Source organism: Cornus florida, unplaced genomic scaffold (assembly GCF_030987335.1).
Source record: "Cornus florida cultivar Cherokee Brave unplaced genomic scaffold, ASM3098733v1 CherokeeBrave_3.0.0_Hap2_Chr09, whole genome shotgun sequence".
In the NCBI taxonomy this organism is placed as follows: domain Eukaryota; kingdom Viridiplantae; phylum Streptophyta; class Magnoliopsida; order Cornales; family Cornaceae; genus Cornus; species Cornus florida.
Window position 1 is genome coordinate 63648518 of NW_026775579.1, and position 52376 is coordinate 63700893.

At 35.3% G+C, this 52376-nt stretch overlaps 4 protein-coding genes across 4 annotated transcripts; 2 read left to right on the forward strand and 2 right to left on the reverse strand.

Annotated features, from left to right (window-relative positions):
- Positions 1 to 14507: 14507 nt before the first annotated feature.
- LOC132274116 (cyclin-D2-1-like) lies at positions 14508 to 18591 on the reverse strand. Its single transcript, XM_059775287.1, has 6 exons — positions 17909 to 18591; positions 17158 to 17244; positions 16915 to 17013; positions 16619 to 16820; positions 15882 to 16006; positions 14508 to 15705 (listed from the first exon to the last, which is right to left on the reverse strand). The coding sequence occupies exons 1-6, from the start codon at positions 18236 to 18238 to the stop codon at positions 15445 to 15447; spliced, it is 1104 nt and encodes a 367-aa protein (XP_059631270.1). The 5' UTR covers positions 18239 to 18591; the 3' UTR covers positions 14508 to 15444.
- Positions 18592 to 28753: 10162 nt separating this feature from the next.
- LOC132274118 (14-3-3 protein 10) lies at positions 28754 to 33225 on the reverse strand. The gene is made up of 4 exons (XM_059775289.1): positions 32619 to 33225; positions 31681 to 31803; positions 29228 to 29344; positions 28754 to 29091 (listed from the first exon to the last, which is right to left on the reverse strand). Exons 1-4 carry the CDS (start codon positions 33120 to 33122, stop codon positions 29071 to 29073), a joined length of 765 nt encoding a protein of 254 aa, XP_059631272.1. The 5' UTR covers positions 33123 to 33225; the 3' UTR covers positions 28754 to 29070.
- Positions 33226 to 33497: 272 nt separating this feature from the next.
- Positions 33498 to 36635, forward strand: LOC132274117 (pentatricopeptide repeat-containing protein At1g63330-like). The gene is made up of 2 exons (XM_059775288.1): positions 33498 to 35820; positions 36353 to 36635. The coding sequence occupies exon 1, from the start codon at positions 33618 to 33620 to the stop codon at positions 35454 to 35456; it is 1839 nt and encodes a 612-aa protein (XP_059631271.1). The 5' UTR covers positions 33498 to 33617; the 3' UTR covers positions 35457 to 35820; positions 36353 to 36635.
- A 2307-nt stretch (positions 36636 to 38942) lies between these two features.
- LOC132272712 (uncharacterized) lies at positions 38943 to 40220 on the forward strand. Its single transcript, XM_059773808.1, has 3 exons — positions 38943 to 39504; positions 39634 to 39802; positions 39932 to 40220. Exons 1-3 carry the CDS (start codon positions 38943 to 38945, stop codon positions 40218 to 40220), a joined length of 1020 nt encoding a protein of 339 aa, XP_059629791.1.
- The last annotated feature ends 12156 nt before the right edge of the window (positions 40221 to 52376 follow it).

Genomic DNA, 52376 nt, shown 5'->3' on the forward strand with positions numbered 1-52376 from the left:
GTTGATATACCATCATCTAGTACATCGATTCCTACACCGGCCCTTCGTCGTAGTGGGAGGGCTATCATCCGATCCGACAAACTAAGGTAAGGTCTATGAGGCCGTCCCCAATAAGCATGAGTCAGACCCAGTAAGTTATGCGGAAGCGTTGACCGATATAAATGCGAATCATTGGAAAGATGCCATGAAATCAGAGTTGGAATCTATGTATTCTAACAAAGTCTGGGAAATTGTAGAACTTCCTAGTGGGGTTCAGCCTATTGGTTGTAAGTGGATCTACAAACGAAAGAGTGGAATGGATGGGAATGTTGAGACATTCAAAGCCAGACTGGTTGCCAAAGGCTTCACTCAACGTGAAGGTATTGATTATGAGGATACATTCTCACCAGTTGCAATGCTTAAATTTATTCGCAGATGACTATGAGATTTGGCAGATGGATGTTATGACGGCATTTTTAAATGGCCATCTTGAACAAGACATCTACATGAGGCAACCAGACGGTTTTGTGGTAAAAAGGTCTGTGTGTGTAAGTTGAATAGGTTTATTTATGGACTTAAGCAAGCTTCACGCACATGGAACATCTGTTTTGATCAGGCAGTCAAATTATTTGGCTTTGAACAAAACGTGTTTGAACCTTACGTTTACAAGAAAAAACAGGGTAATGTCATCATGATTCTCGTTTTATATGTTGATGACATCTTACTCATTGGTAATGATATAGAGGTTTTGTCATCAGTTAAAAGGTGGTTGTTCAATAAATTTGAGATGCAAGATCTTGGAGAAGCAAGCTATATTCTTGGGATCAAGCTTTTGCAAGATCGGGTTAAAAAGAAAATAGGCTTGTCTCAAGAGTCTTACATTGACAAAGTACTGATCCGGTTTGGAATGAAAAATTCTAAGAAAGGGTTTTTACCATTTAGACATGGATTGACTCTTTCTAATGACCAATCTCCCAAGACTGATAAGGAAATTGAGCAAATGAGACGGATACCATATGCTTCGGCAGTTGGTACTCTCATGTATGCCATGGTCTGTGCCAAACTGGACATCTGCTACTCAGTAGGGATTGTCAGTAGATATCAGTCCAATCCTGGACTTAATCATTGGTCAGCTGTGAAGAATATCTTAAAATATCTTAGAAAAACTAAGAGTCTCATGCTCGTTTATGGAGGTGATGATTTGGTTCCAATCGTATATACAGATTATGATTTCCAGTCGGATCTAAATGCCAGGAAATCTACATCTGGATATGTGTTTAAACTCAATGGAGGGGCAGTTAGTTGGAAGAGTGTAAAGCAGGGTTGTACTGCTGACTCAACCGTGGAAGCATAATACATTGCAGCCTCTGAGGCAGCAAAAGAAGTTGTTTGGTTAAGAAACTTTCTAATTGAACTGGAGGTTGTGGAGCATATAGATCAGCCTATGATGCTTCATTGCGATAATAGTGCGGCTATAGCCCAAACCAAGGATCCAAAAATTTCATAAAGGAACAAGACACATTCAGAGGAAATATCATGTGGTTCATGATATAGTAGAGCGATGAGATATACTTATGGCCAAGATTGTATCGGAACACAACCTTGCTGATCCATTTACAAAGGCTTTACCGATCAAGATTTTTGATCGTTATATGGAAAACATGGGAGTTAGATGTGATTCGAATTGGCTACAAGGGCAAGTGAGAGCTGTTAGGATATGTGTGCCCTAGCATAGCAAATTCTTATTTGCATTGTAAAAGTCATGGTTCCTTATCTGAATATTATTATTAAGGCATTATACAATTGGTGAATGGAATGTATTATTTTTTCGATTCATTATGGAATTGATTGTGTCCACTTGATTACAAGATATAATTTATATATGTATGTAATGGTAATTAATACTAAGTCATAAATGGTTCAAAGTCAGTAATTATGGATGGACATTTAATTAATTAAGACATGAACCGAATCCATGATAGGTTGAGATATATTGCGAGGGTCGTCGTATACAATTGCTCTTTATCACAGTCATGACTTTTAACTCTCAAGCATGAGAGAAGCATAAACTCTTTTATTAATTAATAATTACTTTGATTTGTTCGGCAGATACTTTGGGATCCTTAGATCGGCACTTTGGGTAGTTATGTAATTAATAATTAGAGGTTTATATTTTCAATATTTATATTAGTGTTACTTGTATTTATTTTGTATTGATTATGGTTGATCAGAAATTAAATTCGAAGGCCTTCGTTTGTTTTAGACAAAATGTTTTATATATATATATATATATATATATAGTAAATTATTATATTTGTCATAATCCGATAAATAATTATGCATAGAGGGGTCAAAGTGCAACATTGACTTAGAGGTTATTTACTGTTTAATTGGAGTGCAATTAATTTCTTTTAGTGGAGTAGAAATTAATTTATGAATTAATTGAATTAGGTCCATGATTTAATAGATTAGACCAATTATTAATTTATAGTAGCCAAGAAAATAGTAAGCCCAAAGGATTCTCACCCATAACTCAAATTGATATTGGAGTCATATTAGAATTGATAAATTTTAATTAGAGATGAAGAAGGATTTATTGTTTCCTTTTCTTATCTTTATGTTGCCTATATATACATGAGTCCATATATATTTTAGGTCAGACTTTTGCAAGAAAAAGGAATATTTTTCTCTATCTAGTTTTTAGGATTTGCTTTCTCTTCTAAAGGAGGCTACCACAAGCCTTGACTCCAAGGTCGTTCATCGAGGCGTATTGGTGATTCCTAAAGGGAAGATTACCATCAGGAAGAAGGAGAAATGATCTTGCTAAGGGATTTACAATAAGTGAGAACATTCACTTTAGAGGAAAGATTTAAAGGTTTACTCAGATATTTGATGTAAGTATTCAATCTATTAATTGAATGATACATCATATTTTATTTTTGTATAAAATTTGTCTCTATATGATGAATCAAGATTTATGTATGAAAATCCCTCACAAATTAAACTAAAAACTTGCACGTTTCCCAACAAATCCACCATTCGCCTCATGTACTACCCCCAACTGAAGATACATCAATTCGTAACGAGGAACCCTTCCAAACTAATTTTGCTGATTGACAATCGCATAGTAGGTGTTTTAAAGTCTCTATCTACAAACCACAAACTTTACAAAGACCATCCATAGACATACCTTTCCTGATCATTTGATCTGAAACGACAACTCGATCATGAAAATATCTCCAAATAAAATGTTTAATTTTGGGCTTAACCGTCATTTTTTAAATTCGGGACCAAAAAACTGCACTGGCCCTTACAGAATTGCTTTCTTCCTGATTAACCACCAGAACCAAACAACCCCTCTTCAACTGTAAAGCTACATAGTAAGCTGATTTAATGGAAAAAACCTACCAGTCGAAAAACCCCAAATCTATCTATCTTCTTGATCTGTTAGGTTCAAGTAGATTTGTAAAATCTTGACACTATCCTCCTTCGAGAAGCACTAGTAAACTAAACCTTCATTCCATCTCATTGGATTAAGCTCCAAAAATTGCGAAGCCCATACAAAAGAGGTCAAATGAGGCGAAGAAATGGGCAAGTGTGTTTATTACTTATTGTGTCATTTAGGGTGAAAAAAAAAAAAAAAAAAAAAATCCACTTGTTTAAAAATAGAGATCAAAATTTACCAGTAGGTAAGACCAATGTGGTGGGCTTGGTCTATTTGACTTTCAATTGATTTACAAATACGTACTTTTTGTCCATACCTCTGAAGTTGGTACACTTTTTTAACCCATCCCTCCTTGTGACAACTTGCATCACCTATACTTGGATGCTATAACAAGTGTGATTGTGTGTGTAGTGGGGTGTATGTATATATATATATATACTCTTCTGAGATTCAGACCGTTTGACAATTATAGTTACTTTGTACTTTTACTTTGACTCGTAATAAAAGTAATGGTTTTACTTTAGAATGTATTCAACACTATTTCGAAATTTGTTTGGTAACGTAAATTTGTTACAAGATTTTTAGAAATAAAAATATGAAAGTATGTTTGGTAAAAAGCGCTGAAAGTTTAAAGTTTTGAATGGTTAGTTAAAAATATTATTTATTATTATTATTATTATTTAACAGAAGCATAATTTTGATACTTCTGATTTTGGCCTTAATTTTGGAAGCACTTCGATACTATTCAAATAACAACAAACATTACTAAATATCTTTCGTACTTTTACTTCGCTACTGTACACTAACAAAAGTAAAAAATACAAAATAAAAACATTAGCCAAACGATTTAAGAATGTGTAATCCCTCCTTTCAAAAACAAATCAATTTTTTTTTCCCCTCCATGAATCGGCGTTTTGAATTTAAATTTAATTAATTTTTTTTTTTATTCCGACTGTAAATTGTGGATTCGGTACACTCAAACATAAGGTCAATAAAAATTCTCAATATTGTTTAGAATACAACTTCATCACATTTATTTTAAGATTTCATCATTTTAAGTAATCACTTTCACCATTTTTAAAACTTAAAAATCTAAATAGTGAATTTCATTATTATTATCACTGAGTAAAAATAGGTAAAATTTCATCATTATAGTTGTAATATTAAGTAGGGTAAAGTGCATTAAACCCCCCTAAACTATTGGGGTATGTGCAAGAAACCCCCCTGAACTATTGGGGTATGTGCAAGAAACCCCCCTGAACTATAAAAGTTGCAAAAAACCCCATGAACTATTGGAGTATGTGCAAGAAACCCCCCTGAACTATATATTTTTTTGCAATTTACCCCATCCGCGCGAATTAATTGACTGAAAGGGACGATGAAGCCGAAGAATTTGTGGTTGGGATCGGAGTGGTAGATGTCGTCTGAGGAGTATTTGGATAAGCCAAGGAATCTATTATTGGGATCGGTGGGTCTCCTGTCATAGCTCCATTATAGCCGTTGCACCACCCGCCAGATCCGTCGGCCATATATATCGCACTTCTTTGCACCGTTGCGTCAGCCCATCGCCGTCACCGCCTTGCCTGCCGTTCAGCTCACCTTGGTCGCCGGTCCATTCCACCGTCCATTCCAAGCTCACCGGCCCATTCCTCCATCTCCATAGCCGAGCACACCGTCGTCCGTGTTTCGAGCACACAGTCGTCCACAGTTCACCGTCGAGCCCCCTTGAGTTTGCCGCCGCCTCCACAGTTCATGGCCGAGTCAACCGAGCTCTCATCACAGTCGAGTCCTTCGCGCATAAGCCGCTATCATCCGAGACTGAGCCATTCCGCCGACCTCGGATTTCTTTGGTCTCTTTTATTTCTTTCTCTAGCTCTCTGTTTTGGGTTGTGTTGGATGAAAAACATCTTTTGGTAGGAAAAAAAAAATGTAAGAAGTGTAGAAGTTAAAACGACGCAGTGTGTTATAAGGGTAAACTGGTCTTTCAAAATTTTCGGTGCCGGAAGCTAATGTCATGGGGGTAAATTGCAACAAAATCATAGTTCAGGAGGTAAATTACAACAAAATCATTGTTCAGGGATTTTTTTTTGTAGTTCAGGGGGGTTTCTTGCAAATGACCAATAGTTCAAGGGGGTAAATTGCAACAAAATCATAGTTCAAGGGGGTTTTTTGTAGTTCAGGAGGGTTTCTTGTAAATGACCAATAGTTCAAGGGGGTAAATTGCAACAAAATCATAGTTCAAGGGGGTCTTTTGTAGTTCAGGGGGGTTTCTTGCAAATGACCAATAGTTCAAGGGGATTTAATGCACTTTACCCTATTAAGTATTGAAAATTCTAAAATTTCAAAGTAAGGATATTTTGATGCGGTTGCCAATCAATGATGTAAATGATGAAAGACAAAAGACTAGACCGCCACAACCAATCTGAACGTCTCATTGAAGCTGAATGTAATCTATCCTTATATCTATATGAATAATCTTTTGTTTGAAATTAATTTTTAATCTTTATTTTTAAAATAGTAAACTAAATGCACACTTTAGCTAATCTCTCCATGCTTGAGGTCCTTTGTAATAAATTGTTGAGATATAATGACAATACCCAAGAATTATTCGGTAGCAATTCTCTCGTAAATGTTTAGAAAATAGTCATGTACTAATTTTATTATTTATTTATTTATTTATTTATTTATTTTTTTGCCTTAGAGCACGTGTATTGGGCCTACAACACATGGCCTTAGAGCACGTGTATTGGGCCTACAACACATGCATCATTTAAGTGCATTTGATAAAATTTTAAGATACTACTTAATATAGTAATTATTGCTTAAAAGAGGCTAAAATTTTAAGCGATGAGAGGGTTAGTTATCGCTTATAGCAGAAGACATTAAGTGATTAAGTTTTAAAATTATTTTTTTTAATGACTATTCTACCCTCAAATAATCACACTCTCTTATAGACTTCTCTTTGCAACGCCAAGGCGTCAGGTACTAATCTTTAGTAACCATATATATGGTGTATGTGTACATATATATATATATATATATATATATATATATTTCTCATTATGTTAAATAAATCATAATCATGGACTATGTTTTGTATTGGGTTTGCATGCTCTTTTCTACTTAGTTTAATTTGAATGTCTTGTTCCGTGATGACCCTGTGGGTGGGTGCAAGACACTGACAGGCTATTACACTGGCGAGTTATGGGTGCACAATCCCACATCGCTTGGGAAAGGGAAAGGTGAAGTTTTTATATGTAGGCGTGTCACTTCAATTGGTATGAGGCTTTTTGGGGTAAAGCTCAAGAGCAAAACCCTGCGGGTTCAGACCCAAAGCAGACAATATCATACCATGTGGTGGAGTGGGTCGTTACAAATGGTATCAGAGCCTGACCTAGCCAGAAGTATGCCGCCGGGGACGTCGGGCCACCAAGGGGGGTGGATTATGATGACCCTGTGGGCAGGTGCGAGACACTGAAAGGCTACCACACTGGCGAGCTACGTGTGTACAATCCCACATCGCCTGGGAAAGGGAAAGGTAAAGTGCTTATATGTAGGTGTGTCACTCTAATTGGTATGACGCCTTTTGCGGTAAAGCCCAAGAGCAAAACCGTGCGGGCTCAGACCCAAAGCTGACAATATCATACCATGTGGTAGAGTGGGTCGTTATATGTTCCCACCGGGATTGATGGCCTATGATATTTTGGGCTAAAGTAGGAACCACTAAATTGATTTTTTCTTTTTCTTTTTTAATTTCAATTCAAACATAGATTCAGAAAACATGAATTTATTGAGCTTAACAAATAGATTAGAATCAACTATTATGTTTCCTGCTGGTGAAAGTGAACTTAAATAACATTATTTCTCAAGTTTCAGCCTTAATTAACATCCTAAACACACTCATAATTCGAAAGCTATTTTTTTTTCCCTGGTAATTATATATAGAAAATGAAAAAACCGAAAGCTAAATCTTTGCAGCTTCAAGCAGTATCAAAATGTGAAACCATTTACGCACCAGTCTTAGGATCCACCGTGATGAAGATTCATTTTCACACCACATGAAAAAAAAAAGTATAATGTTATTTAAAATTATAATATTTATTGCATATTCTTTTTTCTTTGTGTTTTGGGATTCCAAATTTCCATACAACACTAACTAGGTGCATCACAGCAAGAAAAGAAAATGCTAGATAACAATTACTAATTCATAATGAAAGTTATTTTGCAAGTGCATGTGCGATTGATTTCCTTTACCATACACGTGGTTAAAGGAGAAAAACTTAATTGCATCGGTTGTAGGGTTGATATGGTGTCACATACTAATTATATACTAACACATAAGTCAGAAAATATTTATTTTAATGGGTCATATCACTACGTGTTAGCGTATAATTAGCGTGTGACACCGTATCAGCTTTACAACAGGAGCAATTAAGTTTTTCTAGTGAAACAAGAATGAAGCAAGATCGCTTGTGCAAAGTTCTATGGATTAGGGGATCAGTGTCTTCCACACGGACGGATCCAGGAAGTTGTGAGAAGAGGGACAAAAGTGAATATAGTGTATTTATTTATTTATTTTTTGTAATTTTAAGGGGGGGGGGGGGAAAGTGAAAATTTTATAAGCATATAAATAAAAATAAGAAAAATTAGTGGTATATAATAGTAAAAAAAAAAAATTATTGGTATATATATGTGTATACAAGCTCTGTGGTGAGGAGAGAGTAATATTAGCCCATAAACTTGCTGAAATTGCTAATGAAATCAATGATTACATTTTTCGTAATTAAAATGTTCAAATTGTTTATATGACCTTCTGAAAAAGAAAAAGAAAAAAGAAATGATATATCTATATTTATTTTTCTTTTTGTGTAGATAAAATTATTTTAATTTTAACGAGAAATTATACAATACCCTTGAAGTGCCTTGTCATTACACAGAGATGGTTCCCCAGTTCAATTAGACTCCCTCCACTTTCTTGTAAATCAAATTTCAAAATTAAAATATCAAAATCATACGAGAACTTTTCTTTCATAATTCTAACTCGTGGCAGATCAAATAACAGATCTTGTCATTTTGTATTCATTTGTAGTGCATTCTGTTGAGAGTTTGTGTACAACGGAATGATTGTGGAATATAATATGGATAGTTAACTAGAGGGGTGGTAAATAGATTCAACTTGCTCTTTTATTCAATTTTACTGATTTTAATTTTACCGAAAGTAAAATTAAAATCAAATCATAAAGCAAAAATAAAGTGCAAGTAAAGTAAATTGAGTTTAAGAGATGACACTAGGATTTTTATCGAGTAAACCTCAATAGGTAGAATAGACCAATTGTGGGAAAAACCTCGTTGGGCTGTGCAGTCCAGAGATAAACGATCCATTATGTTTGAAGCAAAGTACACAGAACTTTGATTCAAGATCACACCCTATCATTCTACCAAAAACCAATTGCTGACAATCCTTGGCTTTGCGACTCTCCCGTCCAACAGCTCTCGACCTCAGACTCACTCTCGATCTCTATAGAAGAGTTGCAGGTAGATCAAACAACACTCCACGAATACTTTGACCCATTCAAAGTGTGATCAAACAATACTCCACGAATACTTTGACCCCTTCAAAGTGTGATCGCTTCACCCATTTTCTTTAAGATCTGAATTTGATGAATAACGAATGAATTCTGCTTTTCAAAAATTTTGAATCTTCAATTATGCTTCAATTCCGATGAGATAGAGAACAACACTCCTAAATCACTATTGTGTTTATTTGTGTGCTTTCAAAAATAAAATCAGAAAAATTAGGTTGATTTTCTGAATAAAAATATCTCTCAAAGATGGCTCTCTAATAAATCTGAATTTTGAATTCAAAAACCATGCATCAACCTAGATGACTATCAAGGTTTATATAGAGTTTAGAATGTCCTAGTACCTATGAAAATATAGAAAATTTCATGCATGGGACTTAAAAGCAGGGACGACGCCAGGATTGCAAGGGAGGGGCACGCAATAAAATAAAAAAAAAAAAAAACAATACGGAGTATATATATATATATATATAATATAACAACTATAAAATTCAAAAGATAAAGAATAAGAAAATTATTCAAATATGCACATTAAAAAGAAGAATTTTAAGAGTAGAAGTAGAAAAAGAAAAGTAAAAGAAAAATGGGAGAACTTTAAAAAGAAAAAATTAAAAAATTACAATTGAGGAAGGAAATTTTGACTTTTTCTATTAAGGAAATTTAAGAAATTTGAAGAGTAAAAGAGAAAATAAAGAAGAAATAAAGAGATAATTTTAGGAACCATAAAATTTAGGGGGGGGGGGGGGGAGGGCACTGTATAATTTTTTTCATATATATGGAAAAAATTACCACGTATATTATAGAGTGCGGGCCAACTCAGGGGGGCACGTGCCCCCAGGCCTTTATTGGCTCCGTCCCTGCTTGAAAGGAAGTTTAGTCCAAAAAGGAATCAAACAGAGCAAGAAATGAAAGTTTCCAAACTGTTTAGGATGCCTTGAATCGGTTCAAGAGTTTGGCTACCGGTTCAAGAAGGTCAAAAGGAATTCCGACGCACTTTATATACCGTTTCAGCCTTTGGCTACCGGTACCAAGAAGTTCCTACCAGTTCCCAATGGACATAAGTGAAATCCTTCATTTGGCTACCTGTACCAAATTTTGGTTACCCGTACCAAATGGATAGAATGCAAATTTTCTACCTGTACGAGATTTTGGCTACCAGTACCAACTAGACATAATGTAAATTTCCTAAATACTTCAAACTTCTAGAACTTCCTACCTGTTCTCACTCACTCGTATACCTTTCTAAAGTATTGTTCTCATCATCCTAGAGTATAGTAAACCATTAACACTTGAACTTCTTCAAATCTGCATCCGATATTCAACCTTGAAATTTTGAATCGAAATTTTACAACTCAATCGGACTTGTTTTGACAACGAAATTAGCCAATATACAAAATATATATTTTTCACAATCTCCCAAAAATATATATATCTCACACATTCATCCACTGAGTTGGCAGTGTGTATATGTATACGTTTATCCTTTGCTGCTTATCTTTATATGTATCATCTTTCATTTGAAAAAAGGCTTTACTGGTATGATTCAAACACATAAAGCGAGAGCGCGAAAATGGTAAAACTGAGTCACAAATAGTGGAAACGAGAAGTAGAGCGCACACGGAGAGTGAGAACGACACCCGTTAAGAAGAATTGTGTGACTTAGGGTTTAAATATCATTACTCTCTGAGGTTCAATTTTGGGAAAGCCCGTGGTTCCCTAGTTAGGTTGTTGGGTTTGGGCCATCATCTTGAAACGGCACAGATTTGGGAAGGTCCAAGCAATTAGCCCAGGGAACATATAGGCTTCTGGCCAAATTATTATGGGAAATTTCTGAATTGGATGAACACAACCTGCTAAATTCTCTCTAATTAGAATATTTTGTATTATTATTATTATTATTATTATTTATTTTTTAATCTTTTGTATTATTACTTGTTAACAGATCATAGGAATAATACCTTGTTACATCGCTAAGCTGAAAGAAAAAATTATTGGGCTTGGGCCGCCAGGTCTAAATATACTTACAACACTGACAGGGTCCGTAAATTGGCCCATCTTAAAAAAGTAAAAAGAGGAATTAAAAACATGCATTGCTTGGGAGAGGAGGAAGTTGTTGTCACTTATAAGGAAATGCCTTCTATTTGTGTATTGCGAAGCGGATCTTGACGCTTGATATCAGATCCAATCCCCAGCGGATTATTGGGGGAATGGGAAAAGCCCACGAGATTTAGGCCAATAAAGACGAGTCCACGAGAATTGGGCCAACATAGGCGTTAGGAAACCATAGAAGATTTTAACCTTATTGGGGAAACGGAAACAAGCACACAAGAATTAGGCCAATAAAGACGTTGGGAAACCGTAAAAAGATTTTAACTTTAAAATTGTGAGAGTCAAGGTAAACGAACAATATCTGGATGATTTATGAGTTGTGACAACTATTTTTTTTCCACAATACTTAGATTTACAACCACAATCAGGTTTCCATGATGGACATATGTGTCACATACCAGGTGTCTACTTGGTGGTTTTGGACATTTTAAGTTATTGTGGAAACTCTACAATTTTTTTATTATTATTATTTATTATTATTATTATTATTATTATTATTTATTTATCCGAAACTCTACAATTGACTAATAATCCCTCTTAGTAATGATATTAGAGCTAGCCCAAATGTAATTATTATGCATCTCATTGTTGCAACATGTTCCATGCGAGGAATAAATATTGAGTGCATCGATTTTCTTCGAACATTACGTGCACAGTACATGTTCGTGCAAAAGAAAGTGGTGTTGGTCCATCGATGTGCCTTAAAGCACACTGTCACAATCTCTATTTTCATGTCAGTTATGATCTTAATTTCTTACCAAACCATTCCATGGAAGAGAAATTGAAGCTTATCCTATCCAGAGTACCATTCTTCTCTTAATCAGGCTTCATTTAACCCCTTACAGTATGGTCACCTGAGTACCAAGTACCTTATGACATGATATGAAGAGGCTACATTTAATATTTGTCTTGTAATCAATTACTAAGAGTAGAATAGAAATATCTTCTAGAATTCATTCATGTTGTTCATCTAGCTTTTAAAGAATTTTTATTATTTTTTATTGGGTCTTGTGTATTTATTGAAACTAACACACACACACACATAAACAATGGTGTGTTCTCAGTTCTCCACACATTGAATTTAGGTGACCAATAAACCAAACCATTGAACAATGCTAATAGTTCACAGATTGGTATGAAGGGCATGTTTCCAATTTTACCCATCTCTGAAAATTGGCATTTACTTTTTGTAGCTTGTATACCTGCCCACACCACCCTCTTTTTCATCCATCAGACCCTCCATTTCACTCTCAAGAGGAAGTGTTGTTGGTTTCAATTCTCATCTATGTGCATGATGGAGATTAGCCTATAAGTTTAGATTTTTTTTTTTTTTTTTTAAATAACATTTGTTTTTCTATTTATATGTAAATTTAATAAATACAAGAAGACGTTAGTATAATTTTTACATTTTCTCTCTTGAATTTATATAATTGATATTATTCATGTGTACATATTAATATATATGTAAATGTTAATATTAACTAGTTGAGTCTATTTACAAAATAACTATCTTAAGCGAGTCTAAACAAAAATTTTGAAAAAAGTTAGGGGGCCATCCTTCCCCTAGTAAAATTACATTTATTACTCTTTAATAATATTCTTTGCTTACATATCGAAGTAATCAAATATAAGTATTAAAAGTGAGGGCAGTTTCGTATTTTCATAATTGACACGGTGGTATTAATGGTCCTAACTTTGGCTTCGTAGTCTGATGCTAACATCTAACTCATATATTGTAAGGGGGATTTGTTTCAAATCGGATTGGGATGGAAAAGTGAGCGGGTATATATGGCTTGGATGCTAGTATCCGACTGCAAAGCACCCAACTCATTACAGTTGGTATAAGAGTTAGGCCCATTCCTTAATCTAGTGTTATACCAAGCACCTGGTCCAGAGGAGTCTGGGTCAACATTCCAAATAGATAGGTGGCCCGATCGCAATCCATTTGAACGGAGAAATGAACGACTATACTTGAGTTAAATGTTAACCCTATATAATAATTTAAGCTTTTGAATCGGATCGCGAAATACTTATTCGTTACATTAGGCCTATTTAGAAAATATCTAACCCTATATAATAATTTAAGCTTTTGAATCGAATTGAGAAATACTTATCCGTTACATTAGGCCTATTTAGAAAATATCAAGCCATTGGTGGCCTAAAGAGAGAGTTTCATTAAACTTAGAGGTGTGAGGATAAATTACCTTAATTGTTTTTTAACCATTTATGAATTTTATAGTTGTTCCAAAGTACAATCCATAAATAAATTTCAGAGATTGCAGATATCCTGACCCTACAAATATTAATTTCTCTCAAGTGTTTACATTCATTCACACTGCAAGTTCTTTTTCACCCACCAAGCTGGTAGTTTGCACAAGGCAATATTTATCCTAGAGAGAGAAAAAGTAGGAGAGAGAGAGAGAGAGTGAGTCATAACTTGTTCAAACTGACAATTGGGAGACAGTGTTAAAAGGCATAGATGTTTTATAGTTTCAAGAGACTTGTCTTCTGCACTGTTTCATCTCTTTGTCTATTTATTTTGTATTCACATTTACTGTATGGAGTGGTCCACAAATTGTTAAGTTATATCAAACACTATAAAAATTCAAGGTCCACCATGCTTCATTTCCGATTAATATTAGTTTCTTTACACCATTGCTCAGACAATCTGACTAAATTAGAGAAAGAACCAAATAATATCTTCTAAGTTGCTTACTTTTTTATTTTATTTTATGGCTGTGATGCAAATAATTATATATAATTAACATTCGGAGGTCACTAGTCTTGGCGCAATGATAAAGTTATTCTATTGTGATTTCAAAGTCATAAGTTCAAAATAGATACGACACAATGATAAAATTGTTCTATTATGATCTAGAGTCTGTACAACACAGAAACGAAATACGGATTCAAAATTTTAAAAAATAAGACACAGGTATGGTTTGAACATAACTATATATAAGTATAAATTTTTATTTATATACATGTATTGAGTAACAATATTATAAAATTTTAATTCATTTCTAATTTTTGTACTAAGAGTTGTAATAACTTTATATTGTATGTATAGTTATTCTATTACTTTGTCATAATAGTATTTTTATTTTAAATGAACAAACATCATTTATTGTTTAACTTGTGATCATATTTGTATAATGTCAGTTTTTCATAAAGAAAATGTTAAAACACTTTAAAATGTGTTATATTATTTTCAAAATTATTGGGTAAATTTGTGTTATAAATATTCGAAAGTGTTGGCAAAGTATTTAAAATAATAAAAAATTATTTTTATTTATGAACATGTATCCGTTGAGTGTCCAACGAGTGTTGATATTCAACACAAGTACGACACTTCCGTAGAAGTGTCCACACTGCATAACTTAAAGGTTACAAGTTCAAAATAGGAACACCTTCTATCCCGTGTGAAAGAATCTGGTGCGGTGAACTAACCCTTTTTTATCTTTGAATAATTGGCAAGCCATATTGCAGAAATGGCTATACCCTCTTAAATTGATGCAACTTTTAAAGGTCTTTAGGGTGAATACTGAATAATATCCATACTTGCAAGATCAAGGATTCTTTATGGCGAGGTCTCCATCTCTCTCTAATTTATTATATAAAATAGGCAAAGGTTTATGTATTGCATTTAAGTAGTCCTATGTGACAGATTTCTTTAACACTATCTCAAATGGTGGTGATGTGAAACCCACACTTCACAGTCCCTTAAAAAAAAATAATAATAAAAAAATAAATAAAAAATAAAAAATTATACTAGGAAATTTTTTGCTTTTTAAAGTTAATCAAGTAATATAAAAAAAACCCATAAATATTCTTTCTCCTTTTTCTTTTTTCTCTTTCCATTGCCATTTGTTTGGCACTCTCTTTTTGGTTCCCACAAAGGGACAGCCTTTTTCGTTTACAGAAAAAAACAAATAAAAAATGAACATAAAATTTGAAATAAAATAAAATAAAACCACCCCCCAAATTTCCTTCATCATGCCTCCTTTTTCCTTGCTCCTCTCTCTTTTCTTTATCCTTGCCTAAACAAACTGTATCCACCAAACAAAGCCCATCTTTTTTCCTTTCCCCAACTCCCTTCCTTGTCAATAGGACCATATAGCTGCTAAGGAATCTAATATTTAACAGCTGGCCAGTGACTCTAGGTTGTTTCATGCCAAGAACATGTAACCTCTTGATTCCATGACCAAACTTATTCAACTCTTCTTTGCACCGCTTTTTTTTTTTCTGTTTTTTTTTTTTTTTTTTGGGAGGCATCTTCAAAACCACACCAGAGAAGTAAATCAAAGTGATTGGATTTGGGTGAAAAGTTCACCTCAAGTCCCATAAAAGCTCCTCCACTTCTTCACAGGGTCTGTTTGGCTTCCTCCTTTTAGGGTCTGGGCTATTATGAGAAGAATTTGCACATGAACCAACTGTTGTATCTTCAGTTTTATAGCTCAAGCATGCAGCATCCAGGACACCAATTGGACTATGGGGCACAGATGGGACTGCAACACTTGGGCCCTTGAAAGCCCCACTTGACAATAATGATGACTCATGGATCAGTTCAACACACTTCACCACTCTCTCCTGCAAAAACCAAATACATAAATAAAATAAAATAAACAGAAAACTTAGGTTTATCAACTGATGAGATTGTAGCTACTCAAACACAAAATGATAAGAGAAAAAAGTTAAAAAGAAAAAATATATATTATCATCAATTGTGTTTCCCTCTCTTTTGGTCTTTGGACCACTAACTTTACCTTTTTTACATGTTGTATGAGAACAGAAATTGCTTTCTCAGTGTCCACTGTTTGAGTTTCTCCAGCCACAGACATTGCCACTGCTGCTGCAACCTCAGAAGGCTTGAATTCCAAGAAGTCAATCCCTGCATTCAATTCCCACCCACCACAACATTAATCCCACTTTCAATTCTCTCTTCCTTCATTTTTACCACTACAGAGTAATCAAGACAGTAAACAGTACATGTATAAATGCAAACAACTATTACATACATATATATATATATATATATCTACACATATAAAATTTTATTTGAGGAATGAAATTCAGGCCTATTTGTATGGCCAAAGAATGTAACCGATGGAGTTTTTACCACTTGATGAAGTGGATCCACTATTATACAAATAAGTTAGAGAAATCGGTCAAAAAAATTTGTTATGTTTTGCTTTGAAAATTCAAAAAAGGCGCACACATTCTCACAATATTGCACATTGCAGAGCTCGAACATTCATTGAACCTGTCTGGGCTAATAATGCCCGTTGGTAAATATAACATATTAGAGCAATGCCATCAATGGCGGAATCAAATTTTTGGCAACTCCAATAAGCAGTGTCTAACAAGGACTCTTACACAATAATCAACATGATAAACTCTCTCTTTGACACCTCAGTCGGTTTTAAAAATGGATCGACACTTTTTGCCATTTTCCTACATATTATATACATACAAACAAAGAAAGAGAGGAAAAGAAGTGGACCTTTTATTGTGTTTAAAATGAGTTGGGTTGACCAAGAGATTGCAGATCTTGGAGGGGTTTGATCACCATTGATCTTGCTAAGGAAGTAGTCTATGAAGGAGAATGGAGTGATTGCTTGCATTCTCCAATTCAATGTGCTCAAAACCAGAAGCTCCATTCTCTGAATGGTTCTAGCTTCAAACACAAATCTTGCTTCACCCACCTGACAAAACTTAATTTTATCAGGACAAGTGGTTTCAAATCAATGAACAAAAGATAGCTACTTCACATACACTAAAATTTGTCTTTTTTTGTACCTGTAAATCTAGACATAAAGGGACTTCAGTCTCCTCCATTTTGGCTGCTAGAGATAAACAGGCTACAGCCAACAACTGCATCATCCAAGCTTTACCCTTCTGTGTGTATATATATATATAGATAATAATACAAGAGTAAATGCAATCAGCAATGTGATTTGAATCATTTGATGCACATGAAAATATAGAAGAAATCTGAAATTGACATGAAATGAGATTTTTAGGGTTTGATTATGAACTTACTGGTAATTCATAGACAGAAAGGAATCTGTCCAGGTAGTTCATGGATAAATATGCACATAGAGGTCCAAAACTGAAATGGGCATGAACCTGTTAGACCAACAACCCCATTCCCATTAACCAATTGAAGACAACATAAAAAGTATTTCACTGAAGTCCAAAAACATTAAAAAAATAAATAAAATGAAAAAAAAGGTAATCATTTTACTGGTCAAAGTTAGGTTAATCATGAATAAAAACAAAACAAGGAGAATGCATATCCAATTTCATACAGCTAAGCAAAACACACACACACACACACACAACAATTTACCAAATTTCAGTTTATGTGTGAACATAATAAAAGAACCCAACACATTTCATCAAACACTATGAATGATAAATGTGAAAAGGAGATGGAACATCATCAAAACTACCCAAAAGACAGAAAGAGAAGCCAATACCATTTCCAAAACACCCAAAAAACCCAACTCCTTGAAATCATCAAAATATAAGTAAAATATGTATAATGAGGAAAAGAAACACAATACCCATTTAAGAGAACTCAATGATTAAAGAAACTTATTAAACCAAGATTTATGAACCAAACTTGCCAATCCAGAAAGAGAAGCCAAAACCATTTCCAAAAACCCAACTCATTAATTCATCAAAAAATAAGAAAAATAATTATAATGAGGGATAAAAAAAAACACAAAACCCATTTCAGAGAACTCATGATTAAAGAAACCCAATAAACAAATATTGTTGAACCAACCTTGAAAATCCAATCCACAACCTCCATTCTGGCCCCCAAATCCAAGTCCCCATTCCTCAACCTGTTCAAGTAATCACCACTAGGCAAATGCTCACACTCCCTTCTGACCATTAAAGCCAAACACTCATCAGTCTGAACCGGTAACCCATTCAAGGACTCTCCACCATCAAAGCCCTGGTTTTGATTACTCATTCGGTGATTTCTATGATTCCAAGTGGGTTCAAAGTCCTCCCCCAGAGACCCATTAGCAACATCATCATCGTCAAAAATGCTGCTGTTGTCTTCTGCACAGAGAAGGCTTAATACCGCACAATCAAAACTGGGTGCCATTTCAACACCTCAAAACTCTCTCTCTCTCTCTCTAAATTCGTGTGCTTCTCTCTCTGTGTTTTAATAATACATATCATAAAATGGAAAAAGAGAACATGGTTTTCATTCAACTGATTGTTTTAGATAATAAATAGATGAAAAATCAACGATTTCTGTGTTCAAAGATTGAATTGAGAAACAAAGAGTGAAAAGGAAATAAGACAAATAACAAATGAACCAGTCTCTCCCTCTCTCTCTATCTCTCTAAGTTGGATTGAAAAGACTGCTGCAAGAGAGCGGCTTGTGATGTGGGAAATGGGTGTCCCTTTTATTGGTTTTAGGGTACAGACAGAGGAGAGAGGAGAGAGGAGAGAGGAGAGAGACAAGAAGAAAATAATGAGGTCAAAAAATAGAGAAATCCATAAATAGATTCTTAGGACACGTGTCCTAACTACAGTGGATGATACAGTGAATACTTGGAATAGTGTAGTATTTTCTTTTTAATAATTAAGCAATACATGTACAGTATTACAGATTAATTCGATGTTTTAATGTAGGTGATAAAAAAATTCTATAAAAATAAATTTCAAATTTATTTATTACTATGTTTCATATTTTCCTTATTTCAAATGGGTCATTACTTCGTGTTTTGTGGAAAATAGGATAAATGTATCTAGATAAAAGTATTCAATAAATAAATTTGGACAGTTCATATATTAAGACCAATCTAAATAAATTATGCTAAAACTTTTATAGAATTAGTACGAAATTATGAAACTAAAACTTTATTATCTAATCGAATTTATATACTCTGTAAAATAGGTGTCATAGTAGTAGCATTCGTGATTACACATAGAACTCCTATTTCTTAAATACTTTTATTTGTTTTTTCTTTTTTCTTTTTTCATGCCTAATTTTCTTTTTAAATTTGTAAAAATAGAAAATAGAAGATAGAAAAAGAAATTTAATTCCCAAAAGGAAAATAGAATCTGTCTTTTTGGTGTAGTGGCCAAACGCGGTCTCTAATTTTTGTCAAAAATATGACTGAAACAGCCGTTTCGAATTTAGTACTCTATTATGACTAGCACTTTTTGAGTCTTTGAAAACAAATTATCTCCTTAATACACGCTTTCATCGGTTTTAAATATATATAAAACTATACACACATATATAAGTCTATTAGCAATAGAATAAGATTCTCTCCCGTTTATATTTGGATCCAGCAAGTACTTTTCAGTGTATTTGAATCGATAATGGAATATCTACTCAAGAATATTAAATTGATAATGTAATAACATCAAATGAGAATGCATCATAGATGTAAATGTGTGGAATTCTCAATTGATCCGTATTAAATTGCTCAATCAACTAAGAACAATCATATACCATATTTATAGAATCAAGAAAGAGTTTCAGGTCAGACTTGATAAGTTTTTGAGTGTGAATCAAAATTAAGGCGTAGGGTCCACTCGTGAGTCGTTAGCTCGCGTTGACTACGTCCTTACCTTTTGTTTACATCTTGTGAGGATACGGGCTTGTCAAGGCCGAGTTGGTCGTTCCTATTGATTGAATAGTCTAATGAAGTGTTCGGATCGCCGCGCCCTCTGTATACACCTCGTGACGATACGGGCCTGTCAAGGCCGAGTTGGTTGCTCCTACTGATTTAATAGTCTGATGAAGTGTTCGGATCGTGACAATGTGAGCGATTCATTACCGGCAACGTAATTAATTACATAGGTGTTACATTATCTTAGATTATTTGTATAACAATTTTACATTGCTAATTTGTGAGAGGTGTATTACGTTGCGTAACTAATATATTATGTTCGATAAATAACACACGAGGTCATCCTTTACATCGCTTATATAATTATCTTAGATTATTTGTGCATCAACATTGCATCGTTGATTCCTAAGAGGCATATTATATCGCATAACCAATGTATTATGTTGGATAAATAATACACGATACAAGTACAGAATTCCAACACACAAGATCATTCCTTACATCGCATATAATTATCTTACATAATTTGTACAATAATTTATATTGGTGATTCGTAAGAGGTGTATTATATTGTATAATCAATGTATTATGTTGGATAAATAACACACGACACAAATACAGAATCCAAACACAGGATGTCATCCTTGTGTGCATTGCTGTATGTTCTCTTAAATGAAAAGAAATCCTAATTAGTCCCCCAAGTGAATAATGTAAAAGACCATATGTGTTTTATTAGATGTCGTGTAACAATATGCAAGTCTATTATGACCAAAAAAAGCTATAGATTTTAATGATGAGAAATGAAGAAAATCTATCCACAATTGTCAGCCAAAGTTTTCTATATATGTGATAAAAATTAAAGGCTTGTCTTTATGCAAATATTGCTGACCAAAGAATCACATAAAGTGATGTCCTTTTGCTTTCTTTTTTTCACTTTTGGGCGCGTCTCCTTTGGATTATGTAAAATCCATATTGCATTTTCAGGGACCCCCGCCATTCAGCAGTCAATGAAGGAAAACAAATAATTAGGAACAAGTTGGGAACTAAACATTTTTACTCATGAAATGTGTCCCCTCTGTCTCTCTCTCTCTCTCTCTCTATATATATATATATATAAATGTATGTATATATTAATATGATCTCTGTAACGTATTGAAGAATTATTTTTTTTTTTTAAAAATAATTTTGTTGTATTAATATCCAATATCACCGGAAAAATGTTTAATGCACGGAAGAACTTTAAGATGTGACATATAAAAGTATTAGGGTTTACACCAACAGGCTAATAGTCTAGCGTTAGCAGATCCTTATTTCTCAAAAAAAGATCAACGGTTCAACCTTTCATGAAGACATGTGTACGTGAGTATTAACTGAAAAAAAATGAATTAAGGTTTACATTTTAACATTCCTTGTATTAGGGATGGTTGATGAAATCATCTCTAAATTCTAATATTAGTATAGAATTTAATTTATTTATGTTTTTCTATGATTTTCATTTTTTCTTGTGCTTATCCTTGTTATTGGGCAAAACTCTATAAAGTTTATTAAACATGTGTGACACATTAAAACAATCAAATCAGCTTAAAAAAAAAATACTATACCGAGTCCTTTATCTTTTTTCTCGATCTTTTCAATTGTGGCCTTATAATGCAATCACATTCTCTAATAACTTTATAATTTGATTCGTAAAAATTCTAATTGTTAGAGACGTGACATTAATAAAATTATATATATTTAAGAATCATTTGTAGACCCTACTAATATCGAATAAAAAAATGAAATTGTTCGTCAACCTTTTTTACTAGTTTGTTAGTGAAAATATGAAGGTACTTTCATAAGATCCATTTTTCTTTTATGTGTCACATTTGACCATATAATGTCATTCCCTATGGTTATAATTAGTGATCAACGGTAATATATATATATATATATATATATATATATATGTGGATTGAAATGGACCACAATTAAGCATGAGTAACTATGGTTTTTAATTAACTTAGGATGCTTTGTTCTAATTCAGACGTGCCTAAAAACAAAACCCTAAAGAGACTTTTTTGGACACAAATTTCTAACCCTTTTTCATCAAATTCCTTGAAAATTATCTTTTTTTTTTGGCCTCTCTTTGGAATGAACTCACCTTTTCATACATAGTGTCTCTCTCTCTCTTTGCAGTTTGATCACACACTCAAATATCCTCTTTGGACCAAAATATGAGCCCCATATGGATCATGTCAGGTGGGTGTTTGCTATTTTCAATGAATTCCTTCATTTTTCATTCTTGTGTGTGTGTGTGTGTGTGTGAGAGAGAGAGAGAGAGAGAGGCATGAGTGAGTGAGGCCCCTCAAACTTTTTAAAGTCTGGTCTAAAGGGAGAGTCTTATTACAGTGGTTTGAGATCCGAGCTCTCCAGAGTGTCATTGACACCCACTACATATTTTTTAGGCTCAATTCTTTTGTTTGTGTTATCTTCTTACTGTGCTCCAAGTCCAATGTTAGGTCAGATGTTAGCCAGATGACCATCTGTGTCTCTCTAACAGTATATATATATATATATATACACATATATACATATTATTTATTTTCCGAAATTTCATAGTTCGAGTTTTCGTAGGATCACTGGAGGCTTACCTGGTCGTTAATTTCAGGACTTTGTGAAATTAGTCGAGGTACGCGCAAATTAGTCCGAACACCCACAATTATCAAAATATATATATATGTGTGTGTGTATTTTCATACATATATACATAAAATGAGTGTAAGAAATGAAAATGTTGGTGAATGTGCCCTAATTAATACTAGAAAGGATAAAATTATAATTCATTACATTCGGGGGAGATGATTAGAGTAGCACAAATTAGAAATAAAATGAATTTTTTTCCCCATTAAGATAGTTTGAATATGTGAAAATAGACACGCACCGAAAAAAGTGAGTTGGGTTAGAAAAAGTGCCAAAGTTTACATTCAGATAAAAATAAGAAAAGAGAAAGACCAAAATTAGACTTAATAAAAAAAATTATGATAGCTGACTATTGACCTTAAATAAAGCATAACGGAAATATATAATTTGTGTAGTTGATCGCCACGCCGTTGATAAAAATGCTTGGCTGTGGATAACACACACACACACACCAAGTTAATAGAGAATAATGATATTTTTTTTTTTTTGTTTTTTTACCAGGAGGAAGAAACTTTCTACAGGCCAAATATGAAGATCGTTATATATGATTTAAGTGTTAAAAAAGTAATTATCAAAAAATATAATAATTATACCCAATTGTCACCAAACTTGATGCGGATAAATTTATGAGAATTTGCAAAATTTATAAAATCCTCATTTCAGGATACAAAAAATTTGACATTCAATATAAGTATATTGTAGAAGTGTGATAGTTTTGCCTGAGTGATAAAAGGGTCTGGTCTAAAGCATCTCCCACCCTATTGGTCTTAAGTTCGATTCATTCCTCCTCCAACCAACTACTAATCATTGCCACGATATATAAAAAAATAAAAAAGGTTAAATTATAAGATAGTAGGACAGAAACTCTATTATCATCAAGCAATTTTAACAAGTTTAATTAAAAAAAAAAAATTAAGTCGGTGTAGGTAGTGAAGACGGGCAATTGCCTTAAAAAAGTAGGTTAGAAAAAGTGCCAAAGTTTACGTTGAGATACTAATAGGGAAAAAGTTTACGTTGAGATACTAATAGAGAAAAAGAAAGACCAAAATTAGACTTAATAAAAAAATTTATGATATATGAATTAACTGAGACTATTGACCTTAAATAGAGCACAGAAATATATAATTTACGTGGCTGATCTCAGGCGGTGATAAAAATGCTTGGCTGTGGATAACACACACACACCAAGTTAATAGAGAATAATGATTTTTTTTTTTTTACCAGGAGGAAGAAACTTTCTACAGGCCAAGTATGAAGATTGCTATATATGATTTTAGTGTAAAAAAAGTAATTATTAAAAAATATAATAATTATATCCAATTGTCACCATATTTGGGTAAATTTATGAGAATTTGTAAAATTTATATAATCCTCATTTCAGAATACAAAAAAATTGACATTCAATATAAGTATATTGTAGAGATGTGACGGTGTTGCTTAAGTGATAAAAAGGTCAGACCTAAAGTGTCTCCCATCCTATCCTATTGGTCTTAAGTTTGATTTCTCCCTCCTCCAACTAACTACTAATCATTGCCACGATATATAAAAAAATAAAAAAAGGGGTTAAATTATAAGATAGTAGGACCAAAACTCTTTTATTATCAAGCAATTTCAACAAGTTTAATTAAAAAAAAACTAACTCGGTGTACGGCCACGGACCTAGTGAAGGCGGGCAATTGTCTTAAAATTGCTCCCCCTGTTGGTGTACGGGACTCTCGTCATTAAATTTATTAAAATTATTTACTTAAAAATAACATTAGCCAACTCTATCAACTTAACTTGATTACTTAATTATGGAGAAAAAAACTTAATAACTTAATTTGAGTTCCATAATTGAAAAAATGCTAGTGGGAGAGCTATAAATTTGCCATATTTATCATCTTTTGTTGATTCTAAGTGAAGAGAACATATTAAAAAAAAAAAAAATTATAAATTGCATGAAAGTGGTATAAAAATTCTGACTGACATTATTTTGTACTTAATTCTAACTTATAATAATTAATTTGTTAACAACTACTAATTTATGAGAGGATGAGCTATTAGTCATGACATGAACTTACACTTGCACGCGAGTCTCACCAATCTCAAGGGTATACTTTAATTAACCTATATATATATATATATATAAAATCAATATAGTCTTGTATCAATAGATAAACTCGAAAAGTATATTCTTCTTATTAATTAATGATTTATTTCTTATACATTAAACACACAAAGACCTTGAGATCACCACTTCACTAAATTAACATCTCTATTAATTATAGAAATTAATCAGAGAGTTCAATTACTTACAATCGATACAGAAACCATATGCAATACACACACATGCACATGTATTTATGAATTTAATGTTTGACTGAATTATTAGATAGTGCACGAGACAAAATCATATTATTTAAAATAAGTACCATATATATATATATACACACACACATATATTCTGATATAATTTGTCAACGGGTCAATTAAAAAAAAAAAAAACTTCAATACACCAACAATTGCAAATATAACAAAACGGAAAATATATAAAGGTTTTGAAAATTGCTAGTCTTACAACACAAGAATATTTATGTATATGATTTTGCCCAAAATTTACTAGTTATATATATATATAAATATATATATTGGATTGGCCAAAATTAGTTAGTCATTCTAAGACAGAAAAGTCTACAATATTGTATCAAAAAGTCAAATATGATGGAGTTGTAGTTTGCAGTCATATTTGAATTGTTTTTACTTTTTACCTTTGCTTTGGTCTATATTTTTGTATAAATTTTTCATTTTCATTTTCATTTTTCCTCCCTTTCTCTCATTCCCGCCAATTGCAACCATTTTGTTCAGGATCAGTCAACTATTGTTCAGAAAATATTTTTCTTGAACCTAAGCTTCTTTACTCCATTAATTTGCAATCTTTACATTCTTCGACTTTCAACTACATAAATATGATCTTTAGTTGTTATGAATTTAAATCCTCTTTAGTGTCTAGTGTTTTACGAAATTTTGTTGCACAAAAGGCGTCGTATCATTTACTTATCAAAACGATGTTATTTTGTACTTTAAAAATTTTAACCGGAACCTAAGAGATAGACTACATTCTTCTTGTAGCACTGAAAAATACAAAAATTGGGTCCTAATTTGATCGAAAAAAACGTTGTGTCTTGAGCACCCACGGGCTAGAAAGCCTTTATAATTTCAAGGTGTTCATTTCAACTGCTGCAACCCTATTCTTGATCAAAAACCTCCTAAAAGCCTTAGATGGTAAAGCTATGTGATAATAGTGTGAAGATTTTCAAAAAGTAATTAACCAAAATTTAGTGAATGGATTATTCTTGTTAGGAAAATCATCTTCTAGAAGTCAAATTTAACTTTAGGTTTTATTGGTTCTATATTACCCTAAACTTTAAGGTCACTTTGTCATTCTTTAATCATTGCTGAAATTTGAAAACTTATATACAATATCAACTTTTTGAGTATTACTCGGAGCGAATGTGCCGTGTTCGAATCCTTCATCCCCTAGTCATCGTACGAGTCCTCCTTCCTCTAATTTGTTAGAAAAAATTTAACGCGTTTGACTAAAACTTGTTAATTTTTCACTTTTTAATTCAAACTTTATAAGAGTTTCGTGAATTTACATCCTTAATCGTTTATTGAAAATGTAAACTCACTTAACTTTTGTGTTTTATTTATTTATTTATTATTATTATTATTTTTTTTGACAACTTAACTTATAATTTTGAAGAATGCCAAACCGTCCAAAATGTCTGCCATCCAGAACATCCGGCGTATCTTTAGTGTCCTTGTGTCTCCACCATAAGGTCAAGTGTGACACATTTATTTTTGCAATTAAATTAATCACCTCTTGGATCTACACACCCCACTAGAGACATTAAACTTGCAGTGTCATCTACCTTATAGTTTACCTTGTCATTGGTCATTACATTCTAACATACATATATATATGATATATATATGATATATCAGTGTGAGTTGGAAAAAAACACTTGTATCTTTAATGTGTTTTTGTTATGCTTTGGGGTTTGGGATGGTAGAGGAATGGGACCACAGGCTTGGAAAAGATGGGGAAAAAGAAGTTGCACTGTTCAAGTTTTAGGGACTCTTGTCCTTATTGGCCATGGTGAATCTCCATGAAATATATATTAGTCAAATGGCCTCCGTCTTTCTCTCTCTCACTATAAAGATGTTACACAAGTTGGAATTATATATATATATATATATATTAACTGAACAATGTGTAACAAGAGTTTGAATCTTTAGTCCAACTATTCACACAATAGGGTTTGGTACACCAAAGTTTGGCATAGGTAAAGTTTCTATAATATCCTTAACGATTGCACTCTACTCTACTCCACCATAAATTAGAATAGGGTTTGAATTGTTTAATCAGAAAACTTGCTACCAAACCAAAAAAGTGAGTTACACAATGAAAGAATTGACAGCACTGAATCCGCCCCTTGAATTTAGAATTGAAAATTTTTTAATTTAAAATTTAAATTGAATTTTTTCTAATTCTAAATTAAATGTATCAATTCGATGCTCCCAAATATAACACACAATATAACACACATTTCAGCTGAATTATACATTTAAGCCAATGATTTCAACATCAAATATAGTCCTTTCCTGGAGAGTTTGTTGAAATTATATTACGTTCTCTCTTTCTCTGTGTACACGTATAAAAGAATGAAAGTTTGCCAATTTGTAATTCCCAAATATAGCACAAGGGTATTTAAGCTGGACTATACATTTAGGCTAATGATCTATGCATTAAGAGTAGTCACTTCCTCAATGATTCGGATTATATTATCTCTTTCCCTATGTGTTTGTATGAAAGGTTAGCTGTCATACTGTCATACTTCTATATCTTACAAGATGTTGGAGTGAAATTTTAGACATCGTATAAAATAATAATCAATAAATAATTATCATATGTCTAGTAGATGGTACGGACCCAAATATGGATTCAGCCCCCAATCCTGGAGAGTCCTATCCGAGATACTGAATCAAGAATTGAACCCCCTTTGATCGTTTATAATAGGTTAAGTGCTTGCCTTCCAACTCAAAAGATTAAACTATTAAGTGAAATTGCTTATTGTAACAAAAGTCATTTGTCCTACATTGAATCTAAATGAGAAAGTGATTGGATATAAATGAATGGGTATGAAACACTACTAAACAACTTGAACTTTTGGGTAAATGAACAAACACCCACCCATTACAATTGGAATTAGAATTACACCCAGTCTTTGATCTGATGTCACGCCAAACGCTCAGCCCGAAGGGCGTCCGGGTTTATAGCCTGAGTAGGCAGGGTGGCCGAGCCGCAATGAAGGTGTTGCGAGTTTGGATGTCCACATCGGATCTAGATGAGAAATGTGATTAAATATAAATGTGAAAGTATTTAGCACTACCCATTACATCTCCCAACCCAAGACCCTCTACAATGGTGGGACCCTCTACAATGGTGGGACAAGTCTAACACTAGCCTTGATGTTTGACCCATCGAAATACAAAGCCAAATTCATGGGTTCATGATGTAGAACAGAGTTTTGATGATTTTGAAACGGCCAAAGGTCAAAAAATGAACTGAATCTTTCACATCTTACACATTTGGTAGTGTTATTGTACCCAGTGATCTTACCACCAAAGGGTTTTGAATGTCCAACCTCTCCGTATTGAGTACTAATGAAGTTTCCTGAATATGCAAAGATCAAACAGGTTACTTGAGGCCCTGATGTTGAAATTGCTGTGATTCATATTTTTCACTGCTATTCTGAATCAAGTTCAGACTAACCCCTGCAAAGAAATCAAGTTAATACTTGTACATACTGTTAACACACACACCAATACTAATGAAATTGCCATGAAGTTCACAACTACTGATATGACAAATAAACAAGATCACATACCATAAAACCATCTGGTAAATTATAGGATACCAGGTGCCCTTAAATTAATCAATCTCAACCTGTTTACCCAAGTATGAGTTATGGTGTCATTACGAAAATCTTACATTCTAACCATGTTCAAAAAACCCCTCAACGAGGGCGTAACACCTGACCTACAATATTACCTGTAGCATCATCTTAGTGCTCATAAAAAGAATGTATAACAGACAGACAGGTATTAGTCCATCAGGGAACCAGATTGTGACCCAAAAAACAGGCAGCTACGCGTAGAAGCTGATGCAACTAGTTACCATTGCAGGGGTAACTTAAAAAAAAAAACATATTTGCGCGCACACGCACACGCACGCACATAGACCGAATTGATATCTTCTATCCTGGACTGAAATGGATTTAACACTCAGAAAATACTACTACAGCACATCAAATCTCAACCTTTTCTCAATTTTTTTTGTGTAACATTGATTTTCTTTTTTCAGGGGACAAAAAAAAAAAAACACACAAACACACATCACTTGCTATAATCCAGATGAAGTGTTGCAGCAGATATAGCGCATAGTACTGCCACCATAACATTCCAAATCACTACAAAATCCTAAAATTGGCTTACTCGAGTACGAGTTATCATGTCAAGGGCTGATGCCCCCATTTCACAATCAACACACAATTAGTAAGGAACAAATGACATTCAAAGCCCACCTCCTCCAGGAGAAGACAATGATTGGTCAGCTAATATGATGTCACGGCTCATCCAACTGATCCTGCATGAAATACAACATAAACTGAAGTCAAACTTTGTAGCAACCTGGTTCATCGCCATTTATAAGCAACATGAGTGTGCGCTCAAACTGTGTGTGTGAGAGAGAGAGAGAGAGTGTGAGAGAGAGTTGCACCGACCTGTGCGTCTGAGGTCCAAAGAGTGAGATTGTCCCTTAGGAGTTGCATGATGAGAGTGCTATCCTTGTATGACTCTTCACCCAAAGTGTCGAGCTCAGCTATGGCTTCCTCAAATGCCTGTCCATATAAATCAGTAGAAATTCAATATGCAGTTATGGAAATCAAAACTAAAAGTAACATCAGCCTCGAGTATAATTTTATAGCAGCAAAAGATCCACAAGCAGGGATGGACAAATGCTAACTTCAAATGGTCACTTAGCTTCAGCCTAAAATAGGAAAAACGAAGCAGTCCCCACAATTTATACCTACCATACAATGAGACCACCACTCGGATGGTCTTCATTCTAACCTAACATGAAGCATGTGTGGAAGTAGCACTTCTTCTACAACACATCTTATTAACCAATAAGTAATTTTCAGTAACCATGGTTATTTCAAAATTCAGTGACTCGTGTACAAAATTCTAGTAATCAGGTAACTAGAATAAATAATTAAGCAACACATTTCCAAATAAGAGGTTTTTCCTTTGCTCTACCAAAATATAGCAGTGTAATGGGTGGGGTTGGTGGTAGAAGGTGGAATGTGTACGATGAAAATAAACATGAGCAAAGTTTCTTTAAGCTTAACCTTTAAAGTTTTAGTTACCTCTATTTTGTTTGGATCACTGTACCATACAAAAAAAACCTGTGATCTACATCCCATATATCAAAGGGGAAATTCCAAGATGAAGCAACTCAGTTACAAGTTAAGCAAGTTCTGAATTAGCTAGTTAACCAATTGCACAATAAACAACTCTCATCAAAACCTAGAACAGGATTGAGTGGAAGAGAACCATCATTCAACACCATGCACATAGTTTAAGTTACGCTTTCAACCAAACCATCGAGTGAACTCCCATAGACAATATCCATCTAGATGCTCCAAGAGAGTAATCTGATAGTAATTCGTTATCCTATACATATATGAGCATGAGCTGCATGACTAGCATAGAGAAGCTTAACATTAAAAGAGATTGTAGTAGTTTACTAGCTGACACTATTCGATCCGGGAGAGGAGGAGATGTCGAGCATGAGCTGCATGACTAGCATAGAGAAGCTTAACATTAAAAGAGATTGTAGTAGTTTACTAGCCGACACTATTCGATCCGGGAGAGGAGGAGATGTTGAGGACTGGAGATGTGGAGAGTTAATGAGTGAAAGGGAGGAGGTCAAGTGCAATCTAGTTTACAAATTTGTTTCGGTCCCTTTTTTTTTTTTTTTGATAAGTAAGATTTTATTAAAAACGCTCAAAAAGGGGAGCGAAGCCCAAAGAAACAAAAGGAACAAATTTGTTTCGGTCCCTAGTTTTACCCTTATATATGCAGAATGTAAACCATATTCTATATGACAAAATGCAGTATTCAAAGTACTAAAACTTATAAAACAAATGCCGCGGAGTTGCCCCATGAATCATAACTCAATGCCAAAACTCCTAAAATGAAACTCGATTTATGTCTTTCCACTTGGCATAGCAGAGAGAGGGGGGGAGGGAGGGAGATCACAGAAGCCAGAGATGAACCTGGCATAGCGTGCGCGCGCACAGAGAGAGAGAGAGAGAGAGAGAGAGAGAGAGAGAGAGAGAAATCACAGAAGCCAGATATGAGCTTCAGAATGGATTTTCCAGATCACAAGTTCTGATCCTACAGCCTTTAAATTTGGGGTGGGGGGAGGAGGTAAAAGACTGAACTGATTTTTTGGATCCATTGTATCATGAAAAATTCCATAGAATATGAAAAAGAAATTCACCTCAATCTGTTTGAACTTACTTTTTGGATCCATCATATCATGAAAATTTCCATATGAATGTGAAAACCAGATTGAGGTAAAAGAATGAACTGACATTTTGGATCCATCATATCATGAAAAATTCCATATGAATGTGAACAACATATTCTCGTCAATCTGTTAGATTATTACTACATTGAAACTTATCACAAAATAAAAAAAGAAGATTATTATTACATTGAACTCCCACCTAAAAACCTGAATATTTAATTATCACAGAGTATGAAATTGGTCCTCCATTAAAACATGGAGATAATTGGTAATTTTATTAGGTTCAAGAAACTTCAACATGAAACAAATAAGAACCAAGGCCATACAACTCTCAAACCACTTCCATTCCAACAAATTAAAATACAGGCTGCTTATCCAAGAAGTGATCCCAATATACACAAAGTAGTCAATGGACAAGTGTCATGCCTAAAGCAAGTACAAACTGATACTGTAAGATTATACTCTTACTAATCCCATTAAAGCATAGTACAATGATAATTCATTAACTAATTTCAAACATCGTCTATATCTTTTTACTGTTATTTAATGCTCAATGACAAGAAAATTAAAGACCAACTTATATAACAAGTATTCACATATGAATGTAAAAGTAACAATAGAAATGGGGACGAAGCATACTTGTTTTGCCATACTGCAAGCTTTGTCAGATGAATTGAGAATCTCGTAGTAGAACACTGAGAAATTCAGCGCTAGCCCCAACCTTATTGGATGCGTTGGAGCCAAATCAGCCAGTGCAATATCCTACAACGAGAACACCAGCAACTAAACAAAATTAAAACTTAACTCAAATCAGAATATTCCACAGCCTGAATTTGTAATATGCAACACTCACTAACTCAAAACCCAAACAATTGAACCTATTCCTCACTAAAAAACTTATGAACAGCTGCTTAACTCTCACCCTAGGTTTTACAATCGCAGCACGCATTCAAAACTCTAAAAAACTCATATATACAACTAACTTGTCCATATGTGCATATGTGTGTAGTTACAGCACTAAATTCATAATTAACAACACAGTTTTAAATATCAAATATCATATTACAACTACCTAAGCTGTATACTTATGTAAATAAAATCAACTTAATCCTAGCTATAGCATTTATCTCTCTCTCTCTCTCTTTAATTCTTGCCTTTAATTTGGTTTTTGCAACATACATTCAAACCCTCAAACTCAAAAATTTGTGTCTAATTGTAGCACTAATCACAATTATAATTCTAAAACTAAACTCAACTTTACAGGTAACTCTTGCCCACTCAAAAAACGCCAAATACTAAATAGAGCTATTGTGTATATTGTTCAACTCTCGCCTTAAGCTCGTAATTTGTAACACATATTCAAAACCCTAAAAACTCAGCTATACAACTAACTTGCCCGTATGTGTGTATAATTGTAGCACTAAATTCACAAATAACAACAAAATCAAAACCCTAGAATATCAAATTATAACTACGTTAGCTTTTTACATACTCCGTATTTATTAGATGTATGCACGAATCTTGACCTAAATTCACAAATCACAACGAATACACATTTAAAAAACCGTGAAAACTACCTGAGCATCCTTGTAAGCATTCATCGTGTCCTCCGCAGCCTCCTTGCGCTCGTCTCCGACCTTGAACTCAGCTAGATACCTGTGGTAATCGCCCTTCATCTTCAGATAAAACACCTTGGACTCACTTGTCATAGCGGAAGGCACGAGGTTGGAGTCCAGGAGCTTGAGAATACCAGCGCAGACATCGGAGAGCTCGTTCTCGACCTTGGATCTGTAGTCCTTGACGAGCATGACATGGTCTTCGTTCTTGCGAGACTCCTCCTTCTGCTCGATGGAGGAGACGATGCGCCAGGCAGCTCGGAGCGATCCGATGACGTTCTTGTAGGCGACGGAGAGGAGGTTACGCTCCTCGACGGTGAGCTCGGCGGCCGGAGTGGAGCCGACGACGAGCTTCTCCATGAACTGGACCATCTCTTCATACCGCTCGGCCTGCTCGGCAAGCTTGGCCAAGTACACGTACTGGTCTCTGGTTAGGTTATCTGGGATTGCCACCGTCGCCGCCATTGGAAATGAGTTTTTGCAGAGAGTAGAGAGAGAAAGTTGAAATCTAGAGAGAGAGACGCGGAAAGAAATGTAGAAGACGGGGCTTTTTTTGGTTTTTTCTTCGGTTGTACTCCGTATTTTTCTATTTTGGAATGGGAAATTTTACTGACTGTGACGCATCTGTATGGTAACTTGGGAAGAGATTGATGCGACGTCGTTGCAAGAGAAAGTTGAATTCGCCCGCCTTTATTAAGAATTTAGAGGATCATTTGGACAAAATAATTAGAGATTATGTTAAGGTTTATGAATATTTTTCATTTTATTTTAAAAAATTAAATTTATAATTAAAATTTCTGCTTAATAGTTTTGGTATGAAGTTCAAGTTTAAACCCTCGTAAGTCTATATATATTTTTTAATATATTTTTTTAGCATTAACAATATTCCATTGTATTCGTCCCTGTTAGAGGACCAACACCATCACCACCATCAACGTTCAACCTTGAGCGACTGTAAAGATGAAGAGAAATGGATCTGCTATTGCTTCTTGGGTATGGAGAAGGTTATTTCCTCACAATTGCCTCTCAAAAGGTACTTGTCTTCCTACCGCTACTACTACTGTTCATTATACAGTTTCATTTCACTCTCATTCTGCTACTTCAGATCGTAAATCACTAACCCAGAAACCTAGAATTGGGTTTTACAATATTAATAATCTCCAAGACACTCTCAATTCATTCAATCGAATGCTCAAAACGCGACCTTTGCCTTCTGTTATTGAATTTACTCAGCTTCTAGGGTTTATTACCAGAATGAAACATTACTCTACTGTTGTTTCTCTCTACAAACAAATGCTTGTTTTGGGTATCCCAGTTAATGATTACACCATGAACATCGTAATAAACTGTTATTGCCACCTCAATCGAGTCGATTTTGGATTTGCTACCTTAGGCGACCAACTTAAACGTGGTTGTTGTGCACCTGATGTAACTACATTCAACACCCTGATAAAAGGGCTTTTCTTAGAACATAAAATTGCCCAGGCAATGGGGTTATTCAACAAGCTGTTGAGGGAGAATGAGATTGAGCCTGATGAAATTATGTATGGAACAGTGATAAATGGTCTTTGCAAAGCAGGGAATACTAGCATGGCCATTGGGCTACTTAGGGCTATCGAGAAAACAAGGGCTAACTTAGCAATGTATAACACCATAATTGATAGTCTCTGCAAGGACAGAATTGTAGATGATGCTTTGGTCTTTTTCTCCGAAATGATTGAGAAAGGTATGTTGCCTGATGTTATCACATACAATTCTTTGATTCACGGACTTTGCAATTTTGGTCGATGGAAAGAGGTTAAAAGACTACTGAATGAGATGGTGGATCTGAAAATTTTTCCAAATGTATGTACCTTCAATATTTTGGTAGATGCACTTTGCAAAGAAGGGATGGTTAGAGATGCAGAGAGTATAATTAAAATCATGATTCAAAGAGGGGAGGATCCTAATGTAGTCACTTATAATGCTTTAATCGATGGATATTGTTTGCAAGGCCAGATGGATGAAGCAATGAAAGCTTTCAATTCCATGGAGGACAGGGGAATTGAGCCTAACACTATCACCTGTAACACTTTAATCAATGGATATTGCATGCAGATGAAGATTGATGAGGCCATGTATCTCTTGCGTGAAATGCCTTGTAAAGGATTGGAACCCACAATTGTCACTTACACAACTATGCTGCAGGGGTTGTTCCGAAATGGTAGATGTGCTGTAGCGAGAAAGCTTCTGAATGAGATGCAAGCTAGGGGCCAAATTCCAGATACTCACACGTACTGTGTCCTGTTGGATGGCCTGTGCAAAAACGGGCACGTTTCTGAAGCGTTGTCAATATTTCACACGATGGAAAGAAATGGATTAAATTCTCATATTTCTATTTACAACATCCTCATTGATGGACTTTGCAAGAATGGACAGTTTGACGTTGCATGGGATCTTTTTGATAAACTTTCCTTCAAAGACATGCAGCCTAACGTTAAGACATATACTATACTGATAAAAGGACTTTGTGTAGAAGGACTACTCGAGAAAGCTGAAGAGCTGCTCAGGAAAATGGAAGATACTGGTTGCTTTCCTAATAGTGTCACTTACAACACTATTGTCCAAGGATGTATGAGAAGGGAAAAGTGTGACAAGGCAGTGGCATTTCTAGAGGAAATGATCAAGAGGGGCTTTTCACCAGATGCGTCTACGTTTTATGTGTTACTACATCCATTATACACTACAGGTCAAGACCCTGCACTCCTCAAAATGATTCAGAAGTTCATGCCAAAGGAAAACATGAATATCCAAGCCTAAGTGCTATAATGTGTGTCTGCACTTCTCATGATGAATGTTGCTGCTGGTGATTATTTGTTAGAATCATTGGATATATTCCACAATCCGTTTGTAGAAGCATTACTATTGAGAGAATATCTTCTGGGAAATTGGTAGATAGTTTTCAGACATAGTTTTTGTGTAGAATCTGATCATTTGACTGCAATCGCTAAAGGGATTGAATCACCAAAATAAGAGTGCTCGAATGATTTCTAGCATTTATTTTCAGTTCGTCTAATATGAAGGTGGAAAACTTTTATGCCTGTTCCGTTGCTAAGAAGACGCAAAGAAATGCAACATATAAGTGGAGCACTTTTTAATTCAAAAACATTGCAGGGATGAATGGGTAATTTGTTATCTTCTTTCATGATGATACTATTTAAATGCTTACTTCTATTATTTACTTGTTTTATAAAATAAAATTGCTTCTCCTTTCCCTTAGTGATACTGTATAAACAATTTTTTTTTTTGGGAAAGTTTCAACTTGGTCCTTTCAATCTCTCATATCATGCCTGTAAAATATTATCCTCACTTGGCCAAATTTATATTTGACTTCTTGAGTCTTTACATCATGATTCACGAACCATGATACAGTTCAGATTATTGTCACGGGGGTCATTACAATTTTGACAAAAGTTAATGAATTGAATAAATCCACTTTTTTTTTTTTTTTTTGATAATAATAATAAAAAATAAATAGGATATGAGTATCGTTCAGTATTTATTTTAGTCCGACATTATAGTTCTATTTGGCATTTTGTTAGTTTAAGATCTTGTGAATTCAAAGTTAGTGTTTTTGCTTAAATATTTACGGTGTATTCACTAATCACTAATGTTTCCACTAATTCTTACCTTTTTCTTGAACTGGGGCTTAGCAGGTTGGTTCAAACTTCGGAGGGATTCATTTGCAAGACAAACCGCGCTGCTACTACTGATGTTGATATGCAATTAATGGTTTTCTTTAGCCAAAATTAGTCAGACAACTTGTTGAATATCTTGGTTGCGAAAAGTATGACCTTCGGGACTAATTCCGTATTCGGTTGCTTGTTTTGATCCTTTTTGTTTCCATAGCAATTTTATATTTTACTTGTGACAATAGTTTCAACTATGAGTTCTAAGGCATTTAATTTATGAATCAATATAATACTTGGAATTGATGGAGACTGCATTCTTTCATTGAGTGCTGGCATAGTGCGGTGAACTGTGAGATTGATGTTGAAGTTAATGCATCTAGGGTTTTTTTAAGCTTTTGGTTTTCTTGATTTTAGCTGAAGTTGAGGAAATAACTCCTTATATTATTTATTTTATTATATTTTCTCTGTTCTCCTTATAGATGAGGAAAATGGCTATTCTCCCTGCCGTGTTTGATATATGTTATACTAGGAAAATCAACTCTAATGTTTTTGTGGTATTCACTGTCATATATTTATTTACTTTTCACTTTGGCATGTCAATTTTAAGTTGATGCTCCAATTGTCTGCCTTTTATTAGGAGGCCATTTGGGATTGGGGAAGTTAAAAGAAAGAAATGTTATAAATTTATTTCTGAAAATGATTATATATTTAGTGCTAAAAATGAGAAGAGAAAGGAAGGAAATGGAGGGAAAAGGAAGAGAATGTTTCTTTTACAAATACTGATGTATCATTCATTTCAGTTTAGCCAGTCTCAAGCTTAGTAGGATTGCTGACTAGTTGTGTGGTTGGGTTACAGAATGGACTTAGGGTTGAGTTCTGTAATATGTATTATGTATATGTGGTGAAAAAGGATTTCCTAGAAAATACTCATGTCAATGAGCTATTGAGAGAATTCATCAGCAAGGTGCAACCAGTTTGACTATTCTATATATGTGTATGAGCCACGAGCACACATGGAAGAAACTCGAAAATGAGCTTTTAGTTTATTTGAGTTCAACTGATGTGAGCCTCAACAACGAGCCTTGAGCTAAGGTCAGGTGACTCCTAGTGCTTCCCTCCACATAAAAGACCCTTCGCTAGGTTACTTAATTAGCAGTGAGATCCTTCGGTAGCTTATAGCTTGATTGGCGCAGGGGAAGAAAGTAATGCGTATAGTCCTTTAGACCAATAAGCAACCATGGACGATATTGCAAAAAGATGCAATAGCAGTGCAAACAATACCTAGTTCATAATATATTTTTTTTCAAATCGCGCAGGAATGGTCACTAAAGAACTGAACAAGGATGGTGTAGCAAAGGTCCCTTTGGATTGAGAATCAATGCTTGATCTCATTGCCCCAAGAATAGGTTAAGTAAGACTGTTAAACAGATTTGAACTAAGCCAAAACACTGTCGGATAACAGTGTGATAAAGGTCTTGGAGTACTGGAGTTTGAGAATACTAGGTTAAGCTTAAGCAAACCAGAAGCTAGAATAAATTTTAACCCACTTGAGTTTGAGCAGTGTAACTCACTTTGGAAGTCCTTGGTCTTGTAATTTAAGTGAAATTTGCTAGTTTTTTTTTTTTTTTTTTTCTCTCTCCCTCTGAGACATACTGTGGAGCACCTATCCCACATTCCCACCCCCAATTCCCTTCTCCATCCACTTGGTTCCATATCAGCTGAAACAACTCATTTTCCATTCGGAGGTGGAAGTTCATTCCACTTGTTTCCTCTAAGGATTGCCATTCCTTCGTAAATTGGGCTTCCCAATCCTCTGTTCTGAACAAAGTTTGCGACTTTATCAGAGCTACGATTCTTTTTATGAATCTGAAGGACTCTGCTGCTGCAATAAGAGCTTGGATTGAATGGGACATTCCGTCTTTTGTCAGATAAGTTCTTGGCATTTATATATATGGACGCGTGTTAACCATAAAACAATAATCACTGAGAGTGTGTGCAAAGCGGATAAAATCTAGTCTCAGTTACAGCTAACTTTAATGCATTCAATAAACCCCATACTATTTTTAAAAGTAAAATATGCTTGGTTTTTAACTTTCAATGACGGGTAACTAAGTTATAAAAATGTTAATTTCACAACATTAGCGCAAAGATCCCACACAATAGCACATGACAATTACAAAATCCAAAAGAATAAATAAATAAAGAGGATTGAAAAAAAAAATTTAAATAGAAATAAAATATAGAGCCAATGTTAGTATTTACAAAATCATTGGCCGTATGTATTAATGTTGCTTGGAGAGAAATTAATCCATTTTTATAATTTCCTATTCTAACAGGAACTTTCTTTTTATAATTTCCTATTCTCATAAGAACTTCCCTGTACCTTCACACACAGACATATATATATAAATATATATTCACAATTCAAGACAACAAGAAAGCAAGAAAACTAGAGCGATCGGCTTTATCCCCCCTCTGGCGCAGCAGAAACACATCCACCATTCCTATCCCCCTTCCTTTCGTCGATCTGATCTGCGGAGCCTCCTTCCCCTCATAGATTCTCATATCCCCTAGTCACATTCCTGAAATTAGTAATATTGATTGAAGCCTAGACATGGCTTTGATTGCCAACAAAGCCTATTTGGGTCATCGCACCAAAAGAAGAAAAACATCAGATTCATTACCGGATTGGCCCGGACTTCCCATTGACTTGTGGGAATCAATCCTGACCCGATTGTCTGTCGTCGACTTGCTTGGTGCCACAACAGTATGTCATTCTTGGTGCTCTCTTGCAAAAGCCCGAATATCATCACTAGAGAGTCCACTGTTTGATCAACCATTGGTCTTGCTTCCTGGTACTGATCAAGACAATAAAATTAGGCGTTGCTTATACAATTTTGCAGAGAAAAAAGCCTACAAGCAGCTGAAAAAAATCCCAGAAGACTTGGTTAATTGCAAAGGATCATCCCATGGGTGGTTGATTTTTTTGGACCCAAAAGCAATACCATACATCTTCAGTCCATTCTTGGAGGTTTTGATTAAACTTCCTCCTTTTCGTGTTAGCGGTGAAGTTTGCAAAACAAGCATTGATTCCTTCTTTGTTCGGGATATTAAGAAAGGTGTTCTGTCATCAGCCCCAATTCATTGTGACAACTATTGGGTTGCAGTAATATATGGTGCAATTGCTTCAAAGCTTGCCTTTTAGAAGTGTGGAGGCCATGAATGGACTGCCCTTGACGGTGCACATCAATGCTATTGTGATATCATATCCTACAATGATCATGTTCTTGCTTTGGGTGAAACAGGTTCAGTTGAAATCTGGGATTTCAATAATTCTTTACCTAAAAAAAAGATGGAAATTCAACCCATTTTTCCTGAGAAAAAATGGAAATTTGAAAAGTCTCTTGGAGATAATCTTTATACTATTCAAAGTTACATTGTGGAATCAAAGGGTGATCTTTTGCTTATTTTGAGGTATATTGGGAATCATGTTCGCTGGGATGGTGTGGTTGTTCATGAGGCCGATCTTCTTGATGAAGAGAATCAATGCTGGATTTGACCTCACTTGACAAAGTTGTTTCATGTTTACAAGTTGGATTTCAGTCAGAAAAAATGGGTAGAACTGGCATCATTAGGCGATGATCAGGTATTGTTTTTGGGTCCAAATCAATCAGTGTCACATTCAGCAAAGAGTTTTCCATATTGTAAAGGAAATTCGATTTACTTCACTGATGAGTACTATTGTGATCATTTGGGTGAAAATGACATATATGGTCATGACACGGGCAGGTTTGACATGGAGAATCAGAGTATAGAACTTATTAACGAAGATAAAGATGATTGGCAAAAAATTGACCCAGCACCCATTTGGGTTGTTCCTAATCCATGCTAGTTATAGAGGCATCCTAAAATATGATTTAGCAGACTTGTTTCTTCTTATTTTTGTATTATTGTGGACTACAATTTTGTGCATTAAATGGATACATATTATTACCATATGTTAATCTGTATTTTCAAGCTAATACTACACTCTGATGACCCTCTTTTTGAAAGTTTTCAATTGCTTAAAAATTATTTACCATATGTTTTTTTTTTTTTTTTTTTTTTTTTTCTGAATGGGGTGTATTATAAACGCAAAAGAAAGAGTTACAACAATGTAGGAGGCATGCCTCCTAAAACAAAGAAAACCCAGAAATGGAGAAAACACATTTCCAATACAAAGCAAAACTAAAACAGGACAACAAGATCATGCTTAACTAAAACAAAGCTAACAGATCAGCCAGCGAGAAGTAATAAAAATTGAGAACTTCCCAGACAACAAGCTTAAAGATGCGATCAGTATCATCACAGAGACCTTGATGAAGAGCCTTGTTGCGAGCCGACCACAAAGTCCAGATAGTAACTGAAAAAATCGTCCGCAAAACTTGAGACCTGACACTCTTCAATGTATTATGAAGTAAAAACCAATCCACTAGCTGTTCCATGGAGCAAAACGGATGAAAGGGAAGTTTTAACAGATCAAACAAATACCTCCAAACATTGTATGCCAACGAACAGTTGCAGAACAAATGATCATTTGCGTCCTCGTGGGAGAAACAGTTATGACATATAGACGGAACCAAGAACCTTCTCTTCCGCAAATTGACAAAAGAAAGATTTTTGTTATGAAGAATGATGGACACCCCAAGCGCAATTCTGAGTCTGCAGATATTCCAACATAACCTCAACCATTTAAACCTCTGCGCTCTGTGTCTGCAAACTGACCAAGCCGCCTTTAATGAAAAAATTCCATGCTGTCAACTAATTTTATCAGGCCCATCATGAAGACTCAGTGAAGAAATAAAGGTACGGGCCAAAGGAGGGAAGTCTGCTGGGAAAATCCATGCGCCATTGACTATAATGGTCTCCGCCATTGCCTTGTTATCAAAATTCCGAAAAGAAACAGCACCAAACCTCTGAACCACAGATAAATTACTACACCAAGGATCATGTAACAGATTAAAGGATTGACCACTACCCAACAGTATATACAAGATAAGGAATTAATTGGTCGCGGACATCCAGAATTTGCTTCCAAGATGCTGAATCAGACGTTCTAGGGAGGACAGTCCAAAAGGAAGATTTTTGCAAATACCTAGCATGCATCCACTGTATCCTTAGCTTATCTTTCTTCTGAACAAAATCCCAGCAGATTAAAATTTTTGTCGCAACATCAATATCTGAAATTACCCTCAGGTTGAAGCCTCCTTCAGCGTACAGAAGAGTAACCTGGCTCCATTTGATCTGTGACATATTCTTAACTTCAGTTTTACCACTCCACAGAAAATTTTTGAACTTACTTTCCAAAATTATTCTGCAGCCCCATGGGATTTTGAATTTGAAAAGCCAGTGATAGAGGAAAGAGTAAAGAACAGAACGTAATAATTCAACCCTACCAGCCAGAGAGAGGTTGATGGTGTTCCAGTGGGTCAACCGAGCATCGACCTTATCTATCAGCGGCTTACAATCAACACTTCTCAAAGAGCTATGGGACTATTTACCATATGTTAATTTGTTAATATAGGTCAATCTGTGCTTAAAATGGCCCCCTTTTTGAAAGTTGTCTTGACTGACAAACCTACACAACTCAGAAAAATTGAAACATGCCTCATGGTGAACTGTACAATTTAATGCACCCTGCACCTTCTATCACATTCAAACAGAACAGATTTAACTCTTCATGGATTAATGATTATTGACTCGATCAAATCTCACAATTATGGGGCTTCCACTTCTTTTTTTCAGCAAGTAAATGAATAATCAAATAAAGAATCTCACTCTTATGGGTCTGCAAACATAGAAATTTTGACAACTTCGAATATATAACAGAGTTAGAAAATGTTACCATCTAAAAAAAGAAAAAAGAAAAAAAGAAAATGAATCAACTATCACCATCTCACCATCAACTGCTTTGTTTCAAGGGGGCTGCATAATGATCTTAGTCAAAACAAATTTATTATGCTGATTTCGGTGTTGCCTTGGGGTGTCATAACAATACGAGAGTCATCTTGGTTTATCATTACCAATTAACAGAGAGGAATGTCCTTTTAAGACTTAATTAACTCAAATGATCAATTCATGAAAAAGCTAAATTTGAAAACTATTTAATGGTGAGCTATGATACGTAAACGGAAAATACACACCGAATAACTATTCCAATCCAATTCATTGGTCAAGTGGTGTCACGAGTGAAGTCTACTTCAACATTTTAAATGGTGGTTTAAGCTTTCTTAGCTTTAAATGGAAACTCGTGTCAAATACTCAGAACAACCTATGACTCAAACAAAAATACTTAATCAGAAGGAGATGTTTTGGGGATTTTAGCATACCTCAACAAAGCAGTTGGATATGGAAAAAGCTACTTCAGCTGAGATCCTTAAAAATACCCTTTTTTTATGTTTTTTTTTATTATCAAAAGCAAGGATAAAAATGGTTCAGAAACTCTCTTCCGGACTAACAATTTGGCTGCAAGAAGGCCCTTTGATCCTCAAATACAGCCACTCGCCAGCCCATCTCTCCTTGATTCCTCGCAACCATTTTACTCTGGTGATTCTTAGTGCTTCCCTCCACAAATTCTTTCCCGGTTCCCAGCTTTTAACTTGCATGTTAAGAGACCCTTGGTTATTCAAGTACTGCTTGAAGCTAGATATATTACTGAATTAGCAGTGAGATACTTCGGCAGCTTATAGCTTGATTGGCGTAGGGAAAGAAAGTAATGCACATACTCCTTTAGACCAATATGCAACTATGGTCGGTATTGCAAAACAACGCACTAACAGTGCGACCAATACCTAGTTCATAATATATTTTTTTCAGAGCGTGCACGAATGGCCACTTAAGAACCAAAACATGATGGTGTAGCAAGGTCCCTTTGAATTGAGAATTAATGCTTAATCTCATAGCTCCAATAATAGGTTTATTAACTCCATGGTTGCTCCCATTTCCGCAGCTCTTCTTCTCTCCCTCCTTTTTGATATTGTTGTGCCTATTCAATCCATTGATTTCATCTACAACGGATTCAACCCAACAGCCATATGGATTCAACTAAACAAACCTTATTCTAGATGGATTTGCTACCATCATCCCACCAAGTGGAGCTCTTGAGCTTACTAACAAATCTTCTACTAATGTCAGAGACCATGCATTCTATTCCCAACCAATACAATTGTTCACCAAAAATTCTTCTTCTGTCAACTCTTCTAATTCCTTTAGTATATACTTTGTTTTTGAAATAGTCCCTAAAGATGTCAACGGAGGGGGCTATGGCCTCGCCTTCACTTTATCTCCTTCACCACTATTTCCTGGAGCTGAAGGGGATCACTACCTCGGAAGTTTCAACTCAACAAATGATGGGAACCCCTCAAACTACATAGTGGCTGTTGAATTAGACACTGCTAATGGGCACAAAGAGGCACCAGATACCCCAGACAACCATATTGGAATCAACATCAATAGCATGGCCTCAGTTGCATCCGAGCAGGTTGCTTATCATTTTAGTCGTATTGCTGTAAAGGAAGAAGTGAGGTTGGAGAGTGGAAAACCAATCCAAGCTTGAATAGAGTATGAAGGTGGAAAGGGAGTTGTTAATGTAACCATTTGGCCTGAATCAAGACCAAAACAGGCCAACTAGTCAGATAACGTAAGATAAAGGTCTTGGAGTACCGGAGTTTGAGAATACTAGATTAAGCTTAAGCAAAGTAGAAGCTACAATAAATTTTAACCCACTTAAGTTTGAACAGTATACTCACCTTGGAAGTCCTTGGCTGTGTAATTTGCTAGTTTTTTTTTTCTCTCAGACATACTGTCGAGTACCTATCCCACATTAGTTCTGAACAAAGTTTGTGAAGGACTCTGCTGCTGTAAGAAGAGCTTGGATTGACAGGGACATTCCCTCTTTTGAGCAAAACCATGAGCAACAAAAGGAGAAGAGAGTACAGAGCCGCCGACAAAATCTACACGGCCGGAGCGGATCGTGACATATTACGCCTCCACCTCCACCTCCACCTCCACCTCGTCATCCCCAACAATCTCAATGGAGCTTGAGGCTCCATTACCAAGTTTGAATCTGGTATTGCCGTTACTTCAAGTTTGGTTCAACTCTCTCCATTGGGCCGGCCATCCAAGATTTTCTTATAATAACCTTGTTTAGTACCAGTATTTTGATTGAGGCATGGGTATAAGAAGGCATTATTTCTTATAATTTATTGTAAGGTTCTCTAATTTTATCACATCACATGGATTTTGTGAATTACACAATGAAAAATAAAAATAGAATATTTGTTCCATTTAATAATTCTTAATTTTCAAAATTCAAAATTTGTACACATATCTAAATCATTTATGGTTTCTAAGACACGACTTGAATGGGATTTTGAAAATTCAAGAGATTAGAAGATAAGTTATTTGATTTTCTTTTTCTTTTTTTTTTTTGGAATTTTAAGCAAATATATATAAATAATAAGGGATAATTACAGAGTGGGCCATTTGGCCAAATACAACCCAAAATGGTAACAAGCCTACATATAGGCCCAACAAAGGAAGCCCAGGACCAAAATTCAAACCTGATAACAACCATTAACGACCAGTTTAGCCGTTAATGGAGGTTATTAGGAGACAATCTGGATTGAACCCTAGTGGAGGACGCTAGAGGACGCCATAGCAATACGCAGTCCGGTGGCCTTGGTGGAGGACGGCAACAGTCAGGAGGGAGATTCCAGTCGCGAGAATCCGCCTCGAGGAAGGGCAGTCACGAAGAAACCCCAATTTGAGAATAGCAGTGATGGTGGAGGAAATTCTAGAGAGAACCATTCTTTGGGAAGAAGGTTTCCCTCTAAAAATTCGATCATTTCGTTCTTCCCAAGTGGTACACCATTGATGAAAAACATAATTTTCGGAGAAGGTTTGTTGGTGAGTTTCTCCTCCATTGTTCAGAGAGCAAGTGGATCAAGTCATCCCAATTAGTAATTGCAGTGAAGAATTAACATTTGAGTTTGATGAACCGCCAAATTGGAGATACAAAACTGCATGTGAGGAATAAGTGATGGTGGGATTCTGGTTGAGAATTGCATAAGACACATATGTTGTTGTGATTAGACATTGATCTGCTGTCAAGAGTGGGTAACCTGGACTGAACTGCAAGCTATAGATTGAACTTCATACGAGGAATTGTAGGGGAGATCCAGACTAAGTTATACCAGTGGACTCTTGGAGAGTGCTCTAAGAGGAATGATGATGTATGCTTGAAGCTGAACTTGCCATTTGGTGATGCTGACCAGAGCTTACAATCACTTCTTGAAGAGCAAGGGGGCTGGAGAAGCAATAGCTCAGGAATAGCAGAAGTGAGGCTTATGGGAAATGACCAGGATGAGTTTTGGATGAATGTAGCCACCGAGATTGATTCATGGAACCCAGCATTTATGAGAACACTTTGTGGGAAACGAGTGCAAAGAGGACCTCCAATGGACCAGTTGTCAAACCAGAATGAAGTCTCTGTGCCGTTGCCTACTTTGTGCTTGATAATTTGCTTAGCAAGATGTCTGAGCTGTAAAATCTTCCTCCAACTCCAGGAGCAGGGATGTGGAAGATTGAGTGTCCAAAAATTTCTAGCTCTAATGAGATGAACTATACACCAAGCTATCCAGAGCCTTCCAGAGTGTCATTGGAGTGAAGGTCCCAGATATACCTTAGGATGCCAACTTTATTAGATAGCTCCAAGTTAGGAATGCCTAGGCCTCCTTCCTCTTTTGGCAAACAGACTTTGTTCCAATTCACTTTGGCACCACTTGACTTCATTTCAGGCCCTGACCAAAGAAATGCTCTGAAGATTTTGTTAAGCCCATTGATGACTGCTTTGGGGAGGAAGTTATTTGATGTTATCTTGGTTTGTTCCACAAATAGATTTTTTGGGGGTAAGTAATTTTAGTTCACACTTTGAAATAATCAAGTAATGTGACACAAGGGTCACTCCCCTTCCTTTCGAAGTTAAAAGGAAAATGATTCAAAAACGTGAAATATAAGATATAGAAGTAACAAAAAAAAAAATTTTAATTAAAAAGCCTATTTTAAATAGATTTAATTGTGTCACTATATCCCATTACAACAATTTGAAAGTACTATGTTTATTTTAAGGTAATAGGTTGGCCAACAGGCAAAAATGTTGAATTTCAAATGATATTCTAAAGGTACGATTATAGACGTTAAAATTTTGTGATTAATTCATCACTGTCAGATTGGTCAAAAAGTCAAATATTTCTTAATTAATTAAATCCTACAAATACGGGTCTCATCAACGGACACGTGTCAAAATTATAAAGGTTAAGACATTTAAAGAAACGTGCAGTTAAATTCAAATTAATGCAAATTTGAATTTGAATTTGAATTGATTTCTATATAAAAAGGAACAAATCTCTTATTTGATTTCAATATAAAAGGAAACAAATCCCTTATTTATGGAAAATCGCACAATTGGGGAGTTTCCAAATTAGACGATCCACTCTTTGGCCTATAAATATAAGGCCACTTTACAAGAGAAGGGGACGGTCAGATACACGGACATAGAAAGATGAAAAAGAAGAAGAGAAGGCCAAAGCCCTTTGCCTCAACCAACACTCCGAAGTCTCTGAAGACGAAAAACAACGAAGCACGCCACACAAGTGCACTTTTTCATTGAAGTGAAAAGAAGAAGACCAAAGCCCTTTCTCTACCTCAACCAAAACTCCGAAGTCTCTGACGACAAAGAACAACAAAACACGCCACACAAGTGTCGTTTTTCGTTAAAGCCCTTTAACATTTCAAGATTTTGAAGATGAAGAACAACAAAGCACGCCACACAAGTGCCATTCTTTATTGAAGCCATTCAAAGATTTTTAAGAACAACAAGCACGCAAGTGTCGTTCTCCTTCGAAGACCTTCAAATCCATCGTTCGAGATCAAGCTTCATCGGCCCTCAATCGGAAATCCAATAAAGTCTTCTTCAACATTGAAGATTTGAAGAACATTCAACCACTGGTTCAAGATCAAGCTGCTGAAGCCCTTGCACCGACTTTCCAAAGAGATTTAATCAGAGGAAGATCCTATGTTGTAATTAAAGCCCTGTCGAATCTCTGCCTCAACCAAAACTCCGAAGTCTCTGAACATGAAGAATAACAAAACACGCCACACAAGTGCTGTTATTCATTGAAGCCCTTCAACATTTCAAGATTTTGAAAGCAATAAACAACAAAGCACGCCACGCAAGTGCCATTCTTTATTGAAGCCATTCAAAGATTCTGAAGAACAACAAGCACGCAAGTGCCGTTCTCCTTCGCAGACCTTTAAATCCACCGTTCGAGATCAAGCTTCATCGGCCCTCAATCGGAAATCCAATAAAGTCTTTTTCAATCTTGAAGATTTGAAGAACTTTCAACCACTGGTTCAAGTGGTTCAAGATCAAGCTTCTGAAGCCCTTGCACTGGCTTTCCAAGGAGATTTAATCAAAGGAAGATCCTATGTTGTAATAGAATCGTCTACAGAGAATTGTACCTATTTTTTTAAAAAATAATAAAATTAATTATTTGTCTGCATTTTCATTCCTAGATTTTTCATATCTTTGTGTGTACAATGATTAATCAATGTAATGATTGTATTTCCTATTGGAGGGCTCTCAATCTTAGCTCCTGTGATGTTTCCATTTTTCGCCATTTTTCATTTTTTCGGAATTTTTGTCGTTGTAAGGGCATTTTTGTCTTTTTATCATTTTTCGTATCGGACACTGTGAAGTGTGCCGGTTGTGTCCGAGGGTTGTCTGGGGCATTTCATTGAGTTCAGGACCCTTTGAAATGCAAGGGTGATCATTCTGACATTTTTCAGTTTTTCGGGCTGGACGATTCTGTGTGTGACCCGCTACCAGAATTATTGCACACTGGGATTTTGGTTGGATCCATTTGCATCATATCTATTTTATTCAATGTGTTATATGTGATTCTTGTATATTTGGTGCATATATATAAGTTTAGGGTGAGAATTAATAAGAAAAGAAAGAAAAAGGAAAATAAACGAAAAATGAAATGGGACCCACCCCACCTTAAAGGGGTTAGAGACCACTCTTTGGTCTCTCATTTTCTCCCTTCTCCCATAGGCCTTTCTCTCACTTTCTCAAAATTGTATTTTTCTTTTCTTTTGCTTCAAGAGCTTCAAAGCTTGATTCTTTCCTCAATTCTTGGAATTTTTAAGTACCGTTTGCAGCAAATTGAAGCTCACGGCGAGATCTACAAGTTAATCGGAGCCAATTTCCATTTGGCCACCATTTAGTGGATCTCAAAATCTTAGGGTTTGAGGAAAATTTGGGGCTTTTCATCCATTCAGAGGTAGGGGTCTCTAATCCTCACTTTCTTGCACTTTAGTGAGTCTTTCTACCATGATTGTTGTAAAGCATGCTTGATTTGAATTAATTGTCTCTTAAATGGCTTGATTTTGTATGTGAAGCATGCAATTATGTGTAATTGTTGATTTGTATAAAAAGCATGCCTAAATGTTGAATTCTCTATGTTATTGTGTTGACAAATTGCTAGAAATGATATATAGAAGCATGTGTAAATTTCTTAGAATTATTGTAAAGTATGCTTATTTGTGAAATATGAAATCTCTTATTGCCCTAGCATTGAATACATAAGACATACATGCATATTATAGGGCATGAATGAAGGGAAATGATTTTTGTACAAATGAGAAAGGGATTTTTGGGGAAGAAGTTTGATTAAATGATTTTGAGAAAACCCGGTTGCCGCGGAGTCATCAAAGGGCCGGTGTGTTAATGTAACTTAGAAAGAATTAGGGAGATTGCCCTATCGTGGTTGAGCTAGCTGGGCCCCAAATGATGCCGCGGGGATACCAAGGGTCAAGGACAGTAGCCAATCCTTCTCTCGTGTCACTGCAGAGTCACAACAGACGGGTTATATTAATAGTTTGAAAAATGGATGGATTTGGATTTTAAAAATGGGGAGCGACATACATGGCATCGCATATCATAGCACGACATTGTCTATTCTGAAATTAAAATTAATGTTGTATTCTTTACCGGCATAGCATAACCCCTATCCTTTATTTGTATTCATTATTTGGATTCATGGGGCTACAAGATGTGTGTCTTAGGCATCACCTACTAAGCAATTTGTTCACTCCATTATATTTAACATTTTTCAGGGCACGGTAAAGAGGTGGCGGATGACAATCCACTACCAGCTTAATAAAGTTAACGGACTTGGACTTTTGTGTTCGATGTGTATATTAACTCATTTTGTTGTAAATGATATTAGAGGACATTTAGTATCTTCTACATGTTTGGAAATGGTCTTGAGGCCATTCATTTGTATTTTTTGGTCTAAATTTGATTTTAACATCCATGTAAGGCCTTAAAGCCATATTTTTTATGTATGACGCTTTGCTTAATTTTAATGGGGTATCGAACTCATGTATGGTTTTATTTGATTTTAGTATTACTTTGTTGTGTTAGTTTTGTCATCAAATGGAAGAATTGGGATAGGTTTGGGCTTTGTGTAAGGTCACCAAAGAACCAAAGTGGTGCCAAGGAGCATAAGACGTCAATTTTAGGTTGAATGGGGCGAATTTGAGGTTCTGGGCATCTTGAACCAGTTCAGCCCTATTGAACTGGTTCAAGGGGGGTCCTAGGGTTCAAGGATGAGCATTCTGCCCATCTTGAACCGGTTCAAGATTCTTGAACCGGTCCAAGTCCCCCAGTGGGTCACTTTTGCCTTGACAGCCTACCAGCTTTAATCACCTGACTTCGTCCGGTCATAACTTCTTCGTTCGGAACCCAAATAGGGTCATTCTTAAGTCCATTTTCAACGATTTTGAGTAAGATTTCCAATGAGACCAACCTCATCCCCAAATTCCATTCATGTTGAGAGTTATGATTGTTTAAGTGGGACAGTGTCAGAATTTCCCTTGAACAGGGTAATGGTACTTCTGGGAAATCACATCCAATGACCATAGAACCTCTTCAAGTGTCATGAAATGAATAGGTATGATTATTTTTAAACCTCATTTGATTATTTTAAGGATGGGTTACCCTCTCAGAATGTAAAATGACCAAATTGCCCTTAATGTGTCCTCGGGTTTGGTTAAGGACCCGGTTAGCGATCCAGACCCTCGGTTTGGGTCGTTACAGCTCCATACCACTATTACAAAAATCTATAAATAACTAAAAATTTAAATAAATAAATAAATAACAGTGCTTCTCTTTTTTCTAAGCTAGAACAGAGTTAGTGAGCCACAACTCAGTCAAGATTCTCTTTATGATTAGAAAATGAGGGTACTACCACAATTCGAGGAGGAATAGGTTCCAACACCCAGTCTGCACCCACATGGTCACGAGATACCTCAACAAGGGCATGACTCATGAGCCACTCGGTAACAAGTCTGCTAGATGTGGGAGATCAAGCTCATAGAGAATACTTGAAGATCCACTTTGAGCAATTTCAAGGGGCAAACTGCACCATCAGCCACCACATCAACCACCATCTTTGCATCAGATTCAAAGCGCACATGTTAATACCCAAAAGAACAGGCCCAATAGATAGCTCGCCTAAAGGCAAGAATCTCTGCCACCATTGCTGACGATGATGTGAAAAGTTTAAACACCACTGCATTGAGAACAGATCCATGAGGATCACGAAACACAGCACCACCTTCACCCAAAAAAGTATTGTTGGAAAAACTAGCATCAAAATTCCTTTTAATCAATCTTTCTGAAGGAGGTATCCAAAACTCAGAAGATGAAGAAACAATTCCCCTACCCAATTTTTTCTATTGAAGTTGCGCCTCCTGAAATTCCCAAAATCGCTCCACAACTATATCAACCACCTTTATCGGGTTCCAAACCTCACCCTCAAACACCTTTCGATTTCTAGCCTTCTATATACTCCAAGCATAAAAAGATACAAGTCGCAGAATAATGTTCTTATCAAGCAAAGAATCGGCTTGGGCCACCAAGTGACACCAACCATCATGTAATAACCTGAACCCATGGGTCCGAATCGCTATCCGGATCTTAACCCGACCTAAAAACACACAAGGTCAAAATAGTTATTATGCACCTTACTAAGTGTTAGGAGTCATAATGAAATCATACGAATCGTTTCTAACCACATTGGTTCACAAAAAAGGGGATAACTCCAACTTCAGGCTCACGTCAGACCCTTGGGGTTTATAAGGCAAAACAGTCATTTTGAGTCATGTTATGAATCGAGACTGGTACTAATGGAAAGAGACTCGAAATATTACAATTTGGACTCAAGAATGACCCCATTTGAATTTTAAATGAAGAATTTATGTTTATTACAAGATCGGAGAAAAAATATAAGAGACCCTTGGCTATTCAAGTACTGCTTAAAGCTAGGTTACTTAAATTAGCAGTGAGATCATGCAGGAGCTTATAGCTTGATTAGGCGGGAAAAGAAAGTAGTGCACATAATCCTTTAGAACAATATACAAATATGGGCGATATTGATAAAGGATGCACTAGCAGCACGACCAATACCTAGTTTAAAATATATATTTTTCAGAGCGTGCACGAATGACCACTTAAAACTGATACAGAATGGTGTAGCAAGGTCCTTTTGGATTAGGAATAAATGTTTAATCTCATAGCCCCAAAAGTAGGTTTGTTAACTCCATGGCTGCTCCCATTTCCGTAGCTCTTCTTCTCTCCCTCTTTTTTGATATTGTTGTACCTTCTCAATCCATTGATTTCATCTACAACGGATTCAACCCAACAGACAGATACGGATTTAACCAAACAAACCTTATTCTAGATGGATTTGCTACCATCATCCCACCAAGTGGAGCTATTGAGCTTACTAACAAATCTTCTACTAATGTCAGGAGCCATGCATTATATTCCCAACCAATACAATTGTTCATCAAAAATTATTCTTTTGTTAACGTACTCTTCAAATTCCTTTAGTACATACTTTATTTTTGAAATAGTCCCCAAAGATGTCATATCAATATT

Bases quoted from the DNA above. Each gene is read 5' to 3' on its own strand.
- LOC132274116 (XM_059775287.1), bottom strand. From the start codon at position 18,238: ATGGCACCCAGTTTTGATTGTGCGGTATTAAGCCTTCTCTGTGCAGAA. The intron at 17,014-17,157 runs GTAAGTTCATAA...ATATACACACAG, and splicing joins TTTCTGTCTATGAATTACCA to AAGGGTAAAGCTTGGATGAT. The intron at 16,821-16,914 runs GTACAAAAAAAG...AAGTTTTGTCAG, and splicing joins CTTTATGTCTAGATTTACAG to GTGGGTGAAGCAAGATTTGT.
- LOC132274118 (XM_059775289.1), bottom strand. From the start codon at position 33,122: ATGGCGGCGACGGTGGCAATCCCAGATAACCTAACCAGAGACCAGTAC. The intron at 31,804-32,618 runs GTAGTTTTCACG...TTCTCGTTGTAG, and splicing joins ATGCTTACAAGGATGCTCAG to GATATTGCACTGGCTGATTT. The intron at 29,092-29,227 runs GTCGGTGCAACT...TATTTCATGCAG, and splicing joins TTTGGACCTCAGACGCACAG to GATCAGTTGGATGAGCCGTG.
- LOC132272712 (XM_059773808.1), top strand. From the start codon at position 38,943: ATGGCTTTGATTGCCAACAAAGCCTATTTGGGTCATCGCACCAAAAGA. The intron at 39,505-39,633 runs GTGCAATTGCTT...TGGGTGAAACAG, and splicing joins TTGGGTTGCAGTAATATATG to GTTCAGTTGAAATCTGGGAT. The intron at 39,803-39,931 runs GTATATTGGGAA...GTTGGATTTCAG, and splicing joins GATCTTTTGCTTATTTTGAG to TCAGAAAAAATGGGTAGAAC.
- LOC132274117 (XM_059775288.1), top strand. From the start codon at position 33,618: ATGAAGAGAAATGGATCTGCTATTGCTTCTTGGGTATGGAGAAGGTTA.